The sequence below is a fragment of the Prionailurus bengalensis genome, chromosome A3, assembly GCF_016509475.1.
Source record: "Prionailurus bengalensis isolate Pbe53 chromosome A3, Fcat_Pben_1.1_paternal_pri, whole genome shotgun sequence".
NCBI lineage: Eukaryota > Metazoa > Chordata > Mammalia > Carnivora > Felidae > Prionailurus > Prionailurus bengalensis.
The window spans coordinates 115,282,963-115,354,007 of NC_057354.1; the positions used below are offsets into that span (position 1 = coordinate 115,282,963).

General features: G+C 50.1%; 1 protein-coding gene across 1 annotated transcript; it reads right to left on the minus strand.

The window, feature by feature from the left end:
- Window positions 1-28,359: 28,359 nt before the first annotated feature.
- EHD3 (EH domain containing 3) lies at window positions 28,360-55,628 on the minus strand. Its single transcript, XM_043604206.1, has 6 exons — window positions 54,662-55,628; window positions 45,733-45,909; window positions 42,419-42,516; window positions 34,438-34,850; window positions 33,632-33,796; window positions 28,360-30,584 (listed from the first exon to the last, which is right to left on the minus strand). Exons 1-6 carry the CDS (start codon window positions 54,886-54,888, stop codon window positions 30,057-30,059), a joined length of 1,608 nt encoding a protein of 535 aa, XP_043460141.1. The 5' UTR covers window positions 54,889-55,628; the 3' UTR covers window positions 28,360-30,056.
- Between the last annotated feature and the right edge of the window lie 15,417 nt (window positions 55,629-71,045).

Consider the following 71,045-nt stretch of genomic DNA (forward strand, 5'->3'; position numbering starts at 1 on the left):
ATAATGTGATTCTGGGCTGGCCAGACCTCCTGGTTTTGTGGGGGGAAACTTGCAACAGGGATGGAGAGGCTCTTTGGAAACACTGGGAACATTCAGGACTCCCTTCTTTCTGTGTCCCCTCTTTAGAGGGAAGTTTGACAATGCCTTCTCCTCCTCCGTGGGCTGAAATGTGCCTAAAATAAATCCTGACTACATTGATCTTCCCCTCCTCCTTGTCTTTCTTCCCTTTGCTTCTAGGTCATGCCCCCTTCCCTGTTCACTCAGGAAAGATGGAGGCTGCTGGCCATGTCTGTAGGATTCCATGTCTGTCAGGCTGGCACCTCTCTTTCTTGGCCAAAATCTACACTCTAGCTCAATGATTTCACTGTTCTATGGGGCGGTGGGGGGACAACCTGCGAGACAGTAAAATATTGAGTGCACAGCCACCCTGCTGTGGAAAAGGAACTCAAAACTTAAGGTGATAACCATTGAGGCTGCCAATGTGGAGTTAGGCAGGTTGTGCACTGTCCAAAGGTGGATGGTGGGGGAAGGAGTGATGAGTGGGGTCTGAGATAGAGACCTTCGTGTCTTGACCGAGCCGTGCCACCTCAGTCCAGAGAGGTGTTCTAATAAACACAGAAGTGCCAGGTGGCCTGAGGTGGTTTAAAGAGCAATGGTGATCACTGTTCATAATCAGCATTACTGTTATTTTTATTCCTAAATACTATTTGGCATAGCATGGAAAGGGGCTGGGCTTGGGAGTCATGTCCTGGGTTCAATCTAACTTCTCCACATACCAGAGGTAAGAACTTTGTAAGTCTCTTGGCCTCAATGCATCACCCCAAAATGCTTCCAAATACATATGTTCATACACACACACACACACACACACACACACACACACACATACACACACACCCCAAAGAACAAAGGCTCTGTAAGGAAAGCAAAGCATGGGTCACCATTCTTGTTTAACAGAGGTAAAGTTAAGTGATTTGCTCAAGGGCACTGAGTTATAAATGGCAGAGAAAGGATGGAAGCTGGTCTTCTCTCTTGGCTCCAGCGCAGCTCACCCCCACCCCCACGTGCACACAAAGTGCTTCATACCTGTGTGTACCAGCATGATGTTCAGAGCACTCACATGTTCATTATCTTATGTGAGTTTCAAGGAGAAGCAGGTGAGGAGGATGGTGGATGCATTTAAGGTGATCAGACAGATGTCTGTTTTATCCAACACTAGGGCATGCGTATCCAGCATTAGCCACGAGTACAGTTAGGGAACACAGTTCACCAGCCATTTGCTGAACGATATTCTTTAGTTTTTGCAGAGACCTTCGCAGTTCCAAATGCACTTCCAAATATAACATTGAAGATCTCGTTTGATCTCTACAGCTCAGGAAGGAAGTGACTGTTTTGCAGATCAGGGGGTGGGGGCTGTGAGGAGCAGGCTGGCCGGAGCGCACCCATCTGAAGGGCCAGAAGTGCCACCCAAACGGCATTATAGTGCTGAGCCAGCACCCTCCCCAGGACACCCTTTACCAAGTCCATGGCTGCCTTTCTGTGTATCCCCACCTATTCTCTCTCTCCCTCTCTTCCCTTCACACACACACACACACATGCACGCACACACTCTCTCTCACACATTCACACTCACACATCATTAGGCTATAGACTTGGACCTCCCGCCCCCCAACCTGGCCACAAACACACATCCTAGAGGTGGGGTGTAGACTTTGGCCCCCTCCATACATGTACACACACACACACACACACACACACACACACACACCCCAGCTGTGGGGTATAGGCTTGGACCACAGCCTGCTCCCTCCAGGGTGGAAACTTTCCTTTGCCTCAGCCCCTCTCCAGGGCTGGCTCTCCCCTACACACAGACCTGGGCTGTCCTCATCCTGAAAAGGCAAGGAAGGTCCTGGAAGCTGGAGTCGTGGAGGAGGCGTTGGGGAAGCAAACGTACCAACTTCCCGACTTGGTGGTCACATAGGCTTTTCTGTTTTTACTTCATTGGACTTTACAGCTATCGGGGAAATACACAGAACTTAGTTGGGTTTCTTTCTAAGTAAGAATCAACAGGGGCACCTGGGTGGCTCAATCGGTTGAGCGTCCAACTTTGGCTCAGGTCATGATCTCGCAGTTCGTGAGTTCAAGCCCCGTGTCGGGCTCTGTGCTGACAGCTCAAAGCCTGGAGCCTGTTTCAGATTCTGTGCCTCCCTCTCTCTCTCTGACCCTCCCCCGTTCATGCTCTGTCTCTCTCTGTCTCAAAAATAAATAAACGTTAAAAAAAAAAAATCAACAGGCCTCCTGTATCATGTCTTCTAGGACCTTCCAAGGCCCAGAAACACTTCTGTTTGCAGTCTCCTCACCAAAGGCCCTCAGAGCAAGGCCTGAAGGCCCTGTGGCAGTGGCTGCAGCCTCGCTTCCTCTTCTAGGGGCTGCTATGTGTTAGGGCCCTGGTGAGGAAGGTGACCCTTTAAGAGCTCTGGATATTTTCAGTCATGGAGCGTTCATGTGACCTGGAATGGGAAAGGGCTTAGGGGGAGCTCTGTGGGTTTTCTCTTATTCCTAGACCCTCAGTGGAGCAGAAATTCCAGGCTGTGTGTATTTTTTTAAAGGTTAATTTATTTTTGAGAGAAAGTGGCAGGGTAGGGTAGAGAGAGGGAGACACAGAATCTGAAGCAGTTTCCAGGCTCTGAGCTGTCAGCACAGAGCCTGATGCAGGGCTCAAACTCACAGACCATGAGATCATGACCTAAGCCGAAGTCGGACGCTTAACTGACTGAGCCACCCAGGGGCCCCTGCATTGTGTGTATTTAGAGAAGTCCACAGGAACCCTGAGAGAGGAAGGTAACACACTGGCCTCCATTCTGATGGGTACCTGGGAGTTCAGAGGCTTCTCCTTTCTATTCCTGATGCTCCAAACCCAGGACTCTGTTCAGGGGCTCCCCTAGCTGTGCCAGGGAGAGAGGGGAACCCAGCAGCAGAGTCTCTCATGGGCCTGGCTTGGACCTGAGCTGTCACCCACCTCTGCCCCTGCCAAGTCTGCAGGTATTTCCAGAATGTCTCTTGTGGGTGTGCTGTGCTTTCCTCAGCCCTGGGGGAAATTGCTGAACTCTGGGTCACTTAAGGAGGGACCTGAGAGATGGTGATGCCAGCCTGGCCCCTGGTGCATAGGACTACCCAGTAAATACTCAGGAAGTGGGTACTTATTCCTGGCTGATATCAATAGCCTGTTGCTGACTCTGTATGTGAGCTTTCATTCCAGCCCCAGCTATAGCTACACCAGGCCATGTGGCAGCCCCCAAGTGTGTGAAAAGAACAGAAAGCAGGCATCACGGTCTGCTGATTTAATTACTGCTCTACAGAGCAGCTGAGGTTTGGTCTGGAAAGCTCCTAATGGCAGGTCTGTCTGTGCAACAAGAGCAGACATTGTGAGCTTTAAATAAGGGGTTGACAGGCCACTGCTCACAGCAATGTCAGACCAGCCAGTCAGGGCAGACTCCTCTGGCTTCCGCTCACTTTCTTTTTGGCCTCAGGCATCAGGCGTGGTGCTCAGATGAGCTCCACACTGGCCTCGAGGAGCCTGTGGCCAGGATGGGTAGAGTGAGATGGGCCAGCCCCTCTGCGAAAGCCAGACTCTATTGTGATGTCCAAAATGTGCATGTTCTTTTCATTTATCCACTCAAACGTTTATCAAGCACCTAGCGTTTGCCAAATGCTGTCCTTCCCTGGGGACATGATCGTGAGTGGGGTCCTTTCCTGGGGATGTGATCGTGAATGGTGAATCTGGTGGTGAATGGTCAAACACCCTGTCTTTGTGAGACTTTTTGTTCTCCAGTGCACTTCAGCTGGTGCTTGTGCCTGGCTGTGAGTTCACGGAACAAAGGAGGGCTCTCCAGCCAGTGTTCTTGTGCATCATGTGGAATTTGGCCCCAGGTCTGAGGTGACTTCAGTGTTGACCCTCAAAACCCCCAGTGAAGGAGTGTGGTCCTGTTTGCATCCCACTCCCCAGGCGAATCATGGCTGCCCTACATGGCCCGAGGGGCCAGTCAGTCCAGTGGCCACCGCTCATGCTCCCCCAGGTGGCCACTTTGTGCATGTGCGTGTGTGTGGTTGGGTAATTTCATTTGTGCTCAAGCTAGAGGTCAGTGCCTCATTTATTCCACTTAGTTTTTTTTTTTTTCTCCTAAATCGGGATTATTTTCTTTTTCTTGATCAAGTTGAAGGCCTTGCTTTTTCTTTCTTTTTATGATGCTAGTGTAACTTTATTTTAAAAACTTTTAATTGAGAGATAGTTGACATGTAACATTATATAAGTTTCAGGTGTGCAACATGATGATGAGAGAGAGAGAGAGAGAGAGAGAGAGAGAGAGAGAGAGAAAGTGAGAAATGATCACAATATGTCTGTTTAACATCCACAACCACACATAGTTACACTTTCTTCTTTCTGGCCCAGATGGCCAAACACACACAGCATGTGTTTTGTGGGGGAAGGGCAAACTTTTCTCTGTAAGGACTGGCTGTTATTTGAGATCTTCTCAGGGAGGAAACTCATAGGCAGCCGACGCATTTCCCAGGGCATGTATGTAGACTGAACTGTAGGATGTCATGACCCATCCGCTTGCATCGGGGCTGTTCAGAGACGCCATGCAAGGCCTCTGCCAGGGCTCTGGGGGCTGCCCCGCTCTACCCCTCCTTCCACCCAAGCCAGCGAGAAGGAGCCACGCCATCTCCCCACGGACCGCTCTGGGTATACATCGCTTCCTTCGGCCTCCGTGGCATTGCTCTTGCCCTTGAAGCCTTCAGTCTGGTATGGCTGAGAGTGAAGAACCGTGCAACGCAGTGATGTTAGCATGGAGAGGATTCAGACAGGACACCTGAACACCAAAGGATCAGATGGCCGGTTCCCTCTCTCTGTGTTATTCTCCATTTACTCTCCCAATTTCTTGTCTCGCGTGCTTTCATTTGAAACTAATAATGAGGGCCAACTCCGTGCCGGGTGCTGCATTTGTATGAATTGTTTGGCCCAGTATCTCCATGGTCTGACCTCAGATCTCCTGCCCCAGTCACTGCAGTATGCAGACCCTCCAGGACAGGTGATGCCCATGTCATGCGTGTCTCATTCACGGTCAAGGCTAAACTTTGTCCTTGAACCTGTCATTCAATTAGTTCAAGAAGGTGGCTGACATTTTTTTTGTTTCTTGCTTATAAGACCTGAGGCTCCACCTCTCCATGCCCTTGAGTGAAACCTGCCCAGGCCTATAGCCCACAGGTCCCATAAGCATCACTTGCCTTTTCTAGGTCCATCATCATAGATGCCCCCAAAAGGGACCCTCCCTGGGGGGGGGGGGTTGATGGCAAAACTACCCATGAAGTCCTGCTCCAATGTCCATTCTCTGCATGATCTTTAGGCAAGTTCATAAAGCCTCAGTCTCATCACCTGGGAAATGGAAGTAAAATGAGAATCTACCTCATGCTGCTGTTGCTGAATTATGTGTCGTATCTTGCTGTAGGCATTTAGCAGAGTTGACACATAATAAGCACTCAACAATTACTACCTATTATAGGTCCACAGCCTGTTATCTACAACTATAAAGTAGAAAAAGCTCTGAAAATTGTATGGTTGGTGTCAAAACTCATTTGGAAGCAAAGCCTATCCTGAAGTGGCACACAGCTATATTTAGAAACGCTAATGAGCAAGTGCTCTGGAGCCTGCGGGGGCTGTTAAATGATGTAAACGCTGCATTCCCCGTCTAAACTCTGAAGCATTCTGAATTCTGAAACACACCTGGTTCCCAGGGTTTCAGATAAGGGATTGTAAACCTGGACTACTTAGAAGTGCAGAGTCAGTATGTCCTCTGACTGACTTTCAGTAGCAGTGACTGTCAGCTCTGGAACTCTGAGAGCCAAAATCCGAGAAGGAATGGAATTAACTCTTTTCTCCTAGAAGAAGTCACAGATTGGTAATGAAGGGCAGAAAGGACCAGGGGTGAGGCCGTCAGTTGAAACAATATATTTCTTGTTTCTTTGCTCTTGTGATCATTGGAGAGTTTCTACAGGGATCTGGTCCTGGAAGAGAACTATCTTTTCGGCCCATTTCCGTTCCCAGATCCCAGGGTGCCGTGGTCACTTTCTGCTTGTTCAGTGTTTTGCTAGGCAGAGCTGGGGAAAGGAAAGCAGAACAATTGTCTTGTCTCCAGTAATCTCTGGTCTTACTGAGGATAAAAGGTGTGCACTCTTGAAACAGGTGGGAAATACGTTAGAAGATTAGGTTAGATCAGAATATATTAGAAGATTAAGAAATCAATGTTCAAGTGAGTAACAGAACTAGTAAGTACTGTATGTAGGAGTCCAGAAGGGGTCCCCCAGGGTGGAGGGGCTAATCTAAGGCCAGTTAAGTCTTAGAAAAGCCCATGGAAGGAGGAATAAAGGAGAGAAGAAGCAGTACTGACATTGGAACAGAAGGAAAAGCGGAGACTTTGGAACTCAGTCTATACCCCTTGAGTCCCAGCTGTGTGGTTTGGACAACCTGGCTAACTTTTCTGAGCCTCAGCTTCCTCACCTCTAAAGTAGAGATAGAGATAGTTGATCTCACTCCAGCTACAGTTATTATACATGTTAGGTAAAATACTATATGTAAAGGGTTATCAGAACACCCCTTCTTCTTTTGGTGGCCATTGTCCTTGCCCTTTGTCTTTCAGAATCTTAGCTCTCATTGGTTCCATGGCAAAGGCATATCAGCCAGGAGGAAACAAATAACCAAACAACCATTCAATTGGTCAAAACCTCGAACAGATCTGCCTCTCCCCCCACCCCACCCCCCAGGGCAACATTTGACAGCTCTCTGGCACTCAGCCCCTCCCAGCGCTGTAGTGAAGTCACATCTCCCATCATGCAGTGGACTGGGAGAGGTGGTTGGCCAGTGGAACTTTGCCCTCAAGTTAGAGATATTTGCTCTCAGGAGATCTCATTTTATTTTCTTCTTAGGACCTCTTGGCCTGTTGACACACAGCACCACCCCATGAGAATATTCCCCATAGATGCCAATTGTCCTGCTATCTTGATTCCAATGTCCCTGTCCAGCTTCAATAGGTCATAAAAATACCCAAACTATATAAATCCTACATATCAACTAGGGGAGAGGTCAAGGGGAAATGTAAAACAAAGGAGAGCAGAGGTTATCCTGGTAGAAATGCAGGGTGAGAGAAGGCTGAACCTTATCTAATATAGTAGGAAAAGGGGAAGAAATAACCGCCAGGGAGGAGTTAACACCAGAGCCAGCCACCCAAGCAGGGAGCTCAGGAAGGCTGTCTCAGTTCTGAGGGGAAGCATCTGCACCCCAATATCAATACTTTGGAGAGCTGGAACAGAGATGGTTTTGTCCGAAGGGAAGCTTTCGTAGTATAGCAGCAGGAGTCTGGGAGCATTATCATCATCATCTAGCTTCATGAAGGATGAAGGTTCACGAGGATCCTTTCTCTTGCGGGGGCTGGTCAGGAAGAGCACATGGGCCTCTGTGACCGGTGACAGTGGGCACAGCAGTCTGGCTCACATAGGCAGGATGCTTGGTGGTTTAGATGCAGAGACTGGGGGATTTTGAACACCGAACTGAGACTTCATCTGCATTCACTGGGGTGCCGTTGGGCATTGTTGAGAGAGCTAACATGGTGACTAAAAATGGTGTGAAAGGAGCCCTGTGATGACAGGTGAGTGTGAATGTTTATATGAGGAAGGGAAAGAAGTCAGGGAAACTAGTAGGAATAAAAAGGAAAGGATGGTCCCTGGTGATTTTTTGTTTGTTTATTCCAATTTGTTTTATGTTATTTTATCCACTTAAGTTTTTATATGATTTACTGAGGTGAAATTCACATGCAATTAACCATTGTAGAGGGAACAATTCAGTTGCACTTAGAATAGTCATAACGTTGTGCAACCACCACCTTTCTCAAGTTGTAAACTTCTCCGTTACTCCAAAGTAAGACCCTGTACCCATGAGACAGTTTCTCTCCATTGCCTTCTCCCTCCAGCCCCTGGTAGCCACCAGCAGTCTTCTTTCCTTATGGATTTATCCCTGTGGGATGTCACATCAATGGAATCACACAGTATGTGACCTCTGGTTTCTGGCATCTTTCCCTCAACACGTTTTCGAGTTTCATCCACATTATAGCACACATCAGTACTTCATTCCTTTTAAGGGCTTAATAGTATTCCATTATGTGGATAGACCAGATTTGTTTACTCGTTCATCTTTAGTGGACATTTGGGGTGTCCCACAATTTGGCTATTGTGGACAGTCAGTAAGAACATATGTGTACAATCCTGATGACATTAAAAAAAATTTATCTATTTATTTATTTTGAGACAGAGAGAGCAGGGGAGGAGAAGAGAGAGAATACCTAGCAGGCTCCACGCTGTCAGTTCAGAGTCCGATGCAGGGCTTGAAACCACAAACCATGAGATCATGACCCGAGCTGAAACCAAGAGTTGGACGCTTAACTGACTATGCATCCAGGCACCCCTCCCCCTCCCAATGACATTTGGAAGATGACTATAATACTGTGTCTTTGTGTGTACTTTGCCTGGATGCTGTGAACCTCTGACATGTATTTCAGAGGTTAGGGGCCCAATTTTAGTCACTGATGAGCCAGGACACCGGCATCAGTGGGCAGAAGAAGCTATATATTGAATATCCCCCATCCTGTTGAAACAGCTCCAAGTCAGCTCAAGAAGCCTGGGAGAGAGAGCGAGCACCATCTGGTCGCAAGCACCTTAGGTTGGGGTCAGAAAGCAGGCCAGTGTTTAAGTGGTGGCCCTGCCACTCCCAGGCTGGGCAGTAGCTTGTACGTCTCTCAGGGTGTGCCGTGACCCCTGCTGGCCTTCCTCATAGTGTGTTGAAAGGCTGAAGGACCTGTCTTCTGGAGGGGCTTCTCAAGCAGTCAAGGATCACGCATTTGTGCTCTATTATTTCCCTGTTAGATGATGTGCAAGCTGACACTTCTTAGTCACCCTCTGTACACTCGTGTGTTAGTCACAAAGCGTTATTTGCAAGTATTAGAAAATGAAAATGTTCAGAAGGCGACTGGGTAGCCCGCAGAATTGGAGAAATGAATAATCGGGCTCACAAGGGCAGGGACCGCACAAGAACTGGGTCATTTTTCTGCCTTGCGTGGCTCCACTCAAGGTTCCCGCTCCCAGGAGAGGGTCTGGATGATGGGCTACTCACTGGACCAGGGGAGGGCAAGACTTCCTGACTGAAAGCTCCATCAGGCCTGCCCCCTGGGGGGGGAGAAGGTGGCTCTCCAAATGCAAACAAGGGAGCTGGTACCAGAAGGAAGAGGAAGTGAATGCTGGGAGGCCCCAGAACCTCAAATGTCCACCAGAGACAGTCTTCGAACGGTTTGTGCAGAAGCCAGCTGGGGCTCTGGTGCTGCCCTTCTGTGCCACGCTCTGCACGTGAGGTCCGACAGCTCTGCCCGAGAAGTTCGGACCAAATGGCATCTGGCAACTAAAAATACCCTGGGCTCCGGGGAACCAGCAGAAAGAGGTCTTCCGAAGCCAGCCAAGGTCCTCGGTGTATGTAGGAAACTATTAATCACACCCTGTGATTCTTCTTGGCAGGAGTTGTCTTTACACTTTAAAAATAAATCAATGTGAACTGAGGCCCACCGGCCCCTCCTTTCTTTAATTATCCATGCCGGAAGTAGTTGGTAACCCCCCCACTCTCCATGCCCCCCACCCTCCAGCAGGGTGCCCTGCTCCATGGGAAAACAAGAATTTCTTATCATGTCAACAGGAAATTCTATTTTTATTGATGTTAGAATTAAAAACACCAAAGGGAGAGAAAGCACTCTCCTATCCGAGGCGGGCACTAAATTTATCCCCTCCCCGAGGCACTCCCCTTCGAAATCGTTACTCCCAGCACTCAGTCCTGGGTTTGCTCCCAGGCACGGTGATGCAGGAGATGTGACATCCTGACTTGTTTTTTCCCTCTAACCTGGGGCAGCAGTGCTGCCATGAAGGTCACATGTGGCCGCAGGAGGGCCGTGCTCCATGCGGGCCATGGTCAGGCCTGAGGAGCTACACCAGAGACGCTCACAAATCTGCTGAGACAGCTACCTCAGAGGTCCTGGCCAAGAGTGGCCCTTCAGCGCCAACACTCACTTCCCCCAAACAGTTAGGAGAACGGCATTGGTTTGCTGTGAGAAACCAGCCTCAGGAAGATCAGGGAAGGAAAACCAACATTTACTGAGGCCTGACTGTGTGCCGAGGGTGTACCTGGCAGGGCCAGGCCTTTCGATCTTCCCAGCAGCCGTCAAGTCGCATCAGCACCTTCCCCATTTTACAGGGGAAAGAGCAGAGACTCAGGATTCTCAGGCATTGGAACCTGGGTCAGCTCGATTCCAGAACCCACACTCTTTTCTCTTCACCACCAATATCTTGTTTAACATCCTGCTGCAGTTCAGAAGCCAAGCTAATGGACCCAGTGGCCACTAGTAGGGGCGCTGCTGGCTGGGGGAGGGGCAGCCCTGCAGGACTCCTTTCTCTTGGAAGGGACATCTGTCTGTTGTGCAGGGAGGCTGCCTCCGCTTGGCTTTCAGTGTAGCACAAATAAGCACCTCCTGCAGAGGGTGGTAAGAAATTCTCTCAACATGCAGCTTGCTTGGACTGAAAGTCACGTGACTCCTTATAACGCTGCTAATGTACCCTGAGCCTTTTGTCTGGGATTTGTATAAACCAACATCTTATTTGCTTGCTGAGTGGCACTTTTTGGTCTCTTCTGGGTTTTGTTTTGGTTCAGTTTGGTTTTGGTTTTAGTGGTACAGCTAAAAGAATGTTGCATAACACCTAGGCTTTAACTCCGCCTCGGGGGCTGGGATCTTGATGGAATTCACTTCTCATCTTGGGGCTTCAGTTTCCTCATCTGTAGTAATAAGAGGCTGTTACAGCTGTGCCCTCAATCCAGAGGCCACGAGTCACAAGTGAGTACCCTAAATGTGACTCATCTAAACTGCGATGTGCTGTAAAATGTAAAACACACGCTGACTTTCAAAGATAGCGTCCCCCGAAAGAATGTAAACTTTCTCAATAGTAATTATATTGATTACCTGTCAAAATGATATTAGTTTGGGTATAATGGGTTAAATAAAATGTATTATTCAAATTAATTTTACCTGTCTATTTGTTTTTACTAATGTGGCTATTAGATCATTTGAAATATATATATGTGATCAGGAGAGTGGTTCTCACGGACAGGTCGAATTACACCTCCTGGGTTCCTTTCCATCTGTGGTCTGGTCAGTTAACTTGTGCAGGCTCAGGTGGAAGGGGAGCTTCACTGAAGGCTCTTGAGGCAGCAGGGACCCCCGCCTCTGGCTGTTCCTCCTCTGCTGTTGGTCCTATGTCCTCCATGTTGCTAGCTCACAGTGGAAAGGGGCAAGTCCACGGCCGCCAGTGTCCTTGTGAACCGGTGTCTGCGGCAAAATGTTTGCTCTGACAGGCACTGCACTAGCTCGCAGGATCTCTGCCCCCAGTAAGAAGAGGTCACCCGTACTCTGAGATCCTTCCTGCTCTGGGGTTGACCACCCCCTTAAGAATGCGAGGCATGTGGCTAATGGCTGAGGGGCAGCCCCAACTTTGCCACCGTATTCAGGAGTATGAGATAGTCTGCCACATGTTAGAACCATGATAAGTGTCTTAACTTTCAAAGAATTGGTTCTTTTTGCGCAGAGACGACCTAGAGAAAGGAGATCAAACGACAAAAGAAAAGGGCTTAAGAGCTAGTCCTGGACAGAAACACAATGACCCGGTTAAAAGGCTGAAAGTCTTAGGATACTCAAGAATGGGGGTGTGATAAGAAAAGACAAAAGAAGCCCCCTCAGGACGAAGCAAGCCCACACCTCTCCTTGTAGGGCACACCTACTGCCAAGAAACAGGTACTTTTGCAGCATCAGTTAAGGTCTGTGAAGGTTCATTCAGGGAGGGACAGCTAACGGCGGGGTCTGGTAGATGAGACCAGCAGAAGCTCCTGCCTGTGGGCAACTGTGTGGGGACCTAGAAGGTGGGAAGGGAGATTCGAGAGTGGGTCAGCACCTCTGCCTGGCCTTTGCCCCACCTGGAGAAAGCAGTGTTGGTCATTCCCACGGGAGAGCTGGGATACGCCAAAGACCACTGTGGATCACATCGTAAGTGCCTCCTCTGTGCAAGGCACGTAGTGAACGCTGTGGGGAAGATCATGCACACAGAGGGGCACATAGCAAGGCAGACTCAGAGGGGTTTTTGTCCTATGTTCTCATTGGAGAAGAGGAGAAACTGAGGCCTGTGAGCAGGAGTGACTTACCTAGGATCACATAGCTACGTCATGGTGGGGAGGGGTTGGGATCCCAGACTCCCGTTTTAGGTCCTTGTCTCACGGATCTACAGGATGGTGTCAAGAAAGAAGCATTGGACCAGAGGTTAGGGGAACCTAGTTCTAGACCTGAGTCTCTATTAATGATGGGACCTTGGGCAAGTCCTTTCACTTCTCCCAAGCCTTAGTTTCCTTACCTGTGAAGCAGAGGATGGGACTAGGTGGCCTCTTAGGTCTCCAGTTACAGCCATCAGGACAAACTAGATTTTGCCGTGATGACAAACACCCTGCAAATCTCGATGGCTCAGGAAACGAGGGCGACTTGGAGAGCCAGTAGGAGGGGCGTGTGCCTTATCTTCTAGGCCCTGAAAGTTCTGAGCAGGTCTGTGAACTTGTAAAGCAGTGTGGGGATGGCACCAGCAGCGCCAGAGAAGGGGTGGGGGAGACCAGGTAGGAGGCCACTGCTATCCTTGGGGCAGGAGGTGATGGGGAGGGGGGGTTGATAGTTGACAGTGTATAAGGAAGAAGAGGGAGAAATAAATATAAGCAGGAGGTTTTGAGTTCATATGACTAGAAGAAAGGGGTATGATCTACAGAATGAAGGAAATCAGGATAGGGAGCTGGTCTGGAGTGAGGGAGGTGGGGAGGTGCCCTCAGCTCTAGAAGGGGGGTCTGTTCTCTTCTCCAGGGAGGATAGAAGGCAAGGGAGTGTGTGGAGAGCCCTAGACAATTGTCGAATGTGCAGGTGGGCTGAAGCCGTCCCCCTGGGTGTGAAATTTCAAGCCAGTTTTCCCAGAACCCCCAGAGGGGATCCTCTAGCTGTCCAGCCTGGGCTGTCTGAGCATGTGCAGATGCCCCGAAGGGCACCCTGTGGCTTTCCTGAGAGGGAAAAGGGGTAACTCCGAAGGCTTGGGAGGGTTCCCTCCTGAACTCTAAGGTGAGAATCAGGCTGAGTGACAGGAAGGATACTTCTTCCCGGTCTAGAGTCATGGTCAAAGGGATGGGCAAAGTACCTTGACAAACGAAGGGCAACCCCATGCATCAGATATCCCTTCTCACTCCCGACTGGCCATTTTGTGCATTTTGTCCAGATCTCAACTTGCCATTTCTAAAGCAATGGCCCTGAGTTAATCTAGAAAAGATGTTGACACACCCTCTCAACCCCTGCTGCTCGTGAGGATCTGAGACTCGGAGGATAATTATTTAAAGTAATAATGAAAAGCAAAACAGGAAATTCTTATCTGTTTTGGCAGGAAATTCTTTAGCTGCATGGAAGGTGCTGCTCTGGGGGTTGGTGCCCTCCAGGAACTGTTTGGAAATGATTTATGGTTCAAGATGGTGCCAGTCCTTTCTCAACCCACCGCAGTAGACAAGGGAGGGATAAGCTGGACCCTGGGAAGTAGAGCCTACCCTATCTCGGAATGTGCGTTGCTGTTGATAACACGTTCATTGTCTCCACTCATAAGTTATGGTCCTGTTTTCGTCTTGCCCCTGGAATGGGACATGCCAAATTCAGGCAAAATAAAGATGTTCCATTTCAAACTTGTTCCTTAGTATATATTTATGAGGAGTCTGAGGTAGTATGACTTAGGTGGGGAAGGTTTACATTTATTGAGGACACATGAGGTCCACCTACTGTGACCCTGATACACATGTCGCATTGTTTTCTCTAATTCTGGGTGTTATTATCCTCAATCTCATGGATGTGAAAATTGAGGCTCACTGACATTAAGTAATCTGGCTTAAGTCACATAAGTAGTAAAGCTTAGAACCAGAAGAAATGATGCTTTTGGTAGCCTCTGAATTATCTGAGTCCACTGTGTCCACGGCACCTGGTGTTATGGGCTGAACTGTGTCCCTTCCAAAATTCATATGTGGACTCACCCCCAGTACCTCAGAATATGACTGTATGTGGAGATACGGTTTTCAGGAGGTAGTTAAGGTTAAATGAGATCGTTAGTGTGAGTCCGAATTCAATGTGACTGGTGTTCTTATAAAAAAGAAGCCATCGGGACACAGAGAACACAGAGGAAAGACCATATGAAGATACATGGAGAAGATGAGCCAAAGAGAAAGGCCTCAGAAGAAACCATTGCCCCTTGATCTTAGACTGCCAGTCTCTAGGACCATGAGGATATGAATTTCTGTTGCTCAGGCTACCCAGTCTGTGGGACTGCATTATGGCCACCCCAGCAGCCTCATACAGCTAGTCTCTTTCTGTGTCTCATTACCTGTTGGGCGTTATGTCCCTCTGTTGGCTCCTTGAACACTTTTTATTGCACTTTTATCTCAGAATTTGCATCAGGACAAGACCAGTGTTGAAAACGGTCTGAGGCTCATCTTGAGCTGAGGATCACAGAAGATCCGTGTTCGCACCTGCCTTGTCCACAGGCCCTTGGCTCTCCCCTGACATCTAAACAAAGTGTTGCTTGCGGTCAGGAGATCTACATTCCCTTAGCAGGCCTGCCATAAACTGGCAAGCTCTTCTACTCTTTCATCAGCTTTCTAGATCCCTATTTGTTTGCTTGGCAAAGGTTTTGTTTTTAACTGATTTTTTTTTAATGTTTATTTATTTATTTTGAGAGAGAGAGAGGGCAAGCTTGTGCATGTGACTTCAAGCAGGGGGGAGAGGCAGAAAGAGAGGGAGAGAGAGAATCTCAAGCAGGTTCTGCACTGTCAGCACAGAGCCCAATGTGGGGCTCGAGCCCACAAACCATGAGATCATGACCTGAGCTGAAACCAAGAGTTGGAGGCTTGGGTGAGCCACCCAGCTGCCCTGCTTTTGACTGATTTTTAAATATCTCCCTATTAAAGGACACACATTCTCCAGCTCACCATGAGCCAGTAGGTGTATTGTCTTAGACCTCTGTGCTTGACTTGTCTCCATTCAGGTCTACACCATGTCTGGCTCCCACAGCCTCTGTTATGGGATTCTAGGATGGTTTAGCACACAGCATATACCATGTGCTTGGCCTCATAGGTAGTAGGCTTCTCACGGCCAGAGCACAGTCTGCCACCATGACACATTCTCTGTGACCAGTGCTTTGCCCCTGGTGTGCTGCCATCTTGTCTGTCTTCACACCTCCGACTTACTTCAAACTTCTGTCTTTGCAAACTTGTCTCTGCTCACATTGTTTTTATACCTAGGTTAGCATTGACTGGGTTATAGGCTCTGCACAGGTCTGACTGACCTTAGCGATTCCACATTTGTCCATTAATTTATTCATCCATTCAACAGATCTTTATTGCTGGGCTTTCCAGTATGTCTTTTTTAACTGATTATTTCCTCCTGTGCTGCCAACTTATTTATGGCATGTCTAAGAATTTACAATTCCTTTTTTTAAGGTTTTCATTTTGTTTATTTTATTTTTTTTTTTTTTTTGAGAGAGAGAAACAGAAAGCACAAGCAGGGGAGGGGCAGAGAGAGAAGGAGAGAGCAAGAATCCACACTGTCAGTGCAGAGCCTATGCAGGGCTTGAACTCACGAACTGTAAGGTCGTGACTGGGACTGAAGTCAGACGCTCCACCGACTGAGCCACCCAGGTGCCCCAAGAATTTAGAATTCTTTATAGTGTGTCTAAGAATTTTGTTTATCCTTCTCATTCGATTAGGCTGGCCCTGGGCAGTAGGTGTTACACCCATTTTACAGATATAGGAATGAAGGCTTAGACATCTTGAATTACTTATCCAGAGGCACATGGCTAACAGCAGCACAGCCAGGGCTGTTCCTGATTTTCTAGACACCTTGTTTTCTTCTAACTCCTGCAGGTATAAAGGGGAGAGGTTTGTCAGCTTTGGAGAAGTTCCTAAACTCTGAGAGAAGATTCACTACACAGGAATTATGTGCCTAACCCGTGCTCCTGGGAAGCCACTGTAGAAAAAAGTGGGTCCCAGATGGGAGAGGCTGGGTATGACACAGTGTCAAAGGGAGATTTCAGGATGTGGGCTCCGTAGGGATGTCACCAGATGGGAGGGGAAGAAGGGTGAGGGGACATTCTAGAATGTCTTTGGGCATGCTGCGGGCCCGGGTGCTTCCTGTCCCTGCAGCATTTCAGAGAAGCCTGGCCTGGGGCCTCGGCTCCCAGAAGCTGTATTTGTCAGGAACTGAGGACTCACAGTGAAAGCCTGAGTTAGAGAGTTGAAGAGTTGGAGAGCAGAGAGCTGGAAGGTCAGTGACCAGAAGGCTCTAGATAATTCAGTGAGCCAATCAAGAGCATGAAATGAGAACTGGCATAGACACCCAGACTTCACCCTGCGCCAAACTCATTGAGCAACTGAGAATGTGTTTCTATAATTCATACACCCACGTGTCCTTTGTGCACCAGGATGCTTCTCGGTAGCATGAAAATGGAAGTATGGAGAGAATTCATTGTCCTTTTTCGGTTAGCCTTTCTGCCTCTTCCAGGATCCTATAAATCTCTCTCTCCATCCCCATACTGTCCTATTTGCATTTTGTAGGATGACTTATTTATCTGGGTTTGCCTGGGTCTTTGCCAGTTTTAGCACTGAAAGTCCCACATCCCAGGAAACTTCTCAGTTCTGGGAAAACCAGGATGGTAGGTCACCCTAAAGATCTTTCCCTCCACTGGCTCCTTCCTCACCTGCGAACAGGCCCAAGACTCCTCTTCTTTAAACAATTCTGCCTCCCCTTGATGTCCTATTCCACTCTCTTTCACCTATGGATTGCTAGACTTCTTCCACATGGAATCCATAATCTCACTATGTCCCTTTACTTTCCAGACAACTCCTGAACCTTCCCTATCAAACTTCACCAGCCCTCATTCTTGATAACCACTGGGTTCTGGGATCCCATTTTCTCCTTCTGGCTCTGAAGCTGCTGCTTCTCTGTCTCAGGTCTAGGGCATGAGTGCTCCCTCTGCTCTCTCTCTGCCTATTTGCAACACCCCTACAGGCTCAGATCTTGGCCCTGTGCCCCCACTGATCTGCACAAATGCCTATACAGGTTGGGCAGGCAGGTAAGGTGATCTATTAGGCAGACTGAGTAAGGATAGGAAGAACTGGAGACGATGTGCTCCATCTAGAGAGGTTTTCACATTAGCAGGTTTTCATGAGAATTGGTCACCCTTGGTTTGAGTGCACAACTTTTTTTTAACGTTTGTTCAGTTTTGAGAGACCAAGCCAGACAGAGCATGAGCAGGGAAGGGCAGAGAGAGAGGGAGACACAGAATCAGAAGCAGGCTCCAGGCCCTGAGCTGTCAGCACAGGGCCTGACGTGGGGCTTGAACCCACGAACTGTGAGATCATGACCTGAGCTGAAGTCGGACGCTTAACCCACTGAGCCACCCAGGCACCCCTTCAGTGCACAACTTTTGAAGTTCGGCTATTACATGAAGTAAGGAGAAGGAGACCTTATCAACCAACCTGGGAATAGAATATTTCCACCCAAAAGCATAGAAGGAAATCTGGATATATCTTTGGCAAGAACTCTGAGTTTTTGGAAATCTCCTGTCCTTGACTTGGGAGAAGAGTTCTTGTCCTTACGTTGGCATGAGAAGGCTCTCTCTTCACCTGCCTTTGTACCCTCCCCACCCCCAACCCCTGACATGTAATCAAGTTCCTAATCACAAGGCTCTCACAGTACACTCAGGACCCTGATGGGGACAGGTAAGAACCAGCTGGTCAAATCCTGGGAGCTCTGTTCACATGGAAAGCAATTCTCCTAGTTGATAAAGGCCTTTTCACTCATCGCAGGCTCATTCATTTTTCCGTTGGAATTCAGGGGCAGAACGGGGCACTCCAGTGAGTGATGATGGTCGGAAACTAATGAACAGGTAGATCACACCAAATTGCAGACATGAACAAGGTCAACAGCTTGATTGGTTAAACTATTTTTAGTATCCAGTGTTAAAGTCTAGAAAGGACTTTGAAGAATAGTTTGTCTATTCTTTTTGTCTCCAGTGGAGCTGTATGAAAATAATGTCTGGTTTCCTATATTCTAATTCCTATTTCTCTGAGGAGTTCACGCCCTTTTCTCCTGAAAAAAAGACAAAAACAACAAAATGAAACAGAAAACCTCCTTCGTTCTTTTATTAAGCATTTTTTTTGTGTTTAAAAAAAACTATATAGTTGGATATAAAACAGGTAGAAGGTATACTTTTTATCCTTAAAAGTCTCCAATTACAGATGGAAAGACAAGGCATACATAAGAATAACAACTCTTGAAAAGACTTCCTGTTGCTTTTCCTAGACTTGCCACTTAATGGACGTCAACTTTGAGCAAGTAACTCTGACATCTCATCTGAGACTTTTTAAGTTTCTTGCCTGTCTAATAGGGGTCATAAGAGTGCTTACATTACGAGGCTGTTCTGGGGTCCAGATAGCCTGGTATACAGTAAGTACTTAACAAATGTTAGCAATCATTAATAACTTTAATTCTTACAAAAGTTCTGGGGGTAAAAGCATCATTGTCTTTATTTTATAGGTGAAGAACACTAATATTTAGTTACTCGGGGCTAATATATGGTAGATTTGGGCTTTCAGCTTGGGTCTCTGACTCCCTAGAATCAGTAGTTATGCACAGCTGGATAAGTACCTTCCCCATGCAGGGTAATAGTGCCTCCATAACACCAAGAGCTTCTGGAAAGTAAACTAGAAGGCTTTTGTGCTCGGGGAGGTGAATTTCACAACTGGTCCAAAAGTAAGTGATGGTTATAGAAGTTGAGGTTATGTAGGTTTCTGGGTATCTGGAGTCTCCAGTGGGGAAAGGGAGCCACTGACATCAGGCACCAGCTTGCCTTCCAAGATCTGTCCTTGTTGCCTTTGCTTGCCTCAATTTCAGAGGATAGAAGAGGCACAAGGTTTGAGTATGGGAGGACTGGAGAACTCCCCTCTAGTGGCCAGAACTCTCCTCTAGTGGCCCTGCTGTGCTGGAGACTTCTCTGGTGGCAGACCTCCTGGGACTCAATTGTCCCAATTTGTCCAGCACCAAACACCCAGCCTCAGGTTAGTCCAGGCAGTTTAGGAGGAAACAAGAGGCACAGGAAACCCCAGCCTGCCTTCTGGTACCATATAGTCTGGTTGGCAGACAAAACAAAGACACTTGAGACCCTTAATAAGCAGCTCAGCTTTTTGTTATTAGACGCTGACTTTGTGGGTACTATCAAGTTCAGGAAAGGGAGAGCCACTGGGGACTTGGAATCAGGGCTGAAAAGAGGGGTAAGTGGTGACAGCCAGAGCGGGCTCATTCCCTGGCCATTTTGTGTGGAAGCGTGTCCAGCAGGCAGGGCCGGGAGGGAAGGGTATAGAGCCATGCCTTGGCCCCAGTGCTGCAAAGAGGGGAGGGGGAGGAAGGCGATTGCTATTTATTGAGCACGTCTTCTGTGCAGTTCCATTGCAGACATCCTCCAGTTTCATTCTCGGGACAACCCCGTGACAGTGGGTTAATTATCTGTACTTTACAGATGGGGTTCAGAGAAGGGTTCAATTACCTGCCCAGATGATATGCCGCAGAGGCACTGGTAATGCGCTTGGTGGCCTTGAGAGAGGACTGTTTCATAATATGTAAACATCATCCTGAATCTTCAAATTGCTCAGCTGGAGGCACTTTTCAAAGTTGCTTTTCCAAAGCCAGAATTGCTTAATAGAAGCAGGGTTGGAAGGTTCTGTTACGGCATTTTGCAAAGTTGTTCCTGAGGACTCTCCAGAGCTTTGGTACCACTTAGAGAACCAGGACAAAACTGTTAACACACACATGCACAAATAAACACACACAAGGCACACACACAGATGAACACAGACTCTCTCTCTCTCTCTCTCTCTCTCTCTCTCTCACACACACACACACACAGATGCTGAATCCCTGTAGACACTGCAGTACTCCCAATACATACTTTGCCAAAAATGTTGGATTAGGGCCAGAAACTACAATAACTGAAATAACTCTGTAAGAAACCCTTGCAGCCTTGCGGGCAGTGGGAAAAGCCAGGGGAAGGGCATTAGAAGGATTCTCTTACTTTTCTTGCTTGTTTAATGTTCACAGAGAAAGGAAGCAGTCTGAAATTGATCACCCTCTCTAACCCAAGCTCTTTTTTCATTAAAAAAAAAAAAGACAATGGTTTGAGACACATGAATGATACATTTGGTTTTCAAAGGAAATTTTATTTTTGCATTGGGAGACATTTAAAGACTTTTTTTTTAGACTTATCTAGAGAGTTGCATTTCCTGAGCTGTAAAGGAAAATTCTTTCCCTTCTCACAACTTATCTCCTTTTCTTTCAACAAGTCATCTTGAGTAATTTTTTTTCCATGCCCAGACCAAACGGGACCCACACCAAAGAGAAGTGACCTCAATTAAAGAACCAAAGTGGGGTGCTGAGAAGGGGGTCTGGGGACAAGGGAAACCCTGTGTGCCCAAGATGAGTTGCCCTTGTAAAGATAAGGACATTGCAGATAATTAATTAGATGAGTATCTATTTACATCTTCTCTCTTTTCTAGACCCAAATTCCCCCAACTCGAAACTCAATCCCTCACAATACCCAACAATCATGCATTTTATTTTGCCTACATGAGATGGGAAAGAGCCAGGGAACCCAGCTGGTTGACCCCAGAGTTCATGCCCACAGTGTGTCTGTCAACACTGCATAGAGGTATTGAGCTCCACATGTACAGGAAGGGCCTGACTTCTTTCTTCCTTTCCTAAAATTAATAAACTATTTTCAGAGAAGTTTTAGGTTCACAGCAAAACTGAGCAGAAAGTACAGAGTTCCCATTATACTGCCTATCCCCACGCAGACACCTGCTCCCCTCTCTCAGCACCCCACACAGCACGGTCCATTGTTACATAGGAGGAGCCTATGCTGGTGCAGCGTCATCATGCAAAGCCCACAGTTGACATTAGCTTGCTCCTGGTGTCCCACATTCTATGGGTTTTGACAAGTGTGTATTGACCCTACTTTCTTTTCTGATGCAGTTCTATGTGCCTGTTGATAAGGCAAAGTATTGTAATAACCAGATAGTGACTGCGGGAAGATATTGCATCCAGAAGAAATAGGTCCTGACATGTGGGTAGCCAGGGACAGTCATAAGATGACAGAACTCCATTGGTGGGTGTCTGAGGCTGCGTGGACACGATGATTTCCAAGGGCCCATGCAGTTCCAGGTTCTGCGGTTCTATAACCTGGCCATCCACAGTCAGGAACAGACCTATGAAGCCGTATTCCATGGGGGCGCTGCTCCCCCATTCTGCCCACTCTGCCCAACAAATCTTTATCATAATGATCAGTTGGGATTCATGGTGTCCAGGCTTCTATTTGTTTGATAGTATCTTTTAAAAAAAATTTTTTTAATGTGTATTTATTTCTGAGACAGAGAGAAACAGAGCATGAGTGGGGGAGGGGCATAGAGGGAGACTCAGAATCTGAAATAGGCTCCAGGCTCTGAGCTGTCAGCACAGAGCCCAATGTGGGACTCAAACCCACGAACCATGAGATCATGACCTGAGCCGAAGTCAGACGCTTAACCGACTAAGCCACCCAGGCACCCCTGTTTGATAGTATCTTAAGAGGATTGTTTCTTGCCACACTTTGCAAAGATGATAAAATGATTGAGTGTATGGAATAAGACCTGCATGGCTTATTACACTATTAACTGTGTATAGCATATCATTGTTTATATAATAAGCTTCATATAATATGCAGTATGGCTCTGGTATTAAATCTGATTCCCATCACCAGGGCTTTTATATCAAATGTAGGAACGTTAAAGCATCTGTATGCAGTTGTCTGAGCTCCAGCTTAAGGACAGCCTCTCCAACCCGTTTTGTTCCTCAGGATGCATCCTTCCCTCTAATGCTTACTTCTTGAGAAGCCGGGGCTGGAGTTGCGGCCCAGGAAAGAATACTGTCTCCCCCGACTACGGATCTCTGTCTCTCTCAGAGCTATGGCGCGTCCCAGAACGCGAGGGATTTGCTTTTGGTGAGAAGGGCAGAAATTACAGATTGAGGATGGCTTGCAAAATGGTGTCATTCTGCGCAGAGTGAGAGTCTTGCGGCCTCTCACTCGTAAACAGCCTTCTGGTTTTTTACGAAGTGGGGTCTGGTGCCCCATGGCACTCATTCCCTGGCAAGGCCACTGCCCCTATTTACATGGTCAGCTTACTAGTCCCCGTGAGGCCATCCCGATGAGATTTGCCACGGAGGCATTGGCTGTTCAATTATGCCAACCGGCATTTATTGAGCAGCTCCTGTTTGCCGGGCCCTCTGCTGTAGGTTGGGTGTCCCGGGGGAGCCAACTCTGAGATGGAGTTTAGCATGCAGGAAGTTTGTTAGAGAATGCTCTTGGGTTCAACACTGGGAAAGGGGAGGGGAAGGAGGCAGAGTGGGCGGAGGCGGTCACCCTGCTGCCGTGTGGTCACGAGGGCTCAGCTAACCCGCCGGGAGTTCCGAAGCCCGGATGGCCCAGCACAGCTATTCCAGGTTGGGGGATATTTCCTCACTGACCACTCAAGGATGCAGCTGTCCCGGGAAGAGGGTGTGGCCCCCATGGAAGCAGATTTCTGCAGCCGAGAGCAATTTCTGGGGTCAGCCGGAAGTTGAGGGCTGGCAGCTAGCAGGACTGCCTGCGGCGGGGGCAATAAACACTCCAGGACGACTGAGGGGGTGCGGCGAGGAGGCCACAGGACCGTGCTCGGCGCTCTGTGTCCTTAAGAAGCTTATTGTCTGGACGGTGGAGTTCAGTAATGCCAACGACAAAGCTAGCAGGTGGTGGCAGGCAGATGGAGGGGAAGAGGGTAGAGGGAGATGGGTCACATCTGCTTGGGGAGAGTATTTGGTCTTTTAATTTTTTTAATGGGTATTTATTTTTGAGAGAGAGCGAGACGGAGCACAAGTGGGAGAGGGGCAGAGAGAGAGGAGACACAGAATCCGAAGCAGGCTCCAGGCTCCGAGCTGACCGCACAGGGCCCGACGCAGGGCTTGAACTCATGGACCGTGAGACCATGACCTGAGCCGAAGTCAGAGGCTCAACCGATTGAGCCCCCCAGGCATCCCTTGGGGACAGCACTTGAATTGAGTCTTGGAAAATACTGCCTCGAGTTTTGTCATTACCCTGTCCAGGTAGCCTGATTGAAATGGTTGGCGCATGAAGTGGGGCTTCGTTTACACAGACCACTGGGCCGAAATCCCAAACTAGACGTCAAGTCCGTCCCTGGGACTGAGGAGTGCCGTCTGGTCCAGTGCTGCAGCTCAGAGGCGGTTTGCTTGCTTTCTCTTTATCTCAAGAAGTTCCAGGAAATGTCGCTGAAGAGTTCAGGGCTGCTGTTATCTCAGGCCTCACTTCCTGTGGCCACTGGACACGCCAGGGTATCAAGAGGACAAGCCGCATCTGTTCTGGGGCCTAGGCAGCAACTCTGCTCGGGCACAAGAGTGCCAGCTGACCTCCCTGGAGTGAATTCTGTCTTTTCGTTCCACGGCATGTTCCTGAGGAGTAGGATTTTCTGCAATGAGGGGAATTACTGTGTCCTGCTGGGAAAGCTGTGGAGGCATTTAGGAAGCAGATAAGATCCAGAGGGGAAGGCTGCATGTGAGCAGGTGCCGGCGTGGGGTCGTGCCCCAACACCTGCCTGACCCTGACGCTCTCACCTTCTGCGCTGCCACATTGCAAGGAACCTCTCTCACTGGGCTCCTGCTTCACTCCTAGCTGGGATTGACCTGTGACCAGAGTCCCAGCAGCAGCAGATCCCATGGTCACACGAGCAGACCCTTGGTTCCCCAGATTGGCAGAGCCAGACCCAGAGCAGACCCTTGCGAATGGTGCGTGTGTATGTGTGCACGTGTGGGGGCGTCGCTGGCCTGCACAGGACAGAAGCCCGGTCAGAAGGGAGGTGCTCTGGCCTCCTGGGATGGGGGTGGGAAGGAGAGAAGGAGCAACAGGGAAGAAGGTGGCAGTGGCCTAGAAGGGAAACCTGGACCAAAGTCCCATTTTACCAGTTTCGTCATTATGCCAATACGTGTGAGACTTTCTCCAAGGTGAACCGAACCCCGGTCCTGCCCCAAGATGGGACTGGGGTGCAGTGAGGGTCATCTATCTACACTGAGCTGGCCTTTGCTACTTAAACAAGGATTGAGAAATGCTAGGAAAAGACACTAGCTGGCAGAAAAGGAGCCTTCACCTTACACAACAGCGTGATCCGGAAACTTTGTGGAGGAAGAGGTTTGCCATCTGGGTTGTATATTCAGTGTCCCCCGGGGTCAGCCGTCACCTGTGAAATTCTTGGGTGGCCTGCATGGGAGTCCATCATGTCGCCACCCTCCCCTGCCAAAACCCACCCGGATGGGTGCTTCTTGAGCATCCACAGCCCGCTGTCAGCACGAGCTCACGGTGGCCAGGAGGCCAGGCAGGGGCCACAGAGGGCCAGACCTGCAGGTCCCCATCAGTCTCCTCGCCCCAGGCCACCGTTCAGATATGCAAGCACTCTTCCCTTCCCTGATCCTCCACAGTCCCTTTCTTCTCTGCACCTTTCCAGGGCTTTCCTTCCTGTCCGTGGGATTCTCACCCCTTCTGGAAACGAACCTCTTCTAGTGACATCAACAGCACTCACACATGCGTTAGTGTTCTGGGGAAACTGTCCCTCTCTTAACATTCCTCACGATATCTCCAAAACATTGAAATGACCCCCACCTAAGGGGAAAGTAGATGGAGGCAGAGAGGCCACACGACTTGTCCTGAGCTGGAATCCGGGCGTCTGTTGTTCCCTGTCAGTCACCTGCTAACCTGGCCTCAGGTCCTGGTTCCACCTTAGTGCTTCAGTACGTCCCCTGGGGTCGGGGTGTGAAACCACCCTGTGAAAGTGAAATTCTGAGTGAGGAGAGAGAACTGCTGTTTTTAAACATTTCTTCGGGGCACCTGGGTGGCTCAATCAGTTAAGCATCTGACTTCTGCTCAAGTAATGATCTCACCGTTCATTAAGTTTGAGCCCCATGTCAGGCTCTGTGCTGATGGCTCAGAGCCTGGAGCCTCCTTGAGATTCTGTGTCTCCCTCTCTCTCTTCCCCTCCCCCACTCACACTCTGTCTCTCTCTCAAAAATAAACATTAAAAATAACAAATAAACATTTCCTTATCCTATGGTCTCAAGTGTTCTAAGTGCACACATTCCTACCGTTTGGATCCTTAGAAAAGGATTATTACTTTGAAAGTTCCCCAGCCATCGTTCCCTCTGGAAAGCCCTGCGGTACCCTCTCCTCCTCACTTATGCAGCAAGAACCACTGCAGTGCATCTTTCCAACACACACACACACACACACACACACACACCCTCCAGGAAGCCTCCCCTGCTGCAGTCCGGGTCCCCTCTGCCCATGGCAGCAGTGCTCAGGCACCATGGTTAGGTAGGCAAACACTAAGTGGCACATGGCCGATTACCACTGCTTCATCTGTCCTCACAAACAAGACTCCCAGCCTCTTGAGCATGGAAAGGCAGCTGCAAAGCCAGGAAGATGTTGTGTTAGCTGCCGGGTCTGCCTCTGGTGTGGTCTGCTTCGGCAAACTCAACCATGAGTGTATCTGGTTGGCAGGGCCAAAATCACATCCTGAACCTGGTTGCAAGGGGGTCTGGGAATTATAGTTTGTCTCTTTCCAACCTGCACACCCTCTGCTTAGCTCTAGGCAGACAAAGGCCCTGTCAGTCCCCAGCATCTATATCGTTGCAGAAAAAAGACAGGTCCCCTCAGTGTCTGACTCCATTGGTGACAAGTTCTCCAGCCTAAATGGTGATGTTGAAGGGCCAGCAGTGATGTTGGGAGATGCTACAGAATGTGTCTCAGGCAATGAAAGACGGAACAATTCTCACATGTCTTCAGCTCCAGGTGGCCTTGGTTGTTGAGAAGACGGGAGCTCCGTCTCCCAGAAGTTCTCTCCTTTACACCCACTCAGTGAGCTAAACTACTGGAAGAACTCACCGGGTACCTTGGTCATGATAGTCTAGGTTATGAGGTGGGATAAATAGCCCACGACCACCAGTGTTCTGGCATTAACATGACCAGGGCTTCCATCATGGTCATGCCACCTATCCAGGGCAGACTGGTCAGGGACTTCCGAGTGCCCCAGGGCCTTGGGCTGACCCCAGCTCCCTCTTCACACCCGCTCCTGCATGCATTCCTGGCGAGGCAGGAAAAATAGAAGGTGGCCAACTACACACTCGCTTCTACAAGAAGGGACACGTTGTTTACACTCGTGTTTCCCTAGCCCAAGCAAGTCGCACAGTTTGCCCAGCGTCAAGGGGGTAGAGCTTCAATCTTCCTTGTGCTGGAAGGATGGAGAACCAAAGTGTAGTGAACGACACGATCACCTCTGGTGGGAGGTGGACAGGAGAGCCGTGCCCTGTCCACTGTCCTGGTTTCCTCATGGCTCCAGCTGGGGCAACTTAACATTCCTCTATTACCATGTTTCTTTTTCCTCCAGGCACTGAAAAGTTCAGCTTTAAAGATACTGATACAGTTTTTTCTTGAAAATGGCCTGTGAGAAACCATCACAGTCCCCAGAGGCAAAATTCTCATCATGCTTTTCTTCAAATGCATCTGTGGTTCTCAGTGGGTCATGATTTTGTGGGCTGGGAATGCTGCGTGTTTACTTTTGCATAAACACTCTGCTTATCTTTCCTGAATTAGGGAGGGAAGGTGACTGGCACGAAAGACGCAGCCGGGCAAGTTTCTCAGGTTCAGGTCAAGTGCCTCACCCCCAGCCAGGCTTGCTCGGACCACCTTCTCCCCAGCTGGAAGCCATCTGCTCTCATGAGTCCCTACGTGGCCTGTGCTCTCCCCACCCCCCACCTCTGGCACATTCTCCTGCTGCATTATCAACGTTTGTATAAATGCCTCACTTCCCCCACTAGCTCTTTGAGAGCCAGAACTTGATTTGATCCATGTAGAATTGTCCCTGCAGCACAGATGGTGTTTACTAAGTATTTTTGAATAGGTCAGAGAATGAATCTCTACCTTAGGGCTTTTTCTGCTGGACAGTCTCCGTGTCTTGTGACTCAAAGAAAGGATGGATGGATGCGTGGGTGGGTGGGACAAATGAAAGAATAAAGGATTGAATATGTATAGAGGCCAGTTAACCTCTCATAGGGAAAATAAGCAAGCCTGTTCTCTCCAGATGCTTCTGCTGATTCTGACCAGCTAACACATAAATATAGACTCTTGGAACAGAGGGGACAGGTGGAAGTGGGGTGACTCGGGGCAACCTCTCTCCACTCTACAGACTGGGGCGGGGGCATAGGGCATTGTTCTCCCTGACGTTTTCCGTGGCCCCGGCTGAGTAGTGTGGGGGAAGGAGTGACAGGACATTGGGTCTCTAGGGATTCCTGCCTGTGAAACTGCCGTGCCCCTGTTTTCTACCTCAGATAGTTTCCAGGCTGAGGCCCGAGCCTCAGGCCCCGAAGCCTGAAGGAGGTCAGTAGGCTGAGACAGTAGGAGCCAGAGGGACGGCCCCAGAGAAAGTGCCTCTTGAATGTTCCCTCCACCGTGGAGAGGAGCCTCAAGCACCATTTCCTCCTTCTCAGGAGATCGGCACCACGCCCCCACACACTCCCCTGCCTCACAGGTCCCTTGAGGCCAGGCCGGAGTCTTGAAGAGGGGGGGGAGGAGAGGCGGATATATGCGGGGCAGGAAGGTGCCCATGGGTCCAAGTGGCAAGGGGCGGAGGGGCTACACACACCCTTCTTTCTTCCGCGATAAAAAAACACAAACTTTACCTCTTTTTGCTGCCTCCTTCGTCTCAAAGAAAGGCATAGAGCGGAGAAATGGTCCCTCTGCTGTGCTTAGCTCTCAACTTAGAGGAGGTTAGACCTCTTGGCTTTGGTCTTCCCTTGCCCTTCATTCCATGAGAAAGCGAAATGTGCATGCAGAAGGGAAAGCAGAGCTGAGGGCCATCTGCACTCCAGAGGGCAGTGGTTCCCTCCGGTCAGCCTGGACGGTCCCTGGGCCTGGAGGCTTCAGGCCAATGGGATGCTCCCTCCCTCGACCTCCCCCAGCCTCCTTCGGAATGATGCTCTGTGGCCAAGCAGGTACCAAAGGATAAATGTGCTATATTAACGTGAGTACGACGGACAAATGCACTGCAGTAGTAAGCACGTCATAGATACATAGAATATTGTCTCTCTAGTCTGAACATAGATAGAAAATAAGTTATACTTGTTTTTGTTTTCCATCACAGTAGGAGGATAGCATACAAAGTGATTGGTTCAGTGGCCACAAAGCAAGCCAAGGGAGAAACCATAAAGGAGGGCGTAGGGCACGGAGAATGGTGGCGATGTGCCAAGGACGCTGCAGAGTCGCAGGGGCTCCTGCAGGGAACAGGACCTCAGACCTCTCAGGTCAGCCTTCTGAGTTAGCACGAGGTCCCACTTGACGACAGCCGGTGGCTGCATCTGAGCTGGGATGATTCAGGCCCCTGGGTGGGCGGCGGAGCGGGGACGGGCGCAAACAGCATCCAGCAGGCCAGCCCACTCTCCCGCTGGCACTATTGGACTTCTGTGATTTTAGGAACATGGGCCGCAGAGCCAGACGGCACGGTTTGCTTCTGTGATGTGACAGATGGCCAGACTGATGGCCCACCACATGCTGGCTGGCCCTCCTCCCTCACCAGCCGGCTCTGGGTGGCCGAGGTGCCCTGCGTGCTTGGCCTGTTCTCCAAGGTTCATAGCCCACTAGCGACGCTGGGATCCTGCACATATCGCCACAGCAGAAGGAAGGGTCTGAGGTCTTGGCTCTGAATCCTTTCTCTACCACGTGACCTCTGTGACTTCGGGAAGGTCACCTGAACTCCTCTGAGTCTCAAGTTCCTCATCTGCAAAGTGGGGGGGACTGATGCTTACTTCCTTGGGGGCTGGCAAGAGCCGAGCGGGATGCTGTATGTAAGGTGCCCAACACGGCTGGCTCCTGGCACACAGGAGGGGCTGGATACATGGGAGATGGATCTGAGCTTCCAGACATCAGGGCTGGGTGAGAAAACACCAACCTCACAAAATCTGGGGAATAAAGCCACCTTGACTGGCTTAGGGTTGAGGATTTAGGGCAATTTCTTTACCTTCTTTCCTGCCAATTTTTTCTCCTCTCTCCAGGTCTGGGATTCTTTGAAATGAAGTAGGGGTAGGGTTCAAGGGCAGGTCTGCCGAGGCAGACACAGCCCGAGCCTATGAAAGCACACAGCTCAAGGTCGTGTCTCTTCACATCTGGGACCAGGTAGAGGATGCTTCTTCCTTCCCCGCCATCCCTCCCACCAGCCCCTGCTCCCCACAGCAGCCCCTAACTCCCATCTCTCAGACCTGGACCATTTTTCCCCACTGGGAAGCCGAAGAGTAGGGGACGGCACTGAAAACAGTGAGCGCCTATTGAGTGAGAAGCATTTTCCATCTGTTCTGAGCCCAGGGAATCTGGAGGTGGATGGGCCACCCACGGACAGGTGAACTGCCTCTGCGGGTGGTGGGAGATGGGAGGGAAAGAGGGATGGAGACCTGGTCTTGAACCTGGGGCCCTGGGAGCACTCCTGTGCTTCTACCAATGCTGAGAACTTGGAGATGTGTCCAAAGACCAGCCTGGAAGCCTGGGGCTCCCTGTCCCCTCTCATCTGCAGTGTACTTCTTAAGATCTGTGTGTGTACATGTGTGTGTATCTGTGTGTGTGTGCGTGCGTGCGCACGCACACATCTCATTCTCCCCCGTCCCCTCTAACACCTGCCTGCCCTGAACCTCCTCCTCCGTCCATCACTCAGCAACTTTCCTCTTGGATGGAGGCAGGAGGTGGGCGGGCAGCTCGTTGGGCAGCTCGTGCCCCTCCAGCTTGACCTTGATCAGGTGGTTGGCCAGTGCAAACTCCTCGTCATCCAGCATGCCATCCTTGTCGATGTCCGCCAGCTTCCAGATCTTGCCCAGCACGCTGTTGGGCAGCTTGGAACGCACCATCTCCTTCTTGGCATTGGCCCCTGTGATCTTGCCGTCCACCGGTGACAGGGTGTAGAAGATCTCGTCGTACATGGGCTTGTCCCTGGCCACCACCCACTCAGCGTCATCGATGCCCTCCCCAGCCCCCTCCCCATAGCCATGCCCGAAGGGGCCATGCAGGGTGCCCTCGAACGCCCCGCCCTTCACCATCTGCACAGGCCGCTGTGTCTCCTCCTGCCGCACCAGCACCATGAGCTGGGCGATGTCGTGGGCCAACATATCATCCACCACCTCCAGCAGCTTGCTTTTCAGTGGCTGGAATTTGCTAAAGTCCTGGGCCTGCAGCTGATCCTGGGAAGAGGAAGAGAAAAGAAGGTGAGCGTAGGAGGCAAGGGAAGGAGCTATTTCCCCTTGTTGGGGATGCTGCCTTCTGCTAATGCTGGAATGTTCACAGCCCTGGAAGCTAAGCTGATCGCAAAATAATGAAATATTGAAAGATATGAGAGAGGAGAAGAAAAAAAGGCACATTGGCTCTTGGTGGAAGTTTTCAGAAGAGGACAGTTACAGGGTCTAGGGAAGAAAAGGAAATGGAACAAATATTGGTTTGATCCATTTATCTGGATTCCCTTTAATACGCTGGAAAGCAATTACATTTCTCTTTCAGCTAGTTTTGGCTATTGAAGGATGGTTCCTGAATGCTTTGTCCTCTGAGACCGAGGCGTATGTGTCTCTGTGCTCTAACCATGGTCGTAATACTGGGGAACACTGCAAATGCCTCACTGCGTGATCTCATTCGATCTTCTGGGGCCTCTCTGAGGGAGGGGAATCACATTCTATCCCCATTAAGGGAAGGAAAGATGGAGGCACAGGCAACTGAAAACAAATCCTAATAGAAGCCAAGGCTCATCTCCAAACCAGTGATTCTTACTCATGCTGCTCATCGGAATTAGCTGGAGAGTTTTCAGATACCTGCGTCTCCCCTGAGGGTTCTGACACAGTAGACACAGGCGGGCAGATTCTGTAAAAGCCTGCCTTCCCGTGACACCCACACCACATGGTGGAAGAAATATGTTCCACTTGGCGCATCTCTGCGATTTTGAGGCGTCTGAGTCGAGAACACCCGGCTGCTCCTTGGCCTTTTCAGTGACAAGGTGAGAGCTTTCTGCTCCGGCCGTTGGCTCTGACCACAACAATCTCAGGACACTGGGCAGAGGCCAGTGCACAGAAATCTCAGGGACAAGCACATCGAGTTCCCGGCAGAAAAATTCAGAAAACACCCACGGCGACATTTTAAGAGCGAGTGTCAGCTTGTGTGTTTCTCACCTCCCCTCTAAGGCAGGGCCAAGCCTAGGAGGCAGGTGGGGGCCGGTGGGGGTGTGCAGGGCAGAAGCAGACTAGCCCAAGGTCCCTGGCATCTCTCTCAGCCTGTCCACGTCGAGGTGTGTTTGGTGGGCTCCCAAACGGGCAACCTAATATCTTCCAGGGGGCACAGTGGGTGCGCCCATCACCCCACATCGATGGCCCGCCAGGACGGCCATTTACATGGTTGGTTCAGGGCACCGGACAATAGATCCTAACGTGTGACTGGCAAACAGATGAGAAGGTGAAATCTGTATGCGGCAAAAGGATTCCTCACATTAAAAATGGGGTCGTGTGGTCCCTTTCGAATGCTGTCTTCCTAAATGTTTGCTTCTAGAGCACAACATTCTTTTCTAATTTTAATTTTTTTATTTTAGAGAGAGAGAGTGCACGCGTGCACATAAGCAGGGGAGAGGGACAGAGGGAGAGACAATCTCAAGTAGGCTCCATGCCCCCAGCATGGAGCCTGATGCAGGGCTCGATCCCACGACCCTGGGATCATGGTCTGAGCCGAAATCAAGAGTCGGACGCTCAACCGACTGAACCACCCGGGGGGGCCCCCGGATCGTTACATTCTTAACAGAAAGAGAAGTGAAAGTTGAAGTATTCCAAGCCACAGCTGAGTGACAAACCTGAGTTATGTTAAAGTAATTCTGAAATTAGTAACTGGCTTGTGGTAGGTGGTTCCAGGAATGAATGGATACATGAACGCATGCACTATTTGAATGTCTATATTTTTCTCTTCCTGTTAGCACATAGGAAACTAAAAATGCCTGTTTGGGACCGTACTGATGTTCTGAACCTCCAGTCTTAAACTGAGAAATGATCAAAAGATCAAAATCAGCAACTAGAGCAAAAACAGTTATTACAACTACATGTGCTGCTATTCTTAAAAAAATTTCCTAATTCTCAGAAACCTTTTATTTATTTTTTTAATGTTTATTTATTTCTGAGACAGAGACAGAGCATGAATGGGGAAGGGGCAGAGAGAGAGGGGAACACAGAATCCGAAGCAGGCTCCAGGCTCTGAGCTGTCAGCATAGAGCCCGACTCTGGGCTCGAACTCACAGACCACGAGATGATGACCTGAGCCAAAGTCGGATGCTCAACCGACTGAGCCACCCAGGCGCCCCAGAGAAAGCTTTTATTTTTAAATAATTACAGAACCATGACATGCTGCAAAAATTGTACAGAGAAGTAGGTCCCGTGTTCACCACTCAGCTTCCCTCAGTGGTGACATCTTACCTAACTCGAGGCTGCGTTTTAAGAGACAGGCCCTGGGCTAAGCACCTTGCAAATGTTATCTCACTGATGATGCTCATAGTGTACATCTAAGGTGGGTGCATCAGAGCCTGAGGTTACAGATGAAGAGTCAGAGGCTCAGAGAGGATCCAGTTAGCATTGGTGTGGTGGCTTCTCGCTTGGACTGTGGGGATATTCTGGCTTTTCTACCAGCAGCCTGTGTGAACAGCACACTCAGAAAACTGCCAGCCATTAATTACACAGGTCAGTTAGCTTTGTAGACCTCAGTTGGCTCCTCTGTAAAAGGAGGAAGAAGAATGCCTCCCTCAGAGGACCCCTTTGGGGACTAACGTGAGAAACCAGGTGTGATGGTGCTAGGCCAAGATAGGAACCCACGGTGTACCCCAAAGAGAGCAGGCTTCAGTGCAGACTTCTGCTTCTTCATGGCTTGTGTCCCAAACTGCTCCCAAGTGGAAGCTCAGAGGTAAACTTAGGCACTCGAGGGCCTGGAGACCCTGTGTCAGGTGACATTCCATATCACGTGGCATGGCAGGGATTCCAAGCTTGTGGTGGCCGTGACTGGGCGAGGTCTAAACTGGAGGTATCGGGTCCCAAGCATCATGATACCCCAGCCTCCCTGGGAGCAGTGGGGCTCTGTGTTCTCCCCAGACCCAGATAGGACACCTGCTGGGCCAGCGGTGGTCCAGCACGGAGGGCAGACCTGGGGCCATCTCCTTGCCTTCTGATTCTGGGCAATCGGACTGTCCCTTGTCCTGGAGCCCCAGACCCCTAGTTACCTGCATCCTTTTCAGGTTGGGAAAGTCCCCAGGTGAGATCTGGTGCTCGCGCTCGATCCGGCCGTAAATCTCAGCCAGGTTGTTCACCAGCTCCTTCTTCTTATTATCCTTTCCGAATACCGACGGCATCTCCTTCTTCAGGGAGCTGATGATGTAGGCATGAACCTGAGAACCAGGAGAAGAGAGCAATCTTCCGATCAAGACCCTTGATCCATTTCTTCCCTCCAGGGTGGCTCTGGCCCCCTCTCTTCCCATAAGTCCCTCCTCCTGCTGCTACCTCTGCAATCATTTCTATCTCACCCCCTTGCTTTCTCATCGCTTGCAGCGCTGAGCTGTTTTCCTAGATCACATGGGAAAGGTGAGACTATGGGGGGAGGTTAAGGTCAAGGCAGTTATAGGGATGGTAATACTGGTGATGATGTTGAGGACGAGGAAGCCAGCAACAGCTAACGTTTCCTGAGCACCTCTAACGATGCCAGGCACTGTGACGGGGCTGTTACATTCCTTACCTTACTTCACCCTTCCTCCCCTTCATTTTACAGACGTGGAAAGAGGCACAGGGAGACTAAGGACCTTGCCAGGTTGGGATCACATTTCATAAACTCCAATCTGGCCACCTGACGCCAGGGCCTGTGACCAGAACCACCACACTATCCTGCCCCCAGCTACTGGGGGGCTCAGCTGGTGCCCATGATGCAGGAGCTAGAGGACACTGACCACCCCAGCAGGTGATAGCTCAGGGTTGCAGGCGGCAGCCCCTGAACGACCCACCCCGAACCTCCCTGTCTTCCGGGGGACAGCCTCACCTTGGCCAGCCTGGCTCTCTTGATGAGGTCGTTGAGCTTGCGCAGGGCAGCATTTCGCGGCAGACTCTGAATATCTCGGAACAGGTCCTGTTCCTCCGCCTCGAAGAGCTTCCGGTTGTCGGGGATGAGAAGGGGGTGGGACCAAAAGGAGCCGATGTAGACCCGGATCACCTCCGGGGTGTTCACAATCTTCCCCAGGGACCACATGAGGGCCCCGTACACCCGCATCAGCTGCTGCGTCTCGATCTGGTCCGCCTTGTTCAGCACCACGCGCATCTTGTCCTCGTGGTTCTTGAGGGCCTTGATGACCTCTGAGAACTCGTCAGAGATGTCCAGCTTGTGGGCGTCAAAGAGCAGGATGATGCGGTCCACCCGCTCGGCGAACCACTCGAGGACGGCCGCGAAGTCGTACCCTGCGGCAGAGGGGCGGTCAGGAGGGGGGGGCCTCCGTGGCACAGGGAGGGGCCTGGGGACAGGAGGCCAGGCGCCGGACACAGAGTCTAGGAAGTCACACCTGGGTTCCAGCCCGCACCCCCCCCCCCCCACCTCCACATGTCCACTCTTTGGCCTTGAACATGTTAGTGTTCCTGACTGTTCTCTCACCCATAGATGGACATACTAATAGCACCTGACTAATGGAATTATAAGGACTAAATACACTCCGAGCCCAGCACATAGTTATTAGTAACATCATTATTCCCATTTAGTCTTCTCGTTCAGGCAAAGAGGCTCCTTCCATTCAGCGACAGGGCTCAAGAAAGTGCTTCGGGGGCGGGCTCTGCCCAGCAACCAGGCAGGGGCATGGTCAGTGCCACGGAAATACGGGGGCACCAGTGACTCAGCCAAGACCACCTTGCTGGTAGGCAGCCGCTGGGGCACGGAACCCAGCTCTCCAACCCCAAGTTCAGCGCTTGCTCCGGCGGGCAAGACGTTCACTTCATGGCCCCATTTCACCCCCGCAGCATCCTTTGAGATACGCAGGATAAGGAGACTCACCCCGGCTTTTCAGAGGAGGAAACTGAGGTTCAGAGATGAGGTGACAGTCAAACGGCCCCTAAACGGTGGGGCCAGGGCTGGACCGCACCACCTGGGCCCTGGGCTCCCCGCACATGCGGAGGGCAGCTGTCTTGCACGTGGCCACCTCCCTGCCTCTCCACCCTTTCTCCTTCCCTCCCCAGGGCCCAGGCCCACCCAGTAGCTCCCACAGAGTCCAGGAGGCCTGTGCATTCCTGCTCCAGGCGAGCCTGCAGCCTGCACCCACTCTCCTGCTCTCTGGAGCCCGGAACCAGCAAGCCTGCCCCCCTTGGTGGCTGGGGAGGGCAGCAGGGATCATTCCCAACTGTGGCTGTGGCATGCAGGCCTTGGGCAGGGCAGCCCAGAGAGCATGCTGCAGCTCCTTGTAAACAAATCCCAGAGCGGCCACTCCCAGTCGGCTGGGCAGCTAGAGCCCAGCACTTAGTCGACAAGGAAGCAGAGGCTCAGAGAGTGCACAAGGCCCCCAAGGGAGGGGTGGAAGCAGGGTCATGTCTCCCCACCCCAAATCAGGCCCTCTGGTCACCCCTCCATGGACTCAGGAAAGCAAAGGGGCCGAAGAAGCTGTAAAGAAAAGAGGCTCCTGCCTCTCCCACCTCTCACCAATCCCTGATGGCACCAGCCATTCAAGGTTGGGGGGGGGGGGGGGGGCGCTGCAAAGGCTTGGGGGGAAGTAAGGGCAAGGCTGACCAGCCCCCACTTTGGGGTGGGGAGGGACAGTAGTAGCTCAGTGTGGCCAGAAGATGACGGCCCCCTGCCCATTCCCGTCAGCCCAGTGTTCTCGAGGTAGGATGTGCTCCGAAGGGGTCGCCTGAGTAGCACTGGCCTGGCAAGCTTACTTCTAGTTTCTGTTCAGCCATTAAGGTGCTGTGTGTTCTTGGGCAAAGAGCCTTCCATCACTGGTCCCCGGTCTCTCTGCCTGTCAAAGCAGGGAGCTGGACAGGAAGACCTCTGAGCTTCCCTTCTCCCTGCTTCTAAGACCAGAGGGGTGAGGGTGGAGAGCAGGACGGATGAAGGGGAGACACGAGGAAGTCCTTGCCAGACAGGGAGAAAGGAGGCTGGGGGCCTCTGTCTTAAACACCTTGGGGGGCCTGTGTGAAATCTGCTCTTGCTTGAGGATAGGCTTCTGGAAACCTATTCTGGGATTTTATAAGCACAGAGGCTTCCTATTCATCTCCCCACTTTTGCAAATTCTCCATGCTATGATGAGTGCTATCAAACTGCAAAGTCCGTAATGCCAGGCGCTTTCTCCCGAGGTTTGGCCACGAGGACCCGAGGACCAGGTGATGAGGGCGTAGGCTTCCTCAGAAGCTCAGCCTCCTGCTCCCAGCTATTCAGAGCCTAGCAGCCTCCAGGACAGGTAATTGTCTCTGGGATGGGGGGTGGGGGGTGGACAGTTCTTAGGCACATCCAGGAATGGGAGCATCTGAAAGGCACAGATGGACCCATTAAGCAAAAGGCAGGGGACTAGCTCTCTCATTTATCTTCTGTGTGACCTTAGCAAATCTGAACCTCAGTTTTCTCAGCTGTCAAATGGGGATGATAACACCTGACCAATGAGGGATCAGTGATAGAGCCATGGCAATAGGATTCAAGAGCACAGGGAGGGCCCGGATCAGTCTGGAGGCTCTGCTCTAATGTCTGGGGTCATAGGTCCCCTTCCCTGGCTGGTCTTGGGAATGGCTCTGAGACCCCCAGCAGGGACTCGTGAGCACCCGCAGCAGCTCAAGGGCTTATAAGACACAAACTAGGAGGTGGAGGGAGATTTAAGCCCTGAGAGACTGAGCAACAAAGCTGGTCTTCCCGGAAACCCTGGGATTACGTGCAGCAAGTCTGGCTCCAGATCTGGTCTGCAGGCATCAGGCCCAGAGACCGCGCAGCCTGCAGAGACCTGGGGCTCTCCCCACAACCCTCCAGGCTCCAGAGGACTGGAAAGAAAGCATTTCTAAGTAATGCCAGGCAGGAGGAAATCAATGAGACAAACACAATAAGCAAGGCAACTCCTTAATCACCCACCGGCTTCCTGCATATTCTGAAGAGCAAAGCAGGGACGCTGACAGGCAGCACATTTCTTTGTATTTTCAACCACACCATCTCATTTGATCCTCATAACTGTCCACATGCCAGGAGCTACACAGGGCACACACATCTTACAGGAAGGGGAGGGGACAGAGAGGTTAGGGGCTGGCCAAGCTCACACAGGCAGGTTGTGGTGAACTCGGGACTAAACCCCAGACCCTTGACTCGGGTCCACACTCTCTTCCTATGCATAGCCATGTGTGAGGCTGGAGCTCAGAGGTCTGAGCCCTCAAACCAGGCACTTGTGGTGGGTGCATAAAAGGTCCTATCCTGCCTCCCAAAATCCCTTTTGAGATTTAAAGACATTTTAGCAGAAGAGAAATAAAAGGGCATCAATTTTCAAAACGTGGGAAGAGTTCAGATGCCAATGGAGAACAAACACCACACTACATGCCTCCGAGAAGTAACCTTGGAAGTGGCCTGAGAGACTCATCACAGGCCTCCGATGACCATAAGGCTGCCGGCAAGCCCTTGTGACATGCCTCAGGACTCTGCTGCTCTGCCCTGGCTCGTGGTGCCCACGCAGGAGCATAGATACAGCATGGAGTCTGGGGCCCCACTCCAGTGAGGGTCCAGGGACAGGCCAGGGACGTGAGGCTGCCAGGACCAGCCTGGACCCTCCTAGGTGCCCCCGGGGGGACTGGAGATGAGAGCGGGCCCCATTCTACTCCCCAAGCTCTTCCTGGGCAGGTGATGATAAACCACTCTAAAGCCACTAGACTGGGTCTAAGGAGACCAGCCTGCGTTGCAGCTTTATAGCCAGGGCTTTTCCCTGCTATGGCCCTGCTGAGCTCACCCCCACAGGGAGGAATGTGAGCCCCAGGCCCAAGGGGGTACTCCACAGGGAGGAAGGGATCCACAGGGAGGAATATGAGCCCCAGGCCCAAGGGGGTGCTTTTCTAGGGCGGGGCCTGTGGGGATTCTAGCTGACAAGTAGCCAGGAAATGAGGGTCCCAAGTGTGAGGACACTCAGGCTTCCGGAGCCCCTCCCACTTCTGCTGCATTTTGCTTCTTCCCAGTAATGAGCCTGGGGCTGGGCACATCCTGTCACTTCCAGGAACTGCCTCCTCTGCTGCCCATCCCAGGTCATCTTCATCCAGAGACAAGTGCTGGCCCAGGACCTCCTGAGCTCAGATTCCCGGACGTCCCCTGCTTCCTCTCTCCCCCTCAGACACCCACCCGAGGCCTGGGCGCAGGGGCCATACCCTGAACAAGGGCCACGCTTCTTCCAGCTCTGGCCCAAGGCTGGGTGCTCCCTCCCATGAAGCTTGAGGCCTGGGGAGCCCTTGGGAGCAGCTCACTTTTGAGAATGGGGCACCCTGGGGCCACCGGGCGAGAGGCGGCTCTGTGCAGATTTGATAATGGTGCCGCTTTTGGCTGGTGAGACACAGCACTGTGCCTGGCATGAAGCTCAGTGAATGGAGTGTGGGCTGGATTGTAGGCTCTACGCGCCTCTCAGCCGGGTGAGCTTGTACAGGGCACGACCCACGGGGCCATGTCCTGTCCTGAGCTGGCTAGAGGAAGGACAGAAACACCAGATCTGTGGTATGGCCAAACCCAGAGCTATGAGGGCCCCAGGCAAGAAGCCACACACAGAACATTTGGTTCTGTGCACACACGAGTGTGTGTGTGTGTGTGTGTGTGTGTGTGTGTGTGTGTGTCTGGCGGGGGGGGGGGGATAGTGTATATGGAGGGAGTGGTGGGTGCGTGTAGACGTGGGGGTGTATATGTGTGTAGGTATAAACCAGAACTGCCAGGTTCTATGGCAGAGAAAGGATGAGAGAGGTTCTGCATACTGGAAACTTTCCTGACACCTGAGAGTATCTGATGCCCTTTCATTCCTGGTCTCCTTGGAGCGCTGAGGGCAGCACTGCCCGGGCTGGCGATACACTGCCAGTGCCCAGCTCCCAGCTCTGGTTTTTATCACAGGCTGCAGGGAAGGCAGAGGACTGACTGGCTTGTGTAGCCATTCGTGGGCCACCACTTCTAGAGGTCAGTGTGGGGTGGGAGGGGACAGGAAGGCAGGTAAGGAAACCAAGCACCCAATTTGCTGAGGGCAGCCACTGAGGTCCAAAGATGAAAGCAGGCAGGAAAATACAAGAACAGGGAACAAATGGAATGGGACAGGAGCTGAGGAAGGCAGGAGTCCCTAGAAGTAGGCTGCCATATACAGCTGCACAGGCTGTGCACTGCATTCATAAGGGAGGCCATTCATACAGATTACTCATTACTGTATAATGGGCAACCCTGGCTGGCAGATAAAGGGGAGAGAAGGGAGCTCACTGTCATCCAGGCCCAGAGCTGATGTCTGGGTTTCCATTACCATCTGTAGGCCTCACAAGGTCCTATGATAGGTATCATTATCCCTTCTTACAGAAGTGGACACAGGCTCAGGGGAAAAAATGTGGCCTGTTGAGACCCATACTGGTTCTAAAAACCAGGGCTTTGACCTCCCAGTCCAGTGCCCTTGGAAATCCCAGAGGCTGAAGTCCTCCCTGGGCCTACCTGCCAGGCTGCACTGCCTTACAGGTCTATGTGCCACCTCCCCACTCCCCAGCCCCCAGGTAGTTCAGATTGAAAAGTCATGGCTCTCCTGAGCCTTCCTTAAGGACACCCAGGCGGCTAGTGTGAAACAGTAAATCAAATCCCCTTTAGGCCTAAACTCAGGATGGGCCCAGATGAAACTGGGGCAGGGCGGGGGAAGGGGTGGTGCTGGTAAGGAGGGAGGGGAGTATTTAGGGAAACAAATAGAAGCCACACGGAGAGCCACCAGAGCCTCCCCTCCACAAGGGTTGGACCGAGCACCGCAGTGCTCACGAAGGTCCAGAGGAGAGGGTAGGTGAGCCTGTCTTCCCAGGGCCATGGGCTCTATGTCTCCAAACCAGCTCCGCCTCAGCCCCAGCACGACCCGGAGCCCAGGCTCCCCCACTGACGTCCCACTGATTACATGGCATGTTCACACAAGGCCCCTCCTTTCTTCTTCGCCCCTTGTCCCAGGTGTCACCTCCTCAGTGAAATGGGAGGGAGACGCAGGGCATTTTTGCTGGGGTCTCTGCCTACCCCTGCTCCCACCTACTCCAGACTGAGGTCCTGACAGCAGGCTCTGTCTTTCCTGCAGAACAGACCGGGGTCCAGAGGCCCTGGAGCGGGCTGCTGACCTGAGGGCCTCTCCCGCCATCTTCCCTGTCTACCCTCTGTCAGGCTGGCTGTACCCACCCACATGGCCATGGGGGACACCCCCCCTCCCAACGCCCAGGGCTGAACTGGGTCCTGCCACCCCAGAGAGCGACCTGCTCCCTGCAGAGAGGAAGCCAGGCCAGCTGGCAGGAATGCTCAGGGCGGCCCAGCTCCGAAACTATGGGCCTGTACCCAGGCCAGCACCAGTGGCACTTGGGCCCCCTTAGTACAGACCTGGGGGCACTGGCTTGTTGCCAGTGAGGCAGTGGGCTCTCCTCCCGGGGGGCCCGGGGCTAAGCGGGTGCCGGCGCCTGCAGGCCATGCCCTTGGAGGAGGGGGTTTCTGGGCCCCACCATGGCGGCACAGACATGCTGCAGGTCAGACCTTGGCGGGCTGCAGAGCACAGGGGCCAAGGCACATGCGGGAGGGAAGCAGACAAGTCACCTAAGGCCACTGCCCAGAGAACCTCTCTGCCAGTCCCAAGACTTTCCTTCCCAGAGGCTGACTTCTGAATGAGGACTTGGCTCCAGCCCAGCTCCTGGCTCCACTACTGGGGTGGGAGTGGCTTGGCATGGCTCGCCAGAGACACAGCCCAGAAAGGGCAGGGGGGTACCCAGGGCACACAGCAGGAGGTGGTGGGAGAGGCTGCGGTGGGGCGCCAGGGGCAGACTTTTAGTTTTGTACAGCATCGTCTAGCATTTTAGAGCTAGAAAAAAAACAGTGATGATGATGATGATGATGATGATGATGTTTATTCATGTTTACTGGGCACTTGCTACGTGCCGGGCAGAGGGCTTTTTGTACCTATATTATTTCTTTTAATCCTCAAACAAGCCTATAAGTAGAGAGAACAATTTCCCCCTATCTTACAGAGGCGTAACTGAAGAACCCTGCCCGAGCTCACACAGCTAGGATGCGGCAAGGCAGGCTCGGCATGCTGGCCGTCGGGCACCAAGGTTCCATACGCTAACTGCCATGCCTGGGGACCTCCCTTAGTGAGCAGTTACCCCATATCTGTCTGGAGTTTTCAAAGTGCTGTTACATACCAGCTCCCCACTCTTAGGCCCAGAGCACACTTGCCTCCCCACGTCACTGGATGAAGTTCTCTGCAGGCATATGCCTTCCCTGCAGATCTCCCCAGGCCAGGGACCACAAGACCTTCAGAAGCAAACCAGGTAGTGCCTCTTGGGGAACGTATCAACCCGATGAGGTAAATAAGGCAGATAATTGCTGTGTCCTTTTACAGAGGAGGAGACAGAGGCTGGCTGTCGCCTGAGCCACAGTGGACCCAAACTGTCCCCTGGCCCCTGCCTAGGACTGTTCCCACAGCACACCAGGTGGTGCCAACTCATCAAGGTAGGGCAGGGTCCTGGGGGTCTAGCTCATATATATATGTATATATATATTTAATGTTTATTGATTTTTGAGAGAGAGAGAGAGCGCACGCAGGGGAGGGGCAGAGAGAGGGAGACCCAGAATCTGAAGCAGGTTCAAGGCTCTGAACTGTCAGCACAGAGCCTGATGCGGGGCTTGAACCCACGAACTGAGATCACGTCCTAAGCCGAAGTCGGACGCTTAACTGACTGAGCCACCCAGGCGCCCCAGGGTCTAGCTCATAGTACGGAAGCAAAAGAACATACTGGAAAGGACACAGCACAGAACCAGAGTCCATCCTCGCAGGTGCGTCGCTTACCTCGGCTGATCCTCTGTTTCTCCCCGGAGAGGATCCCTGGGGTGTCGATGACGCTGATGCTCTCCAGCACCGGGTTGGGCAGCTGGGCACACACAAACCTGCGCGGGGCGAAAGCAAACCCGCGCTGTCCTCTCACCGGCTCCCGCACACCCTCACACGTGCAGACGCATGCCAGCCTTCCCAGCCCTGGGGGGCGGACGTCCAGAAGCCTGGCTGCCTTCTGATGCCAACCCCCAGGCTCCAATCCAGACTCAGCCTTAGCACCAGGCCCGGGACCTGCACTTTGAGGAAGCTCCCTGGCTGATCCTGAGGCAGCCGTGGTCCTGAATTCGTGCAGCCCTGCTATCAGGGACACTAGGATGTCCAAACCTCAGTCTCTGCCCCCATGGTGCACAGTCCGGTGGGGAGAGGAGGCACGTGCGTGGGCCACCACAATATGAGGTAGGATGGGACCAGCACATTGAGGGGGGTCAGGTAAAGGGCTCGGGAAATCCAAGGTGGAGAGATGGCTTCCAGGGACGGCTTCTTGGAGGACGCAGCTCGGGAGCTGGCCTTGATGGAGTTCCACACCCGGGAACATTTATTTGGGCTTCCAAATGCACCGCTATCGAGATAGTAGGCAAGCCTTGTGAAAGGAAATATTTCTAGGGCTACATCCTGAAGTCTCAGAACACCAACCGGACTAGGCCCTTCTTCAAGGCCCCTCTCTTACACGCCGTTTTTGGCGGAAGCCAAAAAGGGGTCTTACTATCTCAGGTTCAGCGGGCCTCTGCTGCCCAGCCAGATGGCAGAGAGGCAGGGTAGGTGAGGAGGCTGGGACACGCGGACGGGGGCATTAGGGAGGGCTTCACAAAGGAGGCCAGAGTGGCCAGAGTGGGGCCGAACAGGGAGGCAGGGTTCACATCACGGGGGCCTTGAGAGGTCTGGGTTTTATACTGAGGGCAACAGAAACCCATTTATACTGAGCAACATTTTACGCAACAGAGTGACTCAGTCAGATACGACGGTTGTCAGCAAATCCAGTTCAGTTCGTCACATCTGTATGGAGTGCTTGCCATCTGTATGGAGTGCTGGGTGCTGGGCTAGATGATGGGCTGGAAGAGAAAATGGCATGGCCCCTGCCCTACCGAAGCCCACGGCTCCTCAGGCTCTATGGCACACCCAAGTATCCTACAAGAAACCCCACATTTTGCTGAAGCTGGCCTGAGCCGGGTTTCTGTCACTTGGTGACCAGGTAGCCATGTGCATGGGGGCTGGTTGGGGGCAAGGGCTGTGACTGAACCTTCACCCAAGCTGAGCTCCTGGAGTGAGAAGGGCAGGGGGCTGAGGGTGGACCCAATGAGGGGGACACTGGGTCACAGGAGCCAGAGAGAAAGGGGACAGAGCTGACAGGGAGGCCGCAGGAGGGCCAGGGAGCTGAGAGGGAACAGTGGCTAAGAGAGACCCATACCAAAGAGAGGCGGGGTGAGGTAATGGTGGGAAGTGTCCGCTGTTCACCATCACTGAGAGGTCATGGTGACCTTTACATGGGCAGCTGTGACGGGGGAAGCCATGCTCCCCAGGTGGTGGGGGAAAGGAGGAAATGAGGAGGTCTAGTCAAGAAACTTGAAGGTGGTAGGGTCTGCTCCAGGGCTGTCAAGAGGAGATATTTCTACATGGGAGAGGGGGGAGAGGGTGGTGTCATTGGAAAGAGGGAATCCCTGATGGCATGGTCCCTGAGGAGCTGGCCCAGAAGCACCTGTGGGGGGGAGAGGAGGTAGATGCGGAGAGGAAGAGAGGACACAGCTCTCTGCAGACTGGTGGAAGGGGGCGGGGACAGAGGCAGGGGAACACTCCATGGATCCTGGCTTCCACTTTCTCTAGAAGAGGAGGCAAGGCCATCTGCTGAGGGAGAAGGAGGTTACGGGGGTTGGAGCATGTTTGGAACACGACCCCTGGGCAGCACTAAGATGGGAGCCAGATGTCTGAGGTGCAGCCTCCCTGGGTGTGGCTGCGGGGAACTGGAGGTGCCTGGAAGGGAGCTACCTTCTTCCCTCGTGTCCTTCCAATGGACATGGCTGGCAGATCCCCCTCCAACATCAGTCTAAACACCTGTCCTTTCAGCTCCTGAGTGCTCTGGGAGGAAGGTGCAAACCTCACAGTGCTCGGTCTTCTGCTCCTAGGGCTCCTGCAGCGAGCCATATTCTTCCATTCTTCTCTGCTCACTGGGGTTTTTCCCCCCAGTTTTCTCCTGCCTGAGATGTCCTTTTTTCCCATCCAGACCCTGGAAAGGGCCATTTCACTCATCATTGACCAACCCACGTCAAATGCTAACTTTCCCTCAGAGGCCGCGTCAGTCCTCTTGCCTGGGAGAAGCATATTACTCTTAGCCTATTTTACAGACGGGAAAGGCGAGGCATAGAGAAATTAGGAAATTTGTCTAAGATCCATGGTGCCGTTTTGATAGGATTTGGGCCCAGATTATCTGATGTCAAAGCCCATCATCTCTGCCTTTACTCTAAATACCTCCTATTAAAGAAAGTAGTTCAAATTGTTTAAGTACAATGCACATGCGAAACTGTGGCATGGCTCTATATGACAAGTGTGACTGGGCGGCAGCCTGCATTCTGGTTACGTAGAATAATAACAGGAATGTTGGGCCAGGTTGCCAAGAATTCCCTACAGCTTTTGCCACTCACATTGACACAATACCCCTGGTGACTGCAGGCTTACCCTTGTCCCAGGGGAGGGGAGGTGACCTGTCCAAGGTCTCACAGTGAGTTTAGTAAAGAGGCAGTGCTCAAACTCAGGACTTCCACCATCAGCCCATGGTTCCTTCCACCCAGTAAGAACAACGTCCAGGAATAGAGAGGAACCTTCCTCTACCTCCTTCCAGTTGGATGCAAACCCCTTCCCTAGTACAGTTGACCCTGGAACAATGAGGGTGTTAGGCGTGTCATTTCCCCCACCCTGCTGGGTGGAAAACTCGCATATAAATGGACCCATGCAGTTCAAACCTGTGTGGTCAAGGGTCAGCTGTATAGACAAAAGCTGGGAACTACCCAGAATGGCCCTCTCCACTTTCATTGGAGGGAGGTTTAGATTAGGGGGGAGGTGATCTAACTCCGGTACCCTTCCCTGCTCCGTGATCAGGAATTAGCCCTATATCCCTAATCCGTAGTGACCAACTCAGTTACACTCCCAGAAAGAAAGGAACAACCAAGAGACGCTGGGTATGGAAAAGGCACCGAGCCTCCCAAACCCCTCCTCTTCCTTCCCATACTCCAGGAAGAAAAATAGAGAACATCCAGGACACGTGCTCCCTGAGCACTCACCTATTCAAGAAGGCATTGCCGAAAGCGTTCAGCTTCCTGAAAGGTTTCTTGGGGTCCACCACCAGGGCGTTCCCAGGGATGATCCCCTCCACCTGTCCGTGCATCACGGCAATGAAGGAGTCGGTGGTCGGCTCGGGCCCAATCCGCATGCCTGGGAAATCCTGTTCCAGTAGGTACCTGGCAGAAAGATGCACGGTCGTAAGGTAGGGACTCTGTTCAAGCTGCACGTCTGCCACAGGCAGGTGAGGACGTGAGTTGTGGCAGAGGGGCAGAGGGACCGCGACAACATTCCGCGGTAGGGACGCGTTTTCACGGACGGAGAATCCAAAGACCTCTCGTGGAGGAAGTGGGATTTTAGCTGCACTTAAAATATCTAATCTGTCCCCCTGGTCTTTACCTGTTATCCTCTCGGAATCAGTAGTTGGAGAGCAAGGAGATGCAAGATTTGGCTCAGAAACAAGGTGTGGGTTGACACGGATTCCTGCAGGGGGCGCAGTGGATTTTACAGGTGGAGGCAGCCAGCTAAGATACCGGCAGTGAGGCTAGGTAGGAAAGAGACCATCCACAGACCGTGCAGGCTTTCCGTAGGGCCAGCCATTTAATATGAGACATAAAGACAGCTCCTGCATCACCAGTGTGAAGGGACACTGGGCCAGGCCCATCTCCGTGCCGTCTACGAGCGCTGGTCCCACTGTCTAGCGTCACTATGAGGCTGTGGCCTGTACGTACATCTCTTTGCTCTTCTTCAGGCCTAAGCAGTGAGAGCCCAAGGCCACTGCCCCTCTCCACAGCCCCTTTTAGAAGTCAAGAGCAAAGGCACACGGCGAGCCAGAGAATGAAGGGAAGGAACACGGAGGCCTCCTGGGCCAGTGGTCCTCAGCCCCGGTGGTGCGTTTGAGCTACTGTGTAGCTGTAGCCAGTGGTGCCCAGGCCCCAGCCCAGAGGTGCTGTCCCCCCTGGCTCAGGGGTGGGGCCCGGGCCACCAGACTGTTCTAGGAACTCCCTTGAGGATTCTAACGTGCAGCCCGGGGGGACATCCTGCTCTAGACCAACCTTCCCATTTCACTGATAAAACCACTGACACCGGCACTCAATAGCATTTCCACCTGCCAGATACTGCGCTCATCACTTGGAGGACGTCATCTTCGACAGGCTTCACGGAGGCCCTATGGGCAGGTACTGAGGAAGCCGAAGCTTCGTAAGGTTATGTGGCTTTCTCCAAGTTAAGCAGCCAGTAGTACAGCTGGAATCCAAACCCCTATCAGTCTAACACCAAATCCTTTGCTCTCCGGCCGTCTTCCGCCCTGACAGCAAGCTAATCAAGGCCCCACAGTTTGGGGCAGAGCTGGGACCGGATGCCACGACTCCAGGGCCTGAGCTCTCTGCCCACCTTACACCTCCCTAGAACGGGCCTGGGGCATGGGTCCTGCTCTGCCCAGCAGGCTGGTAGCCGAGGATTTCCTCTGGCTCGTTGACATCCTCCTTGTGCCTTCGCGAAGTGTTCTGAGCTACTCATTTACTCTGAGGCACAGGGTGGTTGGAGCCGGGTTGCTACGGGCTCCCTCCCCAAGGAGCCAGCAACGAGCTGCTGCCCAGGAGGCCACCCCCGCCCGCTCTGGAGGGTTTTCCGCCGCCTTGGGAAGCCTCTCATCTCCCTCCCAATAATCCAGGTGTGAAGGCAGGATTCCCTCCCGTCAGAGGACCATTTTGAAAGCTGGCTCCTGGGTTGTGCTAACAATAAATGACAGCAGCTGCACACTTGGACAGTGCATCTGGCTTTCTCAAACACACCTTCTTCGGGGCCTCAGAGGAGAGGTAGGGCATCTCAGCAGCCCGGGGCCAGTGATCCAGTCTGTCTAACCGCAAGGGACATGCCCTTCAGAAGGTACTTGCCCTCTGCAAACCTCATTACCTCGCTCCATAACCTGAGAGATTATAGTTCTGGTTTATGAAGCACCTGCCATATGCTAGGAGATGTTCTAGACTTTCCGTGCCTTATCCCACTTCATCTTCCCATCTCTGATGTGAGCACCATCGTCCTTACCATCAAATGGGCCTAATAAGAAAGCCCACCTCATAGTGTTGCATTAGATACAGACGCTAAGCACTTAAACAAGCACCTGGCACCAAGATTACCACTCATTGTAAAAAGGAGGAGACACAGTCACACAATGTGCCCCAGGATATGCAGTCAGTAAACAGCAGAGCTGGGATTTGAACCTGGCACGTGGGCTTAAGAATTCATGCTCCTAACCACTACATTCACTGTCTCCGTTCCTGCCTAAGGTCCCTCGACCAGGAAGTGCAAAAGGGCTGAACCCCCTAGGGGACCAGAAGGAGGCGTGGAACAAGAGGACACCAAGGGGGAATGATCTGGCAGGAGGCTGGCCAGGGGCCAGGCTTCGGTGCTCACAAACCCAGGAACGTACTCTTCTCCTGAACACCCACCGCTGGGGTTCACCACCCAGTCTCCATGAGTGGGATGTGGCACACAGAAGTGGCTGCTATCGGGCACCAGAGCAGGGACAGGGCCACTGGCTCTACAAGGCCATTCTCGGAACCTGAAGCTGCTTCATGAGAGTCAAGGCTGTGCCCGGGAAACCCCACCCATTCTTGCCTGTGCTGGGAAGGGGGCACCTGTGTGGGTTTGGGTCCCGCAGGGAGTATGGCAAGTGTGAATTCTGAGGCTGGAGGAGGGTGCCAGATGTCACCAAAGGCCTCAGGGACAGCTGAAATAGAGACGGACGGAAAGAAACATTTCTGAGGCAGCCTCAAGAATGCCCAGCCTGAAGAGGGCCAAATGCAGTGACGAAGTATCTTCCTGACACAGGCACCTCAGATTCCAGCCCTGAGAGAGACGTGGTGTACCAGCAGATGAACAAAGGGTGACGCTTCCCAGCATCACAGAGGCCACTTTCCAGGATGTTCCAGAGCCGCAGCCTCAGGCAGCCAAGCGAGGGCCTGGAGGCTGGGCCCGCTGTCCTGGCGTCTCGGCTAAACCCACATGACCTCCAATTTGCTGACCACACACGGGTCTGAAGAAACACAGAATCCCATGAAGCCACCAGCAAGTCCAGGGACACAGTCGGGCAAGGCAGAGAACCCAGGGCTTGGTAAATTCTCAGGGACATCTGCGTATGGCTTGCAGCAGCGAGCACCCCCTTAACAAAGCCACCACTGTGTCCAGAAAGGAAAACCTATTGAGAGAGCTCATCACTGCTTCTCTATGGGGAGTGATACAGATCGCCTCTGTTGCCAGGCAAAAAACGTTCCCACAGTAGTGTAAGAAAAGAAAAGTGAATTCAAGCCTGGGTGGGAATGGCTGAGATGGGGACACACAAGAATCAAGAGGGCCAAGCAGGCGGGGTACCCGCTGTGGGGTAGGTGTTGTGCTGGGACCTTTACCCAAATGACTCCACTTAATTGGTCCCAGACGCACCATGCGATGGCAGCATTATTTCAGTTCCACAGTTGAGCAAATTGAGATAGAGGTTGCTCAACTTTGGGGCCAAAGAACACTACTGAGAGGCCCTAAGAGCTGAAAAGATTTGGGTAGCCCTCCTCCCCCCCCAGCCATCCCATGCAAAATGAATAAATACTAAACCACAATATAGGTGTAAGGAAGTCCCAGGAAATTCTGATTTTTCCCAGGAGGATGAGTTTTCTTCATGTTTTTTTTAAAGCAAATTATTTTCTAACACTTTCCTCATTTGTTTGTGTCCCGCTTGGCTGGCAATCTAAGTATGTGGCCTGCTTTACTGGTGACCTAAGCCCCCAGGGTAAAGGCGTGGGGCCAAGAATCTTAACCCGGTCTGCCTCTGGAGTATCCATGTCTGCAAAAGCGGGGGCCAGACCTCAGGCTGCAGCTCTTACTTTACAGATCTTTAGACTCGAAAGGCACATGTCACTTTCTGCTCTGCGTTCTAGGTATCTGTGTTGTACATCTGTATCTTTGGTCTCAGTCTCGGGGTCTGAGCTTTTGAACGGGGTCAAAACAGTAATACTTGCCCTGTTGGGGAATACTGGCCTCAGGAGGTTTTAGGGACACTGGAAGGCACCCCATAATCACAAAGTGAGGTCGTGGATGGTTGACCCTCGATGGCCGTGTTGTGGGCTGAGTCGGTTCTGTGCTCCACGGAGCAGCCACCCCTGTCCCCACCACACAGCAGCCTCTGCCATGGGACAAAGCGGCCCCAGCACAGAGGAGACTCGTGGCTGGGCTTTTGAGCCTCCCATTAGCCTCCCCTTGCCTCTGTCCACCCTGCCACAGGCTGACCCACCCAGTCCACGACTAACCCAGCACTGCCCACAGGATCCCCTTGCCACCCCTCCTCCAGCCCTTGGAGGTAGAGGCAAGATCCTTGCCTCCAAAAGGGGTTCCCCCCACTCCTGAGGGCCGGTCTCTAGGCCTCTGCTTATAGAATCAGCTTGAAAGGGGAGAGCAAATGAGAAAGCCCTAAGCACAATGCTTGGAACATAACTGGCACTATATTGGTTCTTTCTCTTCCTAACTGGAGAGTAGTACTATGAGGTGTTCGTTGCGATTCACATGTTAGAGGTGAGGAGACTAAGGTTTGGACAGGTTAGGCCTTCCTGACAAGGCCTCTTAGCTAGGACTGTTGGAGCCTGGATTCTGCTGAGCCGGACTCTGCTCTTTCCATGGCCTCACTCCATTGTCAATGGGAATGGATGGAGGTTTCTCCAGAGGTCCCCTCCTGATGGTGAAAGCTTCTCTTGATGACCTCCAGACACCTGACTTTCAAGGCAGATCTATACCAGACCTGAGGCAGGTGGCCTAGGGCTGTCTACTCCCTTGAGTAACACTCAGGCCTTATAAGAGGTGGGCAGATTTCCACTCTGCCCCACTGAGGGACCAGCAGACCAGAGCCCTGATGGGAAAAGATGTCCCCTGACCTCAGCGGGAGGATAGGAGTGAGGTGTGGCAGGCACTGTGGCTGGCAGGATAGACCTTGCAGAGGTCACTGGGTCTACGTGGAACGGTGGCCCCTGTCTCTAGTCGTTTGAGTTTCTGGAGGATCATCTTTCTCGTGGTGGTGATGCTATAAAGCTGGGGATGAGGCCTGGGCAGGGGGGATGCCAGGGCTGTGAGGAGAGATGGTGCAACACAGCCAGACGCTGAGTCACCTTTGTGGAAGGATGCAGAGAGCCCCCTGAAGAAGTGGGGGAGTCCAAAGCGCCCACTGAGTAGCCCCCCCACCTCACCCCTGCAGCCCCACCATGCGCTCATACTTCAGAGTCTGAGTCTCGTTGTAGAAGGGCCGCGGGATCCTCAGGACCAGCCCAGACCTCCCTGTGCAGACCCAGGCAGCTTAGCTCTGCCAGCCTCAGGCCCCACACTTGATACCATAGTCCTCTCCTTCAGCTCCGCGGCAGCCCAGCCAGGCCTCCCTTCTAGCCCACCAGAGCACCGGGGTGTTCCTCAGCCCCCGGGGCGGCCCCAGATGCAGCTCCGGGACTGGGGGAGGGGGGGGCCAAGTGTGCAAGGGAGCAAGGGTTGGAGGCTGCCAGGGCCAGTCAGAGGAAGAGCGAAGGGAGGGGATCAGCAGAAGCAGGAGGAAGGCTGCCAGAGCCAGAGGGACACAAGGCTACTGTATCGAAAGAGGCAGCCTGTGTGGAGGGAGCAGCCGCTAGGCCAATTGATTGTTTATTTTGTGAGTCGGGGTTGCCGGGCCTTAGGCCAGGGAAGTTATTTCAGGCAGAGAGCATAGCACATTAATTAGTTATTAGAAGAATGTCCTTTTCTGCACGTTCTTCCTGAGATGAGAAATAGACCCTGTGGCAAGTACATATAAATGAAAGTGGATGGACACTCAGGAGGCAAAAGGCCAAGGGCCAGGGAATGAAGAGGCAGGTCTGTTTCCGAGGGAAACATCCCTCACAGGTTCAGGCCTGGCCGGAGCCTGTGAATCACGGTGCTTCAGGCAAGAAGCAGGGGGAGGGAGCACGGCCTTAGCTACTCCAAGTGGAGCCTTCTTTGCTCTGGGGGAAGGGGTGTGGTCTCACCTTACCCTCTTGGAAGGCAACTCAGAAATAGGATTCTTAACACCAAAATTAAACATAAAAAAATTAAAAACAAAGCAAAACTGCACAACCCTTGGCCTAGTGATTTCACTTCTGGGACTCCCTGAGAAAACAGCGCAACGTGTGGAAAAATATTACGTGTAGAGCGAGTCGACAATAGCAAAAAATTAGAGACAACCTAAAACATGCAGAAGGAGCGGACAGGCTAATGAATAATTTGCATATACATCTAGTGAAATATGCTGAATAATTTGCATATACATATAGTGAAATATCATGCGGCTCTTAAAAATATTGCTTACAAAGACTTTTGAATTTCCATAAAAAATGCTCCTTCTCCAAGTGAAATAAATTAGCATATAGAATTACATTATGGCATGAGCTCAACGGTGTTATAAAATAGCTAAAAATACTAGAAGGATAGATATATACATATGATATTTAAAATGGTCTCTCCCGAGTCATGGGATTATGGGTGATTTTTTTTTTCTCCTTCCTCAAATTTATTCTTGTCTCCATTTTCCAATGGGGGAAAAAATAGCTGTTCAGTGGATTTAATGAAAAGGAAGGAAAAGATATAATTTGGTTTTGGAGGGATTCCCTATGCTGTAAGCCTTGCTACTCTGCTGGTGGGCTCACCCTCAAGGCGGGTGGCTTTGACTGCAGGAGCTAAATTCATTTACTACAGGATCCAGGAGGGAGAACTTTTGTACTTGGGGGATAAGAAAGCGAGGGAACTGCCTCCCCCCACCCCCCTCCGGCCTTCCTGTCTCTCTTAGATAAGGAATAATCCTAGGGCAACTCGACTCTGCCCCTCTCTTAGGCCCAGTTAACAGCCAGCATGACTCAGGCAAAGCCAGGGGAGTGTCTCAGTCAAGAGGCACTTAAACCTGTCGGCTGCTTCAGGATCCTGCCCCCAGGGACACTCGCCTTTCCCCCCTCGCTCTTCCCTCCCACTCCGTGAACCTCTACTGGGAGCCTCCCATAGCTGAGACCCCAGGCAAGGCCTCAGGGAGCGAAGGCACAATAGCAAGTTCTGGTGCTACCGAAGGAGAAGCTCTAGATAATAATAACGTACTAAGAGTGATAACCGAGGCATGTCCAGAGGGCCAAGGAAGGCTGTGCAAGCAGGAGTCATCTGTAAATGGAAGGACGTGGGCTACAAAGGAAACCTTTGTACAGAACCTAGGTAGCTCTGAAGTGCCTTTGGCAGCAACTAAGGGAAATGGATCAGATCAGGGTTCTTGCCCTGAGATTACATGTAAATTTGTGTATGTGCATTTTTCTACAGACAGGGCCAAAGCTTTTGTCAGAATTTCAAAGGATCTCCTGACCTTTTAAAAAGTTGAGAAAGCAATGGATTAGATTCATTGCTAAGAGCCCTCGGGCTCTAACAATGTCAGCTACCCAGAAGCCAGTAGCTGCCCACCCCCTACCTCCCATACTTCTTTAGAAATCACTCAGCCCCTCAAAGCCACGGAGCCCAAGGCTGTCCACCCTACAAAGAAAGGCAAGCCCGATCTGCTGTCCACCCTACAAAGAAAGGCAAGCCCGATCTGGTGTTCTGTTCTGACAGGACATGTTAGTGCGGGGCAAGTCCTGCTCCCAGGCTTGTGTATAAGTTTCGTTGTTAGGGAAAATTGGTAGCTAGAAAATTAGGAAGCTGACTGTTAACTTTTCTGCTCTCCTTGCCAAGCAAAGCACAGTGTTTTGCATGTTGCAGGTGGCCCAACTATAGTAAGATTTGATTTGAATAGAAACAGGACCCCTGCCTTGAAACCTGCAGGAGATGAGCACCGCCGATTTGGGGAGGCCACTGCACCCACTGCCTCGCTAGAGGGCTCTGACTCAACACAGAGGGCCAAGGAGCACCTGCAGCAGTTTGGCAATGGCTGTAAATGAGGCCAAAGAAAACCTCCTGGCCTTGAGAATTGTGTGGACTGAGGACTGGGGAGGAGCCTGTCCTGTAAAGATGGGGAAGACTGTCATTACTCCGGTGGGCAATGCACAGAGCTCTCTGAATGCAGGGTGGACAAGCTGACTCCCCGAGGATCCCTCCGGCCCTAGGATTCTGTAACTCAAGGGAATAGATGACTCACCATCAAAGCCACAGGCATTTAGCCAAGCGTGTCCTCCCATGCATCTAGGACCAGCCTCCCAGGTGGGCCTCCTACCCAGTTAACACAGCATGGGACCGTCATTAAGCCCTCTCTGCCTCGGTCATTTCACCTGCCGAATCAAGGGGCTGGCTGAGACGATCACCGGTGTCCCTTCCACCTCTAAAAGACTTTAATGTTATTACTAAGCCATTATGATCAAACAACGGAAAAGAAAAAGGCATTCTGCTTCTGACACTGCTTCTGTCCAGTCTCTGAGAGACAGCTGTAGGTCTGCTCAGAGAAGGAAAGTGGTAAAAAGGACAAGTGGCACTACCCAGCAAGGGCTCCAGAGTCCCCAGCCCACCTCATCAGTGGCAACTACAAAGGCCCCAGGGGAGTGGCTGAGCCCTCTAAAAGGCAAGGGAGGTGGTCCTCGCCACCAAGGACATGTCCCTAAAAAGTGAGGGTGTGAGACTCCCCCATCAGCAAAAGGTGCTCTTTGTGACTAGGAGCTTTCTCACTTGTGCCTCCTGGACCTCAGGTTCATCATCCATAAAATGGGGAGAATAGGGATGACTCTGAACTTCTAACACATCAAACCGACCTCTTGAGTCAAGGGCAGGGAGGCACTAGGTAGGGGAAGGGGCGGGGGCAGCAATGAAATCGTGGGGGTAAAGCTTTGGACACACAAACACCAGAATTTCTTCAGCGCCCTCACAACGGAAGGCTTCCGGTTTTTCCCCAGGCAGGAGGGGTCACCGGGAGGACCTAGGCACGGGGCGGCTCACCTGATGAAGGTGGTCTTCCCAGTGGAGTACTGGCCCACCAGCAGGACCATGGGCTTGTTGTCGAAATCAGCATCCTCCAGGGCGGGCGAGTGAAACTCGTGGAAGCGGTAATGCTCTTCCAGGGGCAGCAGCTTGGTCTTGTAGAGTTTCTTGAGCCCCTCGCTCACCGTCTGGAAGACCTCGGGGTCCTTCCTCCGGCGGTCGTCGGAACCCAGCCAGCTGAACATCGCGGCCGCCGCTCGCCCCCCGCGCTCAGCCCCACGTCGGGCGCCCTCGGCTCCTGGGAGAAGGGGCCCCGCAGGACCCACTAGCCGCTGCGAGCCGCGCCGCCGTGTCACCCGAGCGCGGGGCTCGGCCGCACCATGGCCGGGAGCGCGGCGCGGGGGTCCCCGGGGCGACGGGAGCGCGCCCTGCCCAAGCTCCTGGGGCCCAGCCCAGCTCCCGCTTCAAGCGGAGACCCAGGAGCGAGTGGGGGGGGGGGGGGTGGTGGGGGGGGGTGGAGAAGAAATTATCTGCGCCGGGCAGAAGGGCTGCGATCTCGGAAATGAAAGTCAAACCTGCAATTAAACTGCAAGATGCCGGGTGCGATGCCGGGTCCCCGATCTCCCCCTATACCGCTTGCCGACCTCCCCTGCCCGGGCCCTGGTGCAGCGAGAGGATGCTTCGGCTCGGCTCCTGCGCGGCCAGCCGGCCCAGGGGAGGAGGAGGAAGCGCTGGCCCGCCCGGGGACAGCTCAGCATCCGCAGCCGCAGCCCGCAGCCCCAGGCACCGGTTTAAATGCCAGCCGTGCAGGAAGCGGGCTCGCGGAGGAAGTCCCCGAGTACTGGCAAGGCCAGCCCGGCCCGTCGGCCTCGGTGCCGAGAAGCTGAGCAGGGCGCCGCCATGTGTGTGGGCAGGCGCTCCGCTGGGGACCGGCGACCGCAGCCTGGGAAGGGAGGGATGCGGAGTTCTGTGGGAACGCTCTGACATTTCAGTCCGGGCCTCTGGAGGTTTGATTTGGGAACAGCGCCCTCTCCGGGACAGCTGCGAAGACAGAGCTGGCCCGCTCCAGCCTCTCCCAGCTTTTAAACAGCCCTTGCTTTAGTTGCAAGAAGCCGATTCCTTAGGAAGACCGGCAGGTACTCTAGTATTTGGGAACATTTTCCTTGGGGCATGGAAACAAAAGAGGCCAATATCAGGTTACACAAAAATGACCAGAACTGCCACTACCCAAGCTTTTTGCTGGATCTAGGGTGAAGTCAAAACCATTCCCGTTCATTCATTCATTCATTCCAATAACACAAAACAAAAGGAGCAAAACTGCCCCAAGCGTGGAGCCGGTGTTATGGGGGAAGACACAGTTCTGGTGACTGTGGATCCGAAGTCAATCACAAAGACCAGCACGGACTCTCCCTTCCGGGAGCTCCGTGAGGAGGCAAGAGCAGAGGGTGCGCAGGGACAATCTTTTTGTCTGTATAACCTGAGGAAGGCTTCCCGGAAGGCATGACTATGTGCCGGATCTCAAGTGATGAATCAGAGAAGCAGGGAAGACATCCCACGCCGGGTAAAGGGCGAGAGTCTAGGGATCAGGAAGGTGGAAGGGAGTGACCCAGGCGAGGGCAGAAGGCTCAGCTTGCCAGAGCAGAGATCATGTAGGGGATGAGGAACCATAGCACTGCTGTTACTCTTACTTGTTAACTAGGTGCTCACCGTGTGCGGGGGCCTGGGCTAAGTTCTCAGCGAGCGTGTTGCATTAAACTTTCACAGCAGCTGTGATGCGGCACGTATTATTTACAATGTCACACTGAGGAGGATGGGGGTGGGAACACTTGGCCACGTGTAGGCAAAATTCAGTACGTGTCTGTACGGAATTTAAACACCATAATAAAACCAACTCGACGTCATCAGCTTTATACTGGCTCCACTCTAAGCAGTGCCAGGGATAAACCACTCCTCCCCACCGGGGCAGATGGCTCCCATACACTGCCTTGCCACAGATCAAGACCCAGCAGGCTAATGGTCCAGGCTGGACTGCTGATGCAGGCAGCGGTCAGGGAGGGGCCGGAGGAGCAAAGGAGGCGGGAGGCCAAGAGACTGGTTAGGAAACTTTTAAAAAATTTACAAGACAGCGGCAATTAGGATGGGGAAAAGGTCGTATGCAAGAGACTTGTAATGGCATAGAACTGACAGACCTTGGTAGGCAATAGAGGAAATAAAGGTAAGGCTGAGTCTGGGATGGCTTCTCCCATCCTCTACTCCCTGCTCCTCTACTGCAGGAGATAAGACGGTTGGAGATGCTGGCCCACCAGTCAGAGGAGTCGGGAAGGGGGCAGAGTTAGCAGTTAAAGACGATGTGTTCAATGACTGGATCATATGGTATTTCTATTTTTAGTTTTTTGAGGAAACTCCCGACTGTTTTCCACAGTGGCTGCACCAATTTGCATTCCCACCAGTAGTGCATGAGGGTTTCTTTTTCTCCACGTCTTCACCAACACCTGGTATTTCTTGTCTTTTTGATTCTAGCCATTCTGGCAGGTATAAGGTAGTATCTCATTGTGGTTTTTGATTTGCATTTCCCTGACAATCAGTGATGTTGAGCATCCTTTCAGGTGACTGTACTTTTCATGGTGAGCAGTGAGTAGTGTATAGAATTGTTGACTTGTGATCTTGTATACATGAAACAAATATACCCCCGTATGCTAACTGTACTTCAACAACAAGAAGAAATTAAAGTAAATAAAGATGATGTGTTTAATCTGAAATAGGTTGTGGTCGCAATAGCCATGGGAGCTCTGAGTGGAAGAGTCTGGTGGAGCTGTAGGGATTTGGGTGGGGCTATCAGAGATGGGTGCTGGCTAGAATCTCTCCGAGTACAGCTCAGATCTCCTGACTCCCTCCTTGAAACCCAGAGCCGATTGCTTCTTTGCACCCCTGTTGGAGTAACCACTCAGGTGAATGTTTCGCCCTGGGTGTTGATGTTAGCATTGGCATCTGAGCATAGGGGCGACGTCCAAAATAACAACTCACATGGCTGGCGTGGGAATGGAGCCATCAGAATGGAGACACCTGGAGTGCCTGGGTGGATCAGTCGGTTAAGCGTCCGACTTCAGCTCAGGTCATGATCTCACAGTCCATGGGTTCGAGCCCCGCGTTGGGCTCTGTGCTGACAGCTCAGAGCCTGGAGCCTGCTTCAGGTTCTGTGTCTCCCTCTCTCTCTGCCCCTCCCCTGCTCATGCTCTGTCTCAAAATAAATAAAAACATTTTAAAAAATTAAAAAAAAAAAAAAAAAAGAACAGAGACACCTGTCTTCCCAGAAGAGCCTAGCCTAAGGTCCCATGCTGTGCTGGGTGTAGAGATACAAAAGAGAGCAAAAAGATATCACAGTACATAAAGCCAACATAACAGCATCTATATAGTTAATGCCTGTACATCTATAAGAAAAAGGAAAACATTCCAAATAGAAGAACCACTAGGAAAAAATGCCAGCAGACACAAAAATCCCTTCTACAAAAGTGTTTACGTGAATGTCCTATAGAACATAAGAAAAGATGTTAAACGTCATTAGTAGTATCTGGAGCTTGGGGAGGTCTGAGTCTGTCCAGGATGGCCAGAATGCTGGGGAAGAAATCAGGGGATTCCACTGTGGAAATATTTCAATATTTTAGTAACCGGCACAGCCACACTGTTGTGTGCCACTGAGTGTCAGCCCCGGGTGTCTAATTTCCTGAGTGCCTGTTGACACATCTAACTCTAGCTCTCAATCCTGCATGGTTCTTTGGGAAGGAACCGAGCTGTGGGGCAGCATTCCTATGTAGTAGCAAGAGTTACAAAGGAGAATCTTTTCAGAAGATACAGTTTCCAAAAAAAGGAAAAAAAAAAAAAGCTTAGGGATAAATCTAACAAAAGATGTGCAAGAAAATGATAAAACTGAATGGAGAGACCTTTAAAGAAGTTCTAAGCAAATGGGAGAGCCGCACCATATTTAATTATGAAAAGATTCCGGGTCTCAAAGATGTGAATTTTTTTACAGCATAATTGCTAGATTCAATAATTGATAGGATTTATTAAAAAAAATTTTTTTCAACATTTATTTATTTTTGGGACAGAGAGAGACAGAGCATGAACGGGGGTGGGGCAGAGAGAGAGGGAGACACAGAATCGGAAACAGGCTCCAGGCTCCGAGCCATCAGCCCAGAGCCCGACGCGGGGCTCGAACTCACGGACCCTGAGATCGTGACCTGGCTGAAGTCGGACGCTTAACCGACTGCGCCACCCAGGCGCCCCGATAGGATTTAAATTAAAATCTGAATAAGGTTTTCCCTGGAAGATAGCAAGGTGATTCTAACAATAGTCCAAGAATAGCTAAGGTATTGAAGAAGAAGGAAGAGGAAAGAACTGAAGGAGGAGGAGGAGGTGGAGGAGGAGGAGGAGGAAGCAGAAGGAGCAGAAGACAGTACCATGAATAGAAAACAACTAGGTGAAGGGAACTTGCCCTAGTGGATGTCATCATCAAGTTGCAGTGGTGAAGATGGTGTGGTTTGGGTGCAGGGATAGACCAAGAGAACAATGAGCCAGCAAATGTGGAAACCTGATATACAGAGAAATTACAATAGAGGCCACACGTATATTGCTACAAGGTCAGGAGAAATGTTTTCAACAAAACAGCAGAAGTATAAACTGCAAAGGAAAAGATTAATAAATTTGACATTGGTGAATATAAGCACTAGTGTTCAACTGAATACACAAAGACTGTGAACAGATATTTACAACACATAAAACCTTGGGGCACCTGGATGGCTCAGTCAGTTAAGTATCTGACTTGGGCTCAGGTCATGATCTCACGGTTCGTGAGTTCGAGCCCCGCATTGGGCTCTTTATGGTCAGCACAGAGCTCCCTTTGGTTCCTGACTCCCTCTCTCTCTGCCCCCCCCCCCAGCTCGTGCTTTCTCTCCATCTCAAAAATAAATTAAAACAAAACAAAGTGAAAAACCTCATTAGTAGTTAGAGAAACGCCAAGCCACCATTAGATAACACTTTACACCCACCAAAGCGGCCAAAAATAAAAAAAGTTGGATGATACCAAGCGGCAGCAAGGATGTGGCACATTGTGTGATGCGTAGATTGGCACAAACGCTTTGGGAAACAATTTGGCATTATCTGCGCAAAGCTGGTAATGTGCGCGTCCTCCACTCTGCAACTCCACTCCTAGGCGTGATCTGGAGAAACTCTGCACACACACCCAGAAAGATCAGTATGAGGCTGTTTATGGCAGCTTTGTGTGTGGCAGTAAAATATTATAAACAACTGAATTTCCCTGACCAAGAAGGTGGATAGACACATTTCGCCGTGTTCATTTCATAAAATAAATTTCTTACAAACAAAATAGATTTCGTATAATAAAATAAATATGACACAAAAGGGAAAATGAGGGAACAAGGGCCACCGATGAGCAAACACAACGCTGAGTGAACAGAGCAAGGGGTGGACTGTTATGTGTAGCCTAACGTCACTTCTCTCAAGTTTGAAATCTCACAAAAACCACAGTGAGTTGTTCATGGATGCCTAGGGGTTTTTGAAATGTGAAGTGAGGAAATATAAAACAGTCAGGAAAGGGGTGTCCTCTGGAGACTAGGAAGGGGAAAATGGACCTGGAGATAGGCACACGGGGGGCTCCAACTGTATTTACAATGTTTTATTTCTTAAGTTTGGAAATGGATACTTGGCTGTTCGTTTATAATTCCCCTAGTTTTGAAAAAAAAAAAATCTGGTCGTTGGATGCACAAAATTCGATTTGTTTCATAGTCTGTGCCTTCAGATAAACTCTTTGTATCTGGCTTTTCCAATGCATTTTTTCTTTCTTTTACTTAACCCATTTTAAAATATGTAATGAACACCCGGTAAACCCATCATCCAATCCAAGGACTAGGAAAATAAGCAATAATTCACACCTACTTATGTGTTCCTCCCCTATGCTGCTTCCCGCCCACCCGAATTTGGTGTGTTCTATTTATTTGCTTTGTATGTTAATGTTAGCACATATATATGTATGCCTAAACAACATATTGCTGATGCCCAGGGCGTTGGAACTCGATAAACAGCGTACCAACTGCACACAGTCTCCTGGAACTCAGTTTTTTCCTACTCACCGTTAAGTCAGCAGGATTGCTTTGCAGCCATCTCTGGTTCCTGGGTGCCCCTCTTCTGCCAGTGCCTCTCCCAAACCCAACAACTATCTCCTGTACTCTGTCATCCCGCTGGCTCACAGAAGTTCCCAATCAGACAACACAGAATCCTGGTCCCCCAACATCCTTGCCATGTGATCTTGAGAAAGTGGCTCCACTCTCCAAGCCCCAGCTCCCTGGTCTCTGAAATGGAGAGCATAATAGGATTTTTCAGGATTGGAGGAGAAAATGGATGTGGAGTGCTTAGGGCAGTGCCCAGTCCGTTGAAAGTGCTCAACATACACTGTTAGCTCTTCACATGATGGTCACCATGACTTTCAGTCACCGCGTGTGCGCTGCCCTGTGTTCTGGACCTGTTTAGTAAGCAAGCCCATAAGCCAGTGGGTAGTTCTTTTGGTTCTTTTGTATCTTGACCGAGGATGGCTCACTGATTCAAAAGAAAACAATTGCTAATAGCAGAATCTGTGGCATTCACTGTAGGTTCTTGGGAGTGATACTATGAAATCAAGGAGTTTCCCTTCTCTTCCCCTTTCTCTGTCCTTTCTCACCCAGATCATCAAGGTCTGGCCAGAAGGAGAGGGAGACAGATGGAAATTGTAAGGGCAACTTGGAATAAAGATTTGAGTGGCTCGGGGAGGCTGGAGGAGTTAGGATAGTTCAAGTGAGCACCCAGTGTCCACAACCCTAAAACCCAGACCCCTCTCAGGCTGGCCCCTGGGTAAACCATAGTTCATTTTGTTGGCCTCCATTGGAGGGGAAAGTTCATTGAGTCAGCCAGTTCCTAATTGTTGAGAATTAGGCAAAGCTATTTAATCTCTTTATGATAACATCATCATCTGTGACACCAGACCTAAGAATGACACAGTGCTATTGTGGGGATGGAATAAAACAGTATAAGTCGGGGACCTAATAGTTTTGTGTTTTTACATCTCTCTATTTATAGATATAATTCTAGACTAGATATACAGCACTCAGTAAATAGTAGTTCACTTCCCCCCTTGAATGAGTGACACCTGAATACACACAAGGACAGGGAAGTCTGGAATAAAAATAAAGAGATTAGCAAATCGTGCTCCAGAAGTTTATAAAAAGAAAAGGAGCTGAAAAATAGGATCAGGATGAGTGCAGGTGTTCAGTTGTCCAAGAATTGCTTTCCTCATTCATGCCATTACTGCCATGTCTACTTAATTGCTGGGACCCGTGTCTGTCATACATGGGAGCTCTCATGGGCAGGAGCATAGCTTCATCCTTCAGTGTATCAGGAGCAGAGCTAATCCAGAAGGTCCAAAAACCCCAAAAGGAAAGCCCCCACCATAGAGCAGTGGTGTATGCCTGCTTGATGAGCCCCCACGGTTCAGTTTTCTTCCTGAGAACCTCATCTCCCAAAGGCAAGACATATATAACTTGCGAGGTGTGAGCTATAGTTAGAAGACCTCCCCACCATTACCTTCAGCCTGACTCTGCTTGTGTAGCACCTGTGGTTGGAGTGGGGGAAGGGGAGTGGGCCAGGAGGGGGCATTACTCTTGCAGCATCTGGTCCTCTGGGATGCTTCCCAGAGAGGGACACTCAGGCACAGAGAGCTTGAAAGCTTTGCCCACCTGAGCATCTTGTATGGACCTTGCTATCATCCTATCTACTTTCCCCTCAGTCCACAAAATGTGTGAGGCAGCTTACCCAAATCGCTGGAATTCTAAAAACGAATTTAACCCTTGAGGCAGTAGATAGAAGGAGAATGAGCAGGTAGGTGGGTGGTGCAGGGAGAATGTTGGGGGAAGATGAGTTCATCCCAGGGCTCCTTGGAAGTGAGGAACATGGGTGGCTCCCAACTCCTTGATCAAAGCAAACACGGAAGCAAGTTCTTGGTCCACACTCAGATACATCGATCTTTCCCTACTAGCAGCATTGGGCCACACCATTCTGCTAGACAACCTCCCTGGGGTGAGAAAGTGACAAAGCAGTGAAACACCAAAAACACAAGAATCCAGAGCTGAAGGAGCCTGGTACCAGCCTGAGTCAGGAGCATCTTTCCCAGGTAGTAAGTCTTGTCCGTCTTTCCACTAGGGGGAGCTAGAGGAAGCTCTTGGAGGAGGAGGGTTGGGCCTGCATCTCTTAAAACCTAGCGCAGGCGCTCATGGCTGGCTCCTTAGGTAGACCACGCAAGGTTTGATCCTGGGTTGTGAGCTTGAGCCCCATGATGGGTGTAGAGATTACTTAAAAAGGAAAAAAAAAATCCCTAGCTCAGGGGTAGCGCTGGCCCCCAAACTTGACTCACGATGGCAGTGGCTCTTGATGAGCAGAGACTAGAAATATGAGTTGCCTGCAGCTGGCCAGTGATTACAAGACAGTAGAGCCATCACCATCACAAAAGATGCAGGGGCAGAGGGAGTCTGATAAAGGCAGAAGTTATAAGCGGTCATTATTTTAAAACACGTATTTAAAAAGCAGACAACAGTGGAAGTTATAGCCTGCTCACGTCTTTAAAAGTCGGCTACTCAGCAGCTAAGTCTTGTTTTTTTCACTATTTAAAATTGTACGTGTTTTAATTTTATTTAGTTTGCATTTTGCTAATTTTTTTCTATTAAAATTTTTTTTAGGGGCGCCTGGGTGGCGCAGTCGGTTAAGCGTCCGACTTCAGCCAGGTCACGATCTCGCAGTCCATGAGTTCGAGCCCCGCGTCAGGCTCTGGGCTGGTGGCTCAGAGCCTGGAGCCTGTTTCTGATTCTGTGTCTCCCTCTCTCTCTGCCCCTCCCCCGTTCATGCTCTGTCTCTCTCTGTCCCAAAAATAAATAAACGTTGAAAAAAAAATTAAAAAAAAAATTTTTTTTAATGTTTGTTTACTTTTGAGAGAGAAGGAGAGAGACAGAGAGCATGAATGGGGGAGGGGCAGAGAGAGAGAGAGAGAGACCACAGAATCTGAAGCAGGCTCCAGGCTCTGCACTGTCAGCACATAGCCCAATGTGGGGCTTGAACTCATGAACCATGAGATCGTGACCTGAGTTGAAGTCGGATGCTGAACCGACCGAGCCACCCAGGTGCCCCTTGCTTTCTAATTTTGATTATATATTTTTAACTTACTGAAGTTTACCATTGTTTTATGATTGGTACTATTGATTTTATTATTTATGATTCCTTCTATTACTGCACTAAACTTAGAATTCCTTTGCTCAGAAATCTAACAATTTTTTTTCTCAAAATTGTTCTGTAGTTTGACATTTTTATAGGTAACTTTTAAATTCATCATTATTTTTGTTGTTGTTGCATAAAGTGATGGGATGGTTCTAGATGCTTTAGCAGTTCTTTGCTAAATAATTTTCCATTCTCTCTTACATGGCAAGTCTTCTTAAAAATAAATTGGTACAGGGGCACCTGGGTGGCTCAGTTAGTTAAGCGTCCCATTCTTGATTTAGGCTCAGGTCATGATCTCTGGGTTCGTGGGATCTAGCCCCACATCAGGCTCTGCGCTGACAAGTGTGGAGCCTGCTTAGGGATTCTCTCTTTCCCCACTCCCCTCTCTGTCCCTACCTTGCTTGCTCACTCTCTTTCAAAATAAGTAAGTAAACCTAAAAAAAAAAAGATAAATTAGTACAAATGATTGAAAAACATAAAGCCTGTTTCAGAATTACCTGTTTTTATTCAGAATTACCTGTTTTACAGAAATTTGTCTGTTTTTAGTAACATGCCATTGAAATCACTATGATATTATGATACATTTTTATATCTTGTATGAATATCCACCCTCCCTTACTTATGTGGGTTTGAAATTTCTTAGATATTCTCTTTCCTCTTGTCCTCACTGTCTTCCTCCTCCTTCTCTCTTTCTTTCTCCATGTTTTGTTTCTTCTAACTGAAAAGTAATTGTGAAAAGTAGCTGTGCTGTTTTCCCCAATCAACATCATACCTTGAGTATTTCACATATCCTGGAAAATTATTCAAATCATTAAATTGGAATGGATGCTAATATTCAATTACATGGAAATTTCATTAATTGAATTAGCCATATTCCATGATGGACATATAAGTCATTTGCAGAATGTTAAACATTGCAGAATGTTAAACAGTCAACAACAATAAAAGCTCTATTTCAAAGTTATCTATTCTGTTTTAATGATCATCAATGAAAAAGGAGTATTTTTGTGCCTATATCTTCACCCATGTTTTTTTTTTTACTTAATACATATTTATAAATGGAATTATTGGGAGGCGCTTAGTCGGTTAAGTGACCGACTCTTGATTGCGGCTCAGGTCATAATCTCACAGCTCATGGTGAGTTCGAGCCTTGGGTCAAGTTCCATGCTGGCAGTGCAGGGCCTGCTTGGGATTCTCTCTCTCTCCCTCTCTCTCTGCCCCTCCCCTGATTGCTCTGTCTCTCTAAAATAAATAAATACACTTTAAAAAATGGAATTATTCAGAACATTATCAGTGCTTTTGGTACTTACCACCAAATTGCTTTCCAAAAGAGGTACATTAATTTATATCCCTATCACAATGATATCAGAGTTCCTAGGGTTTTTTTTTTTTTTTTTACCCCTTTAGCACTGTATATTATTAGTTAAAAATATTCACCAGTTTGGGAAGTGGGCAATGATACCTCATTTTTAAAAATTAGTATATGCATCATTACAAAAAGTTTGGAAATTTTTTGTGTGTTTAGTAACCATTTATATTTCCTCCATGATTGTTTATTTTTGTTTTTCCTCCCCTTTTCTAAAAACATGTAACATTTTTCTCATTGTTTTGAAAAGAACTCCTTATTTACAATAAGGACATTAGTCTGTCATGTGTTTATTCACCAACAACAATTTTAAAGAAGTTTTGCCAATGAACTTCTCTGTTTCTTCACCTCTCTGCCAAATGGAATCCTTGGGATTTTTACAATCAAAATCTCATTAAAGCCATAGATTAATTTTAAGAGGATAAACGTCTTCTTAATATTGACTTTTTCCATCCAAGATGGTATGACTTCCTATTTATTCAAATGTTTTCTACATCTCTGTACACTTTTTGTAGTCTACATCAAATGGGTCAAAATATTTCCTTTAAGATTATTCTGCTATTTTCTATTTTTATTGTCACTCTGGATAAGGTATTTCTATTACGATAACTGCTAACTGCTTATTGTTGTATACGGGGATGTTGTTACTCTTCGAATATTTGTCTTAAGTATAGTTATCTCAGTTAATACTCATTAATATAATAATTTCTAGTTTATTTTTAGGCTTTCTAATTATATGAAGATCATCCAGCTAGTGTTTTTCTTCTTTATTAACACTATTTTGGTTTATAATTATATTTCATGTTTTGGCCAGAATTTTCAGAACCATGTTGAAAATTGAAAAAGGAACATTCTTGTTTTGTTTCTGGTTTCTAGATGCCTGTCTAGATTTTTCTTTCTTTGCTCCCCTGGCTTGAGAGTTGTGATCTCTAACAGCACTCTTTTCTTTTTGGTCAGATAAAAAATATTCTACTACAACAGAATATCTAGGACGTAGCATCCTAGTAGTTAAATCCTCTCAAATTTAACAGGCACATGTATTTGTGTGCCTATAGAATCCTACACACCTAGTTACATGTATACATATGTACTCCAAGTGTTCTTTTTTGGAAGCCTGGATAGCTGGTGATGCATTAATAGAAATGAGATCCCAGGAGGAGCTTGGGGAGTTATCTAGCGATAGTGACCAGGACACTGAAGCATTGTCCCAGGATCTCCTCAAAGGGTCTTCCTTTACAGGACGGGCCAGAATTCACATGTTGAAGAGACATGAGATTTAACTTATGGAGAACTCAGCATGAGTCAACACTTAGATGTGGTTGCCAAAAATAACCAGGATGTTCTAGCTGCATGAAGACAAACATAGGGAACGATGACTGTCAGTGCTCACCAATAGCCTGATACATATGCTAGGTGTGCTCACACAGATGACTCATGTCATTTTCTCGAGGCCAGTTCGAAGTGTCAAGGGAGAAACCGAAGATTAGTACCTAAAATGAGGCAGAGCAGGGGACGTGCCACGGTTTTGATGAAGTCTAGGGCCTGGAACTGAAGCAGTACATCCAAGATAGAGCTTGATGTGGCACGTTCAACAGTGAGGGAGCCAGTCCCTCCATTCTGTTGTGAGGAATTTAAAGCACTAAAAAATTTAAAGTTTTTTGGAAGGGCTATCACATGAAGGGCAAATGCTATGGATATAGAGTGAGCCCCAAACAATCAACCTACTCCTGAGCTATTACTTGCTTGCAGATTTCAATTACCATCTATCTTCATGCTGGTTAATCATGAACTATCATATCTGCAGCCCAGGCATGCCCTGGATGTCCTGTAGGCAGCACCCTCAGTCTTGGGGGGTTGAGGGCTTCTCAAAGGCCCATCTAGAAGCACTGAATCCAATCATATGGAATAGTCATAATCATTATTTTAGTAAAATTTGTTGAGTGCTTATTATGCACTAGACACTGAACTAAATACTTTGTATTCATTACAAAATGAATGTTGAATTCTTCCGCTCATCTTACCAAGTACGTATGGTTACTACCTTGCAGAGAATTTGAGTGAGACCCTCAGAGGTAAGTTAGTGTCTCAAGGCTAGCTATCTGCCTGAAACCAGTATCCAAAGGGTTAATGAGACCAATAAACACAGCTGCAACTTTTCACCCTGGCCTTTCCCATTTGCCTTTAAAGTTGCCTGACTTTCCTGGAGGAGGTAGATTTGGGGCATTGTCCTCTTGTCTCCACCTCTGGCTTCCTTTCAAATAATCCCTTTCCTTGCTGTGTCCTCAAGGTCCCAGTGATAGTCTCTTCTGTGCATCAGGCAGATGAACTTGAGTACAGTGATACAACCAGTAAATGGTGTAGTTGGGTTCAAGCTCCAGGGTTCTCTGGCTCCAAAGGTAAGCTCTTTCTAGGACACAAACACCACAGTTCCAGAGAGGGCAGATCAAGGTAGGAGGCACCGTGCACTGGGGAGGCCCAGACACGAGGGCCCTCTAGGTGCCTGATGTTTTAACAGCTGCTGCCTCATTCCAGAAGCCTATCAGAAGTATGCTTTTCAGTTAAAGGGATGTTTGGCCTTTTATGTTTTGAAAGGCACTCACAAACCCTTCCACGAAACTGTGGGAGGACAACCTGTTTCAACAGAAATCCCTGCCATGTTCCCGTTGAAGGCTTTCGCCCACACAACTCCATAAAAGCCTGTTGTTTTCTGGATGTAGAGAAACCCTTTTATTTTAGAGAATGCGAGGGTGAGGATGGCTAACAGACATAATTGTTAAGGTTAGGAATTCCTTCGATTGCAGACCCTGTAGCCTCCACGATAGAGACACTACTTTACATGGTTATACACACGACAAAACTCTCAGGAATTAGAGCCGCCATACTGGCAGATCTGCTGGAGTCATCACCCATCTGGGATGCTGCAGACTTCAGGATGTTCCCCACCTTCCTTCTGGGATCTTCTGGGCATTAGGCACCTGTCTTACTCATTTTTGTATCCCTGAGATTAATCATGGTTTATTCACCATCAGGACTTCTTTCCTAACAGAAACCTTGCCATCACCTCTCGGAAGGAAACATGGAAATTGTGTTGTTTCCCCCAGCCGTCAGTTTTCCCTATCATGAGCATGACAGTGGCAAACAAACTTTCTGCCAAGAAAGATAGGCCAGGTCACAAGTCAAAAGGAAAATAAACAAACCAACCCAAACAGATATATAAGTAAAGGTAACATTATAAGACACTCAGGGGAAAATGATGTCAGGAACAAAGTAAGGAGCAGGGAAAGGAATGGTTAGAAATATATTCCATAGATGTGTATCGATTTGGACAGGTTTAATAATGCCAAGAACACAATTAAGAATAGAAGCAGAGAAAAACATGTCTACAATGAGCCACTGAAAGAAAAAAGTCTAGACAACATTTTTTTTATCTGTTAGAGAACCAGACTTAGAGCCAGAAAAGAAAGGAAAACAAATCATATTGTAGACCTTTTAAAAATTTTCTGTCTTTGGATGTTTTTTCTTTGCAGGAATAGCCAATAGCTTCATGATTGTGTGATGTCTGGGTGTGCTAGGAAGGCCCATCATGCTATTTGTTTCCTTTACCTTGAACAGAGGTGTGTCAAATTCTCAGGAGTGTCAAAGGAGGAAATGGCCCCTGGGCCTTGCCCTCTTCCACACAGTTTATGACGAGCCCAGTGACAACCTAACAAAAACAGCTCTGATGCAGAGTGACCCCAACCCTGCACTAGGTATGGGGCAGTGTACCCAAGGCTGAGAAACAGCCCCAGCTGGAAGCTCCTGAAACAATGACCGACAAGTGAGGGAAGATCAGTGCCAAGGTGAGGAGTTAAAAATGAAAACATTATGTCTGAGACATAACTTGGAGACTAATAATAACAACAGTCCTCTGCATGCGCATTGATCCCTGCAGTTTTTATAAAACATTTTCACAAGCATGACATGATGTATCATTAATAGGGTTGAATCACTATTCTGATTTTTCAGAAGAGAACATTGAAGTCTTCTTAACCAAACAGGATTTTATCCCCTGTCTGATGAGTCCTAAGCCCACTACCCCTGCTGTCCACACAACACCTTCAGGCCAAATAGTGTAAGGATGGACTGGCTGTTTATTTATTATTATTTTTTTAAATTTTAATGTTTTTATTTATTTTTGAGACAGAGAGAGACAGAGAATGAGCAGGGGAGGGGCAGAGAGAGAGGGAGACACAGAATCCGAAGCAGGCTCCAGGCTCTGAGCTGTCAGCACAGAGCTTGACGCAGGGCTCGAACTCATGGACTGTGACATCATGACTTGAGCTGAAGTCGGACGCTTAACCGACTGAGCCACCCAGGTGCCCCTGGGCTGGCTGTTTAAACTCCAGATGGGGCAAGGGTTCAAAGAACTCTGAACTCAGGAGGAAAGCTTTGGGTTTTACTTACCTGTGACAGAAAGACATGGTTTCTTGATCGATATGATGAAAAGTTAGTGGACCATGATACACCTGGGACTGAGTTCCTTCTCTGCTGTTTACTAGCTGCGGGTCTCTTGGAGAAGTTACCACTCTGTGCCTCGGTTTCGTTTTTGTAAAATAGGGACAATAGTACCATCTCAAAAGTTGTGCAGATTCAGTGAGATTCTGCATGCAGTGTACTTAGCATTGTACCTGGCATGTCACAAGTGTCCCATAAGTGTTGGAACGCTGGCTATTGTCTTAGTCTGCTCAGAATGCCATAACAAAAAATCATAGACTAGGTGGCTTAAAAGCAGAATTCTGTTTTCTCATAGTCCCAGATCAAGGTCTGGCAGGGTCCGTTTCTGGTGAGATCTTTCCTTCCGGCATATGGACAGCTGCCTTCTCACTGTACCTGCATATGGTATGCACACCTGCAGAGAGAGAAAGAGAGAGAGAGAGAGAGAGAGAGAGAGAGGGAGAGGTATCTCTGGTGTTTCTTCTATTGGTTTGCATGTTTCTATGACCTGATTTGTTTCTTCATTTAATCCAAATACAGCTATACCAAGGGGTTGGGGCTTCAAGGTGTCAATTTTCTGGGGAGACACAGTCAGTCCATCACATCTATTATTACCAGTGTTATATATTTTCCTTTTCAGTACTAATAAAATCAGTGAGGTGATAGATAGTTGCACAAAAAGATCAAGGTATGAAACATTAGAGTCAGAGCAAAGACTGCTGCAGAGACACGGAAGGAAGAGGAGGAAGGAGTTCTAGAAGTGAGGGACTCTTTAATTCCTCTGATGGTATTGAGAACTTACTAGGCATTTCTATGTCCTGGAGACCCAAGAAGTGTAAGTGTGGAGTCAGGCAAGTGAGAGCCAGCTTCTTCTCTGTGCTGAGCTCTGCCTGAGCTGTGCTGGGAGACCAGCATGAGGGTCCTGCGAGAGCCAAGAAATCCTCATTGAAGGGCAAATATGGGAGTGCCACAAAATGCTTCGAGGGAAGAATAACCAGCGTGGAATGCAAGAAAACCATCAATAGAGATCATTTCTAGCCCTGACTGGCTAAAGACAAGAAGACAAAATGGACAGAAACGGGGGACCCAGGAAGTAGGGTTGGGAAAGAAGAGGGAGATCTCTCAACAGCACAGAGGAATCACAGTGCTCCTTCTCAGCAGGAAACAGCCCTGAGGGCTGCATCAAACTCCGAAGACCACACACACACAAATAAACACTGTATTATTTCCTGTAATGAAATAATGTTCTAATCAAAC

Coding starts and splice junctions, on each gene's coding strand:
- EHD3 (XM_043604206.1), bottom strand. CDS start 54,888: ATGTTCAGCTGGCTGGGTTCCGACGACCGCCGGAGGAAGGACCCCGAG. Junction 45,910..54,661: donor GGGAAGACCACCTTCATCAG/GTGAGCCGCCCC, acceptor TCTTTCTGCCAG/GTACCTACTGGAACAGGATT. Junction 30,585..33,631: donor CCAACCTGAAAAGGATGCAG/GTAACTAGGGGT, acceptor TCCTCTTCCCAG/GATCAGCTGCAGGCCCAGGA.